The sequence below is a fragment of the Ranitomeya imitator genome, chromosome 2 (genome assembly GCF_032444005.1).
Source record: "Ranitomeya imitator isolate aRanImi1 chromosome 2, aRanImi1.pri, whole genome shotgun sequence".
NCBI classification, from domain to species: domain Eukaryota; kingdom Metazoa; phylum Chordata; class Amphibia; order Anura; family Dendrobatidae; genus Ranitomeya; species Ranitomeya imitator.
The window spans coordinates 581,712,171-581,784,259 of record NC_091283.1 but is presented as its reverse complement, the minus strand read 5'-3'; the positions used below and the strand labels follow the sequence as shown (position 1 = coordinate 581,784,259).

General features: G+C 44.5%; 1 protein-coding gene across 1 annotated transcript; it reads left to right on the top strand.

Annotated features, from left to right (window-relative positions):
- Window positions 1-33,079: 33,079 nt before the first annotated feature.
- Window positions 33,080-63,196, top strand: LOC138665077 (protein-glutamine gamma-glutamyltransferase E-like). The gene is made up of 5 exons (XM_069752246.1): window positions 33,080-33,244; window positions 47,955-48,222; window positions 58,346-58,506; window positions 59,143-59,276; window positions 62,121-63,196. Exons 2-5 carry the CDS (start codon window positions 47,976-47,978, stop codon window positions 62,272-62,274), a joined length of 696 nt encoding a protein of 231 aa, XP_069608347.1. The 5' UTR covers window positions 33,080-33,244; window positions 47,955-47,975; the 3' UTR covers window positions 62,275-63,196.
- The last annotated feature ends 8,893 nt before the right edge of the window (window positions 63,197-72,089 follow it).

The following is a 72,089-nucleotide window of genomic DNA, read 5'->3' as shown; positions in this document are numbered from 1 at the left end:
GGGGTCAGACAAGTGCATGGCATCCGATGCTAATGACCCTCGGATCCTGCTCTGCTGTGAGCAGGAACCGAGTGTCATGTGTCTTTGCTCCGAGCCTCTCGCACAGAGAGGTTCGGAGCACAGCTGCGGAGGAAGCGGAGAAATGAATTTCTCCATATCCTCCATTGCCGGGGTCAGCATATGATATCCGAGTGCTGTGCATAGTCTCACTCACAACCATAGGCTTATATGGGTGCGAGTGAGCAGAGATTCGGCTGAGTGTCGGTAACAATCACAGCAAGCTGCGATTTCACTCGCACGTACAATACGACCAAGGAAAAACACGGTGATGGAATCTGTCCCATAGATGAATACTGGTCCGAGTGCTATGCGATGTCCGTATTCCTCGGACTGAACATTTTGCAGTGGTCTCTTAATTTTTGCCAGAGCTGTATATACAAAAACATAAAAGAAGTGAGGCAAACCATTGGTGAGGCAGTAGGTGGGTACACTCAGAGTAAGTAAACTGGGTATGTGCTTAATAACAGAATATTGGTGCAGTAATAATTGCTTCTAATCATTGTAAATACATTGTCCATCAATCACAGAATAAGTCCATATGTAAATTAATATGAGTATTACGGGATATAATAATAAGAATAATAATATTCAATGATTGATTATATGCATACAATAAAAGTTATTGCACAAGAGGCCATAATGCATAAGTCAGGAAATCACTAAACCATGCCCCATCGTCTGTGCTAATGTCTAAATTAATATCCAAATAATACATAATTTCAGAGTTGTCAATAATGAGAGGCTGGCTAATAGATAAAGGCATATATATCATCCAGCTTAGACCCCTTTCACACATCTTCTTTTTGCCGTTAGGCACAATCCGGCGAATTTAAAAAAAACAGATCCGGCGGCAACTTTTTTCTCATAGACTTGCATTAGCGCCCAGTGATGGATCCGGCGAAAAACTGATGAAACGTGAGGTGAAATGATGGAATCCGTCGACCGATTCCGTTTTTTTAAAGAAATCATGCATTTTCCATTCTGGAAAATCTCTCTCTCTCTCTCTCTCTCCTCCCGGAACAGGAAGTCCAAACTCTATCCCCAGGTTAAAAAAAAAAGTCAGATCCAGCACAAAAATGGATCCATCGCATCAGTTTTTCACAATTTGCAATGGATCCGTTTTTATCAAAATTAGCCGGATTGTGCCTGACGGCTAAAAACTGATGTGTGAAAGAGGCCTTATAGACATAATAGTGTCCAGTGCAAATGCAGCATACAATGATTTCCTGGAATAGACCGACACATGAAATTACCTCAACAGGTGGCTTCAGGGACCCACCACACCCGACGCACGTTTCACACTGAAATACTTCATCCAAGGGTGGTTAGTTTCTGGCCAGGTAGGTAGTTAAAATGTCAATATCCAATAGAAACAAACATGTCAGAAATGTTCTGCATGTTTAGTGATTGCAAGCCACAATCACCGCTCGCATGTCAGAGATGATTATACCATTGTCATGGTTTTCCAGTCATGTGATCAGATGAAGAAGAAACAGTGCTACATCACTAGCAAATTTTTCTAGGTTTATTAATGTTTTATTAGTTTTGTACAATTAATGCATATTTTGAGTGACTATACCTTCTACCTACCTATTTTCTGGTACATATTACTTTTTGATCACTTTTTATTACACTTTTTGGGGGTGGAATGGACAAAAAACAAATTTACAATTTTTTTCATGTTTTTCTACTTCAGCATAAAATTTGATGGGAGATGAACAAAAACAGCAATTTTGACAGTGTAATGAAATGCTTTTACAGTAGACCCCTTACAGATGTGGTGATAACAAATATGTGTCTTTTTTGGTAGTGTTTGCCTGTTCAATATAAAAACTAGTATTTGGGAGGTTTTTCCGTTTTTTCAAAACACTTTAAAATATTTTTTTTACACTTATTACTTTCACACATCAGTTTTTGCTGTCAGGCTTAATCTGACGAATTTGGAAAAAAACGGATCCGTCACAAATTATGAAACTGATGCGACGGATCCGTTTTTTCGCTGGATCCGACTGGCTGATGTGGCTAATTGGATCCTAAGGGGGGAGAGAGAGACCAGAATGGAAAATGCTTGCTCAGTTTAAAAAAAATCAATCAATCGCCAGATTCCGTCACTTGACGGATCCGGTGCCACAGCGTTCCATTATAGCAACGATGGACGGCAATATTGCTGTCTGTCGCTGTCTGCTTTTTCGATGGATACAAAAAACGTTACTATGTTCTACATATCAAGGCCTCCTGATGATCCGCTGGGGTGAAACACGTAGAGGCGTATGAAATATCAACACTAATAAGTATCGGTCTCCCCCTCTGTTTACCATGCATATATCTAAGCACTAGGCTATCTTCGGCTGAAGATAAGGGGTTTTTTTTTGGTTTTTTTTCCCTCCCTGCAGCTATATATGTTTTTGTGCCTTGCCATTTTTGTGTATTTACACATCTGTGTCTGATCATTATCAGGCTGGGATTTAATATTAGGGCTTCCCAGGGCCAGTCGTCGCTGAGTGGCGGCGCCATTCCGCTGACCAGTAGGGTGCCAACCTCCACAGCTAGGCAGGCTGCACAGCAGTAGGGTACAGAGGTAGTGAGGCCTATTTTTAATACACGAGCACTTTTTTGTTATGCACATTGTTGGTCTTTAGTCCGTGTATCTCACCCTGTCACAAACCTAGTTTATATATATGATTATTCATAAATATATATATACAATCAGCCAGTTAGTCTGCCTATCTTTTTCCTGTCTAGTGTAAGTGCTGGTCTGTATGTGACACCTATATTAGGATCCATACTAGGAGACATAGGGACAGCCGACGGTGAGTGGGGGCGCCAATCTCGTATCTGTGTTTAGGGTGCCAACCTCCACTGATAGGTAGGCAGTACTAAGAGGTATTGTTTGGCAGGGTTATCCCAGAGTGCACGGTTGTGTGTTTTATGTGTTTATCTGGTTGTATTTGTGGCATGGTTTTAATTGGTATATTAATTAAAAGCTATATTTTATCTGTGTTATCTTTAGTACATAAAGGGTTCCTATTGGTATAATATGTTCGTTTTCTCCAGCCGCCGGAAAAACTGTTTTTGATGGATCCGGTGAAAAACGGATGAAACGTGAGGCCATCCGTCACAATCCGTCACTAATACAAGTCTATGAGAAAAAAACGGATCTGGTGCCAACTTTCGCTGGATCCGTTTTTTTCTAAATTCGCCGCATTGTGCCTGACGGAAAAAAACTGATGTGTGAAAGTAGCCGTAAGGTACCGTCACCGCTGTGCTCTGCTTTACGGCCTGCCGGCGTTGACACAGTGCAGGGAAGCTGACGCCGGTGGACAGACACCGGACTGTAAGTATGTACTGTTTGTATTTTTTAACTTTTACAACGGTAACCAGGGTAAACATCGGGTTACTAAGCGCAGCCCTGCGCTTAGTAACCCGATGTTTACCCTGGTTACCAGTGAACACATCGCAGGATCGGCGTCACACATGCCGATTCAGCGATGACAGCGGGTGATCAGCGACCAAAAAAAAGGTCCTGATCATTCCCAGCGACCAATGATCTCCCAGCAGGGGCCTGATCGTTGGTCGCTGACACGCATAACGATTTCGTTAACGATATCGTTGCTACGTCACAAAAAGCAACGATATCGTTAACGAAATCGTTATGTGTGAAGGTACCTTTAGTCTTAAATATTTGATCCTTTTAGCAGTGTATTATATCAGCCTACTGACAGACCACCTGGTCATAACTGCCTCTGGTAAGTTATAATAGGCTTTAGTCTATAGCTGAGGGCCATTGTTAGGATTGCATTGTTACAGGATTGCTGAGCAGAGATGGAAGCAATCCTGCTCTGCCGACCACTTCACTGCATACAAGCAGTCCCTCGCCATCTTCAAGTCTGCGCTCACTGCCGCAAAACAAACTTACTTCTCATCTCTCATATCCTCCTTGTCTCACAATCCTAAACAGCTTTTCAATACTTTAAATTCTCTACTCTGTCCCCCAGCACCTCCCCCCTCATTTCTGCTAAAGACTTTGCCTCTTTCTTTAAACAGAAGATCGATACGATCAGAGAAAGCTTTGGCCCACAGCGCCCACTGCCCCTCTTAGCTGCTCAATCCTGCTTCTCCAAAACCAGCTTCTCCACCTTGACAGAAGATCAGCTCTCCACCCTCCTGTCAAGATCACACCTCACCACCTGCACGCTTGACCCGCTCCCATCCCACCTCATCCCTAACCTTTCAACGGTCTTCATCCCAACCCTAACGCACCTCTTCAACCTCACACTCACAACAGGTGTCTTCCCCTCATCCTTCAACCATGCCAAGATCACACCCATCCTCAAAAAGCCCTCCCTCGACCCATCCTCTGTGTCTAGCTATCGCCCGATATCTCTTCTCCCTTATGCCTCCAAATTGTTGGAGCAACACGTCCATCTTGAACTGTCCTCCCTGTTGTGAATTCTGTGGCAGAGTTCACTCCTGTGGTCACAAGTGGTACTTCGGCTGATTCTCTCTGGGATCTTCCGTTTGTGGAGGAAAGTGGTACTGCAGCTTCTGAGTTTCCTCCCTCAGGTGATCTGGTGAGCTCGTTAGCTTCTTCTCTACTTAACTCCACCTGATGCTTTGATCTATGCTTCCTGTCAATGTTTCAGTGTGGGACTTGTTTTTTCCCTGGATCATTCCTGTGGCCTGCTGCTCTGCAAAGCTAAGTTTTGCTTATGTTATTTTGTTGCTATTTTTCTGTCCAGCTTGCTTTATTGGTTTTTCTCGCCTGCTGGAAGCTCTGAGACGCAGAGGGACCACCTCCGTACCGTTAGTCGGTGCGGAGGGTCTTTTTGTCCCCTCTGCGTGCTTTTTTATAGGTTTTTGTGCTGACCGCAAAGTTATCTTCCCTATCCTCGTTCTGTTCAGCTAGTCGGGCCTCACTTTGCTAAATCTGTTTCATCTCTATGTTTGTGTTTTCATCTTACTCACAGTCATTATATGTGGGGGGCTGCCTTTTCCTTTGGGGAATTTCTCTGAGGCAAGGTAGGCTTATTTTTCTATCTTCAGGATTAGCTAGTTTCTCAGGCTGTGACGAGGCGCCTAGGTTCTGGTCAGGAGCGCTCCACGGCTACCTTTAGTGTGGTTTGTTAGGCTTAGGGATTGCGGTCTGCAGAGTTCCCACGTCTCAGAGCTCGTTCTATTATTTTGGGTTATTGTCAGTTCACTGAATGTGCTCTGACCTCCATGTCCATTGTGATTCTGAATTGCCTTTCATAACAGTACAGGAAGCCAAAAGTGCTAATGATTCTCAATAGAGAGAAAAAAGAAGTTCTGAGACCATTTTTTTTTCTTTGCACTGTGTTTTGTCTTTTTTTTCCCCTAGACATTTGGGTGGTTCAGGACACAGGTGTAGCAATGGACATTAAAGGTCTGTCTTCATGTGTGGATCAGCTCACGGCAAGAGTTCAAAATATTCAAGATTTTGTGGTCCAGAATTCTTTGCTTGAACCGAGAATTCCTATTCCAGATTTGTTTTTTGGAGATAGAACTAAATTTCTGAGTTTCAAAAATAATTGTAGACTATTTCTGGCTTTGAAACCTCGCTCTTCTGGTGACCCAATTCAACAGGTTAGGATCGTCATTTCTTTTTTGCGCGGCGACCCTCAGGACTGGGCGTTTTCTCTTGCGTCAGGAGATCCTGCATTGAGTAATATCGATGCAATTTTCCTGGCGCTTGGGTTGCTGTACGATGAGCCTAATTCAGTGGATCAGGCAGAAAAAAATTTGCTGGCTCTTTGTCAGGCTCAGGATGAGATAGAGCTATATTGTCAGAAATTTAGAAAGTGGTCAGTGCTCACTCAATGGAATGAATCTGCGCTGGCAGCAATATTCAGAAAGGGTCTCTCTGAAGCCCTTAAGGATGTCATGGTGGGATTTCCTATGCCTGCTGGTTTGAATGAGTCTATGTCTTTGGCCATTCAGATCGGTCGACGCTTGCGTGAGCGTAAACCTGTGCACCATTTGGCGGTATTACCTGAACTTAAACCTGAGCCTATGCAGTGTGATAGGACCTTGACCAGAGTTGAACGGCAAGAACATAGACGTCTGAATTGTCTGTGTTTCTACTGTGGTGATTCCACTCATGCTATCTCTGATTATCCTAAGCGCACTAAGCGGTTCGCTAGGTCTGCCACCATTGGTACTGTACAGTCAAAATTTCTTCTGTCCGTTACCTTGATCTGCTCTTTGTCATCATATTCTGTCATGGCATTTGTGGATTCAGGCGCTGCCCTGAATTTGATGGACTTGGAATATGCTAAGCGTTGTGGGTTTTTCTTGGAGCCCTTGCAGTGTCCTATTCCATTGAGAGGAATTGATGCTACGCCTTTGGCCAAGAATAAGCCTCAATACTGGACCCAGCTGACCATGTGCATGGCTCCTGCACATCAGGAGGTTATTCGCTTTCTGGTGTTGCATAATCTGCATGATGTGGTCGTGTTGGGGTTGCCATGGCTACAAGCCCATAATCCAGTATTAGATTGGAAATCCATGTCGGTGTCCAGCTGGGGTTGTCAGGGGGTACATGGTGATGTTCCATTTCTGTCAATTTCGTCATCCACTCCTTCTGAGGTCCCAGAGTTCTTGTCTGATTACCGGGATGTATTTGATGAGCCCAAGTCCAATACCCTACCTCCGCATAGGGATTGTGATTGTGCTATCAATTTGATTCCTGGTAGTAAATTCCCAAAAGGTCGATTGTTTAATTTGTCCGTGCCTGAGCACAGCGCTATGCGCAGTTATGTGAAGGAATCCCTGGAGAAGGGGCATATTCGCCCGTCATCGTCGCCATTAGGAGCAGGGTTATTTTTTGTAGCCAAGAAGGATGGTTCGCTGAGACCTTGTATAGATTACCGCCTTCTTAATAAGATCACGGTTAAATTTCAGTACCCCTTGCCATTGTTATCTGATCTGTTTGCTCGGATTAAGGGGGCTAGTTGGTTCACAAAGATAGATCTTCGTGGTGCGTATAATCTGGTGCGAATTAAGCAAGGTGATGAATGGAAAACTGCATTTAATACGCCCGAGGGTCATTTTGAGTATCTCGTGATGCCGTTCGGACTTGCCAATGCTCCATCAGTGTTTCAGTCCTTTATGCATGACATCTTCCGAGAGTACCTGGATAAATTCCTGATTGTGTACTTGGATGACATTTTGATCTTCTCGGATGATTGGGAGTCTCATGTGAAGCAGGTCAGAACGGTTTTTCAGGTCCTGCGTGCTAATTCTTTGTTTGTGAAGGGATCAAAGTGTCTCTTTGGTGTGCAGAAGGTTTCATTTTTGGGGTTCATCTTTTCCCCTTCTACTATCGAGATGGATCCTGTTAAGGTCCAAGCCATCCATGATTGGACTCAGCCGACATCTCTGAAAAGTCTGCAAAAGTTCCTGGGCTTTGCCAATTTTTATCGTCGCTTCATCTGCAATTTTTCTAGTATTGCTAAACCATTGACCGATTTGACCAAGAAGGGTGCTGATGTGGTCAATTGGTCTTCTGCTGCTGTGGAAGCTTTTCAAGAGTTGAAGCATCATTTTTTTTCTGCCCCTGTGTTGTGTCAACCAGATGTTTCTCTTCCGTTCCAGGTCGAGGTTGATGCTTCTGAGATTGGAGCAGGGGCTGTTTTGTCGCAGAGAGGTTTTGGTTGCTCAGTGATGAAACCATGCGCTTTCTTTTCCAGGAAGTTTTCGCCTGCTGAGCGTAATTATGATGTGGGCAACCGAGAGTTGCTGGCCATGAAGTGGGCATTCGAGGAGTGGCGTCATTGGCTTGAAGGAGCTAAGCATCGCGTGGTGGTATTGACTGATCATAAGAACTTGACTTATCTCGAGTCTGCCAAGCGCTTGAATCCTAGACAAGCTCGTTGGTCGTTGTTTTTTGCCCGTTTTGACTTTGTGATTTCGTACCTTCCGGGCTCTAAAAATGTGAAGGCGGATGCTCTGTCTAGGAGTTTTGTACCCGACTCTCCGGGTTTATCTGAGCCGGCGGGTATCCTCAAGGAAGGAGTAATTGTGTCTGCCATCTCCCCTGATTTGCGGCGGGTGCTGCAAAAATTTCAGGCTAATAAACCTGATCGCTGCCCAGCGGAGAAACTGTTTGTCCCTGATAGGTGGACGAATAGAGTTATCTCTGAACTTCATTGTTCGGTGTTGGCTGGTCATCCTGGAATCTTTGGTACCAGAGAGTTAGTGGCTAGATCCTTTTGGTGGCCCTCTCTGTCGCGGGATGTGCGTGCTTTTGTGCAGTCCTGTGGGATTTGTGCTCGGGCTAAGCCCTGCTGTTCTCGTGCCAGTGGGTTGCTTTTGCCCTTGCCGGTCCCGAAGAGGCCTTGGACACATATCTCTATGGATTTTATTTCTGACCTTCCCATTTCTCAAAGGATGTCAGTCATTTGGGTGGTCTGTGATCGCTTTTCTAAGATGGTCCATCTGGTACCCTTGTCTAAATTGCCTTCCTCCTCTGATTTGGTGCCTTTGTTCTTCCAGCATGTGGTTCGTTTGCATGGCATTCCAGAGAATATTGTTTCTGACAGAGGTTCCCAGTTTGTTTCGAGGTTTTGGCGAGCCTTTTGTGGTAGGATGGGCATTGACTTGTCTTTTTCCTCGGCTTTCCATCCTCAGACTAATGGCCAGACCGAGCGAACCAATCAGACCTTGGAAACATATCTGAGGTGCTTTGTTTCTGCTGATCAGGATGACTGGGTGTCCTTTTTGCCTTTGGCTGAGTTCGCCCTTAATAATCGGGCCAGCTCGGCTACCTTGGTTTCACCGTTTTTCTGCAATTCTGGGTTCCATCCTCGTTTCTCTTCTGGACAGGTTGAGTCTTCGGACTGTCCTGGTGTGGATACTGTGGTGGACAGGTTGCAGCAGATTTGGACTCAGGTAGTGGACAATTTGACCTTGTCCCAGGAGAAGGCTCAACTTTTCACTAATCGCAGACGCCGTGTGGGTCCCCGACTTCGTGTTGGGGATCTGGTTTGGTTATCTTCTCGTCATATTCCTATGAAGGTTTCCTCTCCTAAGTTTAAACCTCGGTTTATTGGTCCGTATAGGATTTCTGAGGTTCTTAATCCTGTGTCTTTTCGTTTGACCCTTCCAGATTCTTTTTCCATACATAACGTATTCCATAGGTCATTGTTGCGGAGATACGTGGCACCTATGGTTCCATCTGTTGAGCCTCCTGCCCCGGTTTTGGTGGAGGGGGAATTGGAGTATATTGTGGAGAAGATTTTGGATTCTCGTGTTTCAAGACGGAAACTCCAGTATCTGGTTAAATGGAAGGGTTATGCTCAGGAGGATAATTCCTGGGTTTTTGCCTCTGATGTCCATGCTCCCGATCTTGTTCGTGCCTTTCATGTGGCTCATCCTGGTCGGCCTGGGGGCTCTGGTGAGGGTTCGGTGACCCCTCCTCAAGGGGGGGGTACTGTTGTGAATTCTGTGGCAGAGTTCACTCCTGTAGTCACAAGTGGTACTTCGGCTGATTCTCTCTGGGATCTTCCGTTTGTGGAGGAAAGTGGTACTGCAGCTTCTGAGTTTCCTCCCTCAGGTGATCTGGTGAGCTCGTTAGCTTCTTCTCTACTTAACTCCACCTGATGCTTTGATCTATGCTTCCTGTCAATGTTTCAGTGTGGGACTTGTTTTTTCCCTGGATCATTCCTGTGGCCTGCTGCTCTGCAAAGCTGTCTGTTTGCTATTTCAGCCTTCTTTTCTGCTCGCTTTCTACAACTGAACATGGACAAAACAGAATTCATCATCTTTCCCCCATCTCACTCTACCCCTCCACCAGACCTATCCATCAATGTCAATGGCTGCTCACTTTCCCCAGTCCCACACGCCCGGTGCCTCGGGGTGATCCTTGACTCTGCCCTCTCTTTCAAGCCACATATCCAAGCCCTTGCCTCCTCCTGCCGTCTCAAACTCAAAAATATTTCCCGGATCCGTGCTTTCCTTGACCGCAGCACTGATGATAGTGCATGCCCTTATCATCTCCCGCCTCGACTACTGCAACCTCCTACTCTCTGGACTCCCCTCTGGCACCACTCCAATCCATCCTACACTCTGCTGCCCGACTAATCTCCCTGTCTCCCCGCTATTCCCCAGCGTCTCCTCTATGTCAAGCCCTTCACTGGCTTCCTATCGCCCAGAGTCCAGTTCAAAACCCCCACACTGACATACAAAGACATCCACAACCTGTCTCCTCCTACATCTGTGACATGGTCTCCCGGTACCTACCTCTGATCCTCTCAAGACCTCCTTATCTACTCCCCTCTCACCTCTTCTTCCCACAACCGCATCCAAGACTTCTCCCATGCTTCCCCCATACTCTGGAACTCTCTACCCCAACACATCAGACTCTCGCCTACCATAGAAACCTTCAAAAAGAACCTGAAGACTCACCTCTTCCGACAAGCCTACAGCCTGCAGTGATCCTGAAGTTACTGAACTGCCGCACAACCTGCCCTACCCTCTCCTAGTGTTTCATCACCCATCCCCTGCAGACTGCGAGCCCTTGCTGGCAGGGTCCTCCCTCCTTATGTACCCGTGTAACCTTGTTATCTGCTCATGTTTAATGTATTTGTGTATATTTGCCTCGTATTCACATGTAAAGCGCCATGGAATAAATGGCGCTATAAAAATGTATAATAATAATAATATTAAAAATAGTCGCCATAACAGACTGTCAGTACATCTGTGCTGCATGGCCAATAGGCCAATGTACTAACAGAGGGAGTTTACTGGTCAAAAACAAGTTAGGCTACTTTCACACTTGCGTCGTTTGGCCTCCGTCGCAATGCGTCGTTTTGGGAAAAAACGCATCCTGCAAATGTGCCCGCAGGATGCGTTTTTTCCCATAGACTTGTATTGCAGATGGATTGCGACGTATGGTCATACGTCGCGTCCGTCGTGCACTGGATGCGTCGTGTTTTGGCGGACCGTCATCACAAAAAAACCTTCAAGGGAACGTTTTTTCGTACGTCGGGTCCTGCATTTCCTTACGCGCATGCACGGCCGGAACGCCACCCCTTCCTCCCCGGGACTTTAGAATGGGCAGCGGATGCATTGAAAAACTGCATCCGCTGCCCACATTGTGCCGAATTTTCACAACGTCCGTCGGTACGTCGCGCCGACGCTTAGCAACGGCCCCATACCGACGGAAGTGTGAAAGAAGCCTTAGGTGTCATTACAGTCGGCTCCTGTTCCGGACGGCACAGGAACAACTCCTGTGTCCACGCAATCTCGACCAAGTACATGTCAAATATCATGTCCTGATGTAATCAGTCAACTGTATTCCAAAAATTTGTGACGCTGTGTAAAATGGAAAGGAAACAAGATTATAATGATTTGTAAATCTCTCATAAACATTTTATTCACAACGAAACATTGAACACAGGTCAGAATGTGAAAAATAGACATTTTTCCATTGCATTAACTCATTTTTAAAAAGAGGGCAGAAACTTATCTCCAAAAAGTTGGGATAAAGTTTGTGAAAGGCTACAAGAGATTCCCAAATAATTGCATTTTTGCTTATTTTACACTTCACGCAGCGCCACAACTGTTTTGGCATAGCGGTTGTACATGATTTTGAGTTAAAAAAAAATTAAAAAATTGCGAAAAAAAATGGAAACTGAAAGGTTTTAGCATTATCATTACACTTTAATTATATTTTGAGGAACAGAAAAAAATATATAATTTAATGTAATACCAAGAACATTTTTAAATCGTCCAACAATAAGAATAGGGAGGAATCCAGCTATGTTGGCTCTCGGAATACAAAAACAATTCTCTTTTTTTTATATAAAACATAGTTTTATTCTGCAAAAGGAATAAAAAGTTAAAAACAAAAATTTGTACTTATTATTAAGTATTACTGTATCTCACCCACCTTTTAGAAAAGCTACGGTAATTTGCTGGTCTTCCCAACACAAGAACATAAACTAATGGTGGACAGTGGCGCCGCTACCATGAGGCGAGTTGAGCTCTTTGGCTTAGGCAGCACTGTCGTCCCTGAAGAGGGGGTGGCAGATTCCGTCGGTGTAGTAATTGGATTTGCGTCGGAGACGCAGGTTCAGTTACTACTATGCTACGTTATTGAGTCTATTCAGGGCTCCGTCCTGGATCTCCTCATCCAGCCCTCCCCAACTCACGTGACATCATCACAGGTACTGACGCTGAAGTCACTCTTCTCCATGCATCTCCTCGGGTTGGTCATGGATGGCTAATCTGTGCACACAGGACCTGTGATGAGGTCACAGGATGGTGAGGAGTCGGTGGTCACATGATCAGGGTCCTCGTGTATGCAGGACTCTGCTGTGGTGTGATTATCATGGTGCTGGATGAGAGGAAGTTGATGTGTGGAGTCAGGAGGGGTTTGCAGGGTGGATGTAGCAGAGCCGTGTGTGTACAAGGTATACGGAGAGGAGCCGTGTGTGTGTGCGATGTGTGCGGAGCAGAGCCAGGTGTGTACGGTGCAGAGCCGTGTGTGTATGAGGTGTACAGAGTGGAGCCATGTGTGTACGATTTGAGCAGAGCAGAGATGCATGTGTACTTGGTGTATGGAACGGAACCGTGTGTGACGTGGTGTATGGAGCTGAGCCATGTGTACTTGGTGTACGGAGTGGAGCCGTGTGTGTACGAGGTGTACGGAGTGGAGCCGTGTGTGTATGATGTGTGTGGAGCGGAGCTGTGTGTGTACTTGGTGTACGGAGCGGAGCCATGTGTGTACGAGGTATATGGAGCGGAGCTGTGTGTGTACTTGGTGTACGGAGTGGAGACGTGTGTGTACGATTTGTGCGGAACGGAGCCGCGTATGTGCAAGGTGTACGGAGTGGAGTCGTGTGTATACTTGGTGTATGGAGCAGAGCAATGTGTGTACTAGTTGTACGGAGTGGAGCCGTATGTGTACGGGGTGTACAGAGCAGAGCAGCATGAGTACGAGGTGTATGGATCAGAGCCGCATGTGTACAAAGTTTATGGCGTGGAGCCATATGTGTAGGAGGTGTACGTAGCGTGGCCGTGTGTGTACAAGGTGTACAGAGCAGAGCCGCATGTGTACAAGGCTTACGGAGTGGAGCCATGTGTGTACTGCGTGGAGCCGTGTGTGTGCGCGAGGTGTACGGAGCGGAGCCATGTGTGTAAGAGGCATACAAAGCTGAACCGTGTGTGTATGAATTGTGTGGAGCCGTGTGTGTACGATGTCGGTGTATGGTGGGGAGCAAATTTCATACCTCCCAACCGTCCCGGATCCAGTGGGACAGTCCCGATTTTGAGAGGCTGTCCCGGGCGGAAGCTTACTTTCCTGTGGGGACAGGAGTACACGGCGGAGCCCCGAGGAGCACTTTAAAACTCGCACGTGACTTTCCACTGGAAGTGGCGTGCTGGAAGCTGACCGGAAATTATGTAATTTCGGGAGGAGATTATGACGGAACCATGGATGCACTTCAGGGAATGCTTCAGATCCATCACTGTGTCCTCCTCTGACAGCGCGGAGAGCGGGATCACCTCGGAATCGGGGATGCCGCCCATGTGAGCGGATCATGATATGTCCAGCGGTGGGATACTCAGGTGGGCATTACAATGGGAGTCGGGCCGCTATAGTATCTTTATAGAATCTTTCTTTCTCTCTCTCTTTCTTTCTCTCTCTCTGTTTTCTTTCCCTCTCTAATCTTTTTTCTTTCTCTGTGTTCTTTATTTCCCTCTCTAATCTTTTTTCTCTTTCCTTTCTTTTTTCTCTGTTCTTTCTTTCTCTCTCTGTTCTTTCTTTTTTTCTCTGTTCTTTCTTTCTCTCTCTGTTCTTTCTTTCTTTCTCTCTCTGTTCTTTCTTTATTTCCCCTCTTTCTTTCTTTCTCTGTTCTTCCCCTCTTTCTTTCTCTCTCTCTGTTCTTTCTTTCTTTACCCTCTTTCTTTCTCTCTCTCCTTTCTTTCCCCTCTTTCTTTCTCTTTCTCTCTCTGTTCTTTCTTTCATTCCCCTCTTTCTTTACCCTCTTTCTTTCTCTTTCTCTCTCTGTTCTTTCTTTCATTCCCCTCTTTCTTTCTTTACCCTCATTCTTTCTCTCTCTCCTTTCTTTACCCTCTTTCTTTCTCTTTCTCTCTCTGTTCTTTCTTTCATTCCCTTTTTTCTTTCTTTGTTTCTTTCTTTCTCTCTCTTTCTCTTTCTGTTTTCTTTCCCCTCCTTCTTTCTCGCTCTGTTCTTTCTCTCTCCTTTCTTTCTCTCTCCTTTCTTTCTTTCTCTCTCTCTGTTCTTCCTTTCCCTATAACTAACGAACCGAAAAAGGGGCGGGGGTGTTAAAAAGATACTACTGGCCTCTCAGGTCCTCAATATTAATCTGACCTGATAGCAAAATGACTATATTTGCCCATAGGATGAATAGTATATACATGATCTCATTTATATGGTACAAATAAGTGGTGCTTATAAGAAAAGGATGTTATACCCATACATGTTATTGTGACTTACTTGGGCAAGTGAAGGACATATCCTATGGGCAACTATAGTCATTTTGCTATCAAGTCAGATTAATATTGAGGATCTGAGAGGCCAGTAGTACCTTTTTAAAGGGCGTCTGTCACCCCAAAAATCGTATATGAGCTGTGGCCACTGACATCAGGGGCTTATCTATGGAATTCTGTAATGCATTCTGTAATGCTGTAGATAAGCCCTCGATGTAACCTGAAAGATGAGAAATAAAGATTATATTATACTCACCCAGGGGCGGTCCCGGTCCATTATGGGTCAGATGGGCATCGCGGTCCGTTCCAGCTCCAGCTGTTTGCGGGAAGTTAGAAGTAACAGAAACATGCTATCAGGCCACGGTCACATGTTCAGTATGTTACCTCAGTATTTGTAAGCCAAAACCAGGAGAGTAACAATCAGAGGAAAAGTATAAAGAAACACGTCACCACTTCTGTATTTATCACCCACTCCTGGTTTGGCTTACAAATACTGAGGTAAAATTCTGACCAAATACTGAACGTGTGAATGTGGCTTTAGGCTGGTTTCACACATCCTGATATTTGCGGTACCAGAAAAAACGGTACTGGAGATATTCGTGTCCGTGTGTGTAATACGTGTGGCAACTGTTTGCCGCATCTGTAAGACACGGACGCCTGCCGGGGAAGAAGCGCTACAGTAAGCACTGTTACCTGGCCAAGGGCACACTTAAAATTAAGCAAGTTGATCACTTCACCTCAGGCGGCATTTAGTCCCTGAAGAAGTGTAAAGATCGATGTTTCAAATATATTCCAATTTAAAAATGTATGTATTTTCCATGTGCATCAGGTTAGGCTAGTAAAGAGTTTTATTTGTTGTTTATTTGTTGTTTATTTGATTTTACTACGGGGGGGAGGGGGCATTTTGCCGTTAGCCTCAGGCAGCAGAGAGGCTAGGTTCACCCCTGATGGTGGAATTAATGTTGTTTTGCTAATGAAATTGTTAATGAAAGATAATCAATGTACAAGGTCATACAGAGAAATCATAGGGTCCATAGAAAGAGTCCCCATTGGGCCCACTTCCCTAAAAGAAAAATATTCAGTCAAGTAGGTGTAGTCATGGCACATAGGGGTAGTTACAGAAGCACATACCTCCCAACTTTTAAACACAGGGAGAGGCACATGTATTGCGGAATATATATAGAAACTAGCTGAAGAGCCCGGCGTTGCCTGGGCATAGTAAATATCTGTGGTTAGTTATAGCACGTCACTTCTCTTATTTTCCCATCACTCCTCTCATTTTCCCAATCACATCTTTAATTTCCCCCCTCACATCTCTCATTTTCTCCCTCACACCTCTCATTTTCTCCCTCACTCCTCATTCCCGCCTAACACTTGTCATTTCGACCTCACATCTGTCATTTTCCAATCACTACACTATTTTCCCTCACTCCTCTCATTTTGCACTCACACCTTTTCATTTTCACCTCACACCTCTCATTTTCACCTCAGTATATACATGTTTGTCATCTCCCTTATATATAGTATACACCTGTATGTCATCTCCTGTATATAGTATATACCTGTATGTCATCTCCTCCTATATATAGTAAATACCTGTATGTCATCTCCTCCTATATATAGTATATACCTGTATGTCCTCTCCTCCTATATATAGTATATACCTGTATGTCATCTCCTTCTATATATAGTATATACCTGTATGTCATCTCCTCCTGTATATAGTATATACCTGTGTGTCATCTCCCCTGTATATAGTATATATCTGTGTGTCATCTCCTCCTGTGTATAGTATATACCTGTATGTCATCTTCTATATATAGCATATACCTGTATGTCATCTCCTCCTGTATATAGTATATACCTGTAGGTAATCTGCTCCTGTATATAGTATATACCTGTGTGTCATCTCCTCCTGTATATAGTATATACCTGTATGTCATCTCCTCCTGTATATAGTATGTACCTGTATGTCATCTCCTCCTCTATATAGTATATACCTGTGTGTCATCTCTCCTGTATATAGTATATATCTGTGTGTCATCTCCCCTGTATATAGTATATACCTGTGTGATCTCCTGTATTAGACCTCGTTAACACGTTATTTGCTCAGTATTTTTACCTCAGTATTTGTAAGATAAATTGGCAGCCTGATAAATCTCCAGCCAACAGGAAGCCCTCCCCCTGGCAGTATATATTAGCTCACACATACACATAATAGACAGGTCATGTGACTGACAGCTGCTGTATTTCCTATATGGTACATTTGTTGCTCTTGTAGTTTGTCTGCTTATTAATCAGATTTTTATTTTTGAAGGCTAATACCAGACTTGTGTGTGTTTTAGGGCGAGTTTCGTCTGTCAAGTTGTGTGTGTTGAGTTTTGTGTGGCAACATGCGTGTAGCAACTTTTTGTGTGTCAAGTTGCATGTGACAGGTTAGTGTAGCAAGTTGTGTGCAGCAAGTTTTGCACATGGCGAGTTTTGCACGTGGTGAGTTTTATGTCTGGTGCCTTTTGAGTATGTGCAAGTTTTGTGTGAGGCAACTTTTGCATGTGTTGCAAATTTTGTGCATGTGGCAATTTTTCCGCGTGTGCAAGTTTTGCGTGTGGCGAGTTTTCCATGAGGTGAGTTTTGCACTTGTGGCGAGTTTTGCGTGAGCCTAGTTTTTGCATGTGGCGAGTTTTGCGCGTGGTGAGTTTTGAGCGGCGACTTTTGTGTTTCGACTTTTATGTGGCGAGGTTGGTGTATGTGTGGTGAAATGTGTGCTGAGGGTGGTATGTGTTCAAGCACGTGGTAGTGTGTGGCGCATTTTGTGTGTGTGTTCATATCCCCATGTGTGGTGAGTATCTCATGTCGGGGCCCCACCTTAGCAACTGATCGGTATATACTCTTTGGCGCCATCGCTCTCATTCTTTAAGTCCCCCTTGTTCACATCTGGCAGCTGTCAATTTGCCTCCAACACTTTTCCTTTCACTTTTCCCCATTATGTAGATAGGGGAAAAATAGTTTGGTGAATTGGAAAGCGCGGGGTTAAAATTTCACCTCACAACATAGCCTATGACGCTCTCAGGGTCCAGACGTGTGACTGTGCAAAATTTTGTTTCTGTAGCTGCGACGCCTCCAACACTTTTCCTTTCATTTTTTTCCCCATTATGTAGATAGGGGCAAAATTGTTTGGTGAATTGGAACGCGCGGGGTTAAAATTTCACATCACAACGTAGCCTATGACGCTCTCAGGGTCCAGACGTGTGACTGTGCAAAATTTTGTGGCTGTAGCTGCGACGCCTCCAACACTTTTCATTTCACTTTTTTCCCCATTATGTAGATAGGGGCAAAATTGTTTGGTGAATTGGAAAGCGCGGGGTTAAAATTTCACCTCACAACGTAGCCTATGACGCTCTCAGGGTCCAGACGTGTGACTGTGCAAAATTTTGTTTCTGTAGCTGCGACGCCTCCAACACTTTTCCTTTCACTTTTTTCCCCATTATGTAGATAGGGGCAAAATTGTTTGGTGAATTGGAACGCGCGGGGTTAAAATTTCGCCTCACAAAGTAGCCTATGACGCTCTCGGGGTCCAGACGTGTGACTGTGCAAAATTTTGTGGCTGTAGCTGCGACGGTGCAGATGCCAATCCCGGACATACACATACACACACATACACACACACATACACACATTCAGCTTTATATAGTAGATAATACCCCTACTGAAGTCCCTTAGTGTTCTCATTTACTATAGTACCCCTTTCATTGCCTCCATGTAGTAAGATAAATGCTCCACACAAAGTGTATGGAGGAATTCACTGTGGGGTATTCATATTCTGTCTCCACATGATGAGCCTTTAAGTTATCCCACACAATATGATGGCCCACGCATCCACCTACAGAGTATGATGACCACCTCAGCCCCGTTACATTGTGATTACCTGCAAAGCCACTTACACTGTATGATGACCTCCACGGAAGCTCATACAGTATAATGGCCCACACACAGGTAATGCCCCCACAGCACTTCCCCTTATACAGTTTTAGGGTTAGCAGAATGCACCGAGTAAGGTGAGGTAGATACGAGGTGCATTCGCAGCCCGGGGACCACTGTGCAGAGATACCTGCTGCTAAGTAATGGCGGATGGCAGGGGCGGATTATCAGAGGGTCAATATGGGCGGTAGCCCAGGGCCCAGTGGTTTGGGGGGACCCTGGGCTACCGCACAGATTAACCCTCTGATAATCGTCTGTGATTGTGAATGCCCGCCGGGCGGCGTTTATGTGCCCCCCGGACCCGGTGGGCAGAGAGAGGGGGCCCGCATTGGGCCCCTTCTCATCTGCTCACCGGGCCCCTTCCGGCGCTGCGGCGGTTTCCTATTGATGTGCGGGCGCGCGCCCGCACGTCAATAGTTAACAACAACAGCCGCCAGCCAATTGGAGGCTGGCAGCTGAAGTCGGCGGCAGCACACACGTCGCCGGCGTCTGACGTCATTGTCAGTCGCCGGCGAGTGTGCGCTGCTGCAGGGAGCTCGCCGCCGGGAGCGCGGACAGGTGAGGAGACTGTTTTTTTTTTATCAGTTAAACGGTGGACACACTGGGGGGCAATGCTGGAGGGACGACACACTGGGGGGCAATGCTGGAGACACTGGGGCAGGTTGGAGGACACACTGGGGGCAATGCTGGAGGACACACTGGGGGGCAATGCTGGAAACACTGGGGCAGGTTGGAGGACACACTGGGGGCAATGCTGGAGGACACACTGGGGGGCAATGCTGGACACACTGGGGCAGGTTGGAGGACACACTGGGGGCAATGCTGGAGGACACACTGGGGGGCAATGCTGGACACACTGGGGCAGGTTGGAGGACACACTGGGGGCAATGCTGGAGGACACACTGGGGCAGATTGCTGGAGGACACACTGGGGGCAATGCTTGAGACAGTGGGGCAGATTGCTGGAGACAGTGGGGCAGATTGCTGGAGACAGTGGGGCAGATTGCTGGAGACAGTGGGGCAGATTGCTGGAGACAGTGGGGCAATGCTGGGGACAGTGGGGCAATGCTGGAGACAGTGGGGCAATGCTGGAGACAGTGGGGCAATGCTGGAGACAGTGGGGCAATGCTGCAGACAGTGGGGCAGATTGCTGGAGGACACACTGGGGGCAATGCTGGAGGGAGGACACACTGGGGGGCAATGCTGGAGACATTGGGGCAGGTTGGAGGACACACTGGGGGCAATGCTGGAGGACACACTGGGGGGCAATGCTGGAGGACACACTGGGGGGCAATGCTGGACACACTGGGGCAGGTTGGAGGACACACTGGGGGCAATGCTGGAGGACACACTGGGGGGCAATGCTGGACACACTGGGGCAGGTTGGAGGACACACTGGGGGCAATGCTGGAGGACACACTGGGGGGCAATGCTGGACACACTGGGGCAGGTTGGAGGACACACGGGGCGCAATGCTGGAGGACACACTGGGGCAGATTGCTGGAGGACACACTGGGGGCAATGCTTGAGACAGTGGGGCAGATTGCTGGAGACAGTGGGGTAGATTGCTGGAGACAGTGGGGCAGATTGCTGGAGACAGTGGGGCAGATTGCTGGAGACAGTGGGGCAGATTGCTGGAGACAGTGGGGCAGATTGCTGGAGACAGTGGGGCAGATTGCTGGAGGACACACTGGGGGGCAATGCTGGAGACAGTGGGGCAGATTGCTGGAGGACACACTGGGGGGCAATGCTGGAGACAGTGGGGCAGATTGCTGGAGACAGTGGGGTAGATTGCTGGAGACAGTGGGGCAGATTGCTGGAGACAGTGGGGCAGATTGCTGGAGACAGTGGGGCAGATTGCTGGAGACAGTGGGGCAGATTGCTGGAGGACACACTGGGGGGCAATGCTGGAGACAGTGGGGCAGATTGCTGGAGGACACACTGGGGGGCAATGCTGGAGGACACACTGGGGGGCAATGCTTGAGACAGTGGGGCAGATTGCTGGAGACAGTGGGGTAGATTGCTGGAGACAGTGGGGCAGATTGCTGGAGACAGTGGGGCAGATTGCTGGAGACAGTGGGGCAGATTGCTGGAGACAGTGGGGCAGATTGCTGGAGGACACACTGGGGGGCAATGCTGGAGACAGTGGGGCAGATTGCTGGAGGACACACTGGGGGACAATGCTGGAGGACACACTGGGGGGCAATGCTGGAGACAGTGGGGCAGATTGCTGGAGGACACACTAGGGGGCAATGCTGGAGGACACATTGGGGGGCAATGCTGGAGACACTGGGGAAGATTGGAGGACACACTGGGGGCAATGCTGGAGACAGTGGGGCAGATTGCTGGAGACAGTGGGGCAGATTGCTGGAGACAGTGGGGGCAGGACTGGAGGCATGGGCAGAATGGAGACACGGGGTAGAATGAAAGACATGGGGCAGGATTGGATCATGGGGCAGGATGGATACGATGGAGACAGATGGGGCAGGATGGGGAGATCATATGGGGCAGGATGGATACTCATGAGTGCAGGATGGGAGAACATATGGCTGGAGCGAGGAATGAGATACATGGGGTGGGGAATAGTATTACCATAGGGGCTAATTAAGGGATATTATTACTGCAGTGATGTATTTATTTTATTTTTTGAGTATACTGTTTTAAATGGGGGGGCGGTCCTGTTACTGTGCAGAGTGACACTATATCGCCTTTTTCTCTTCATGTGGTGTAATGTAGAAGTTGTGAAAAATTAAGTAATGTGTTCTACAAGCGGAGCTCGAGATAACTGTGTTATTTCCTGCAGAAACGAGTCCTGGCTGGGAGAAATGATGGCGGTCTGTGCTGGATGAAAGATGAAGGACTTCACCTAGAGACGTCACTGGTGAGTCAGTGTTACCTATACACTGACACTATACACTGTATACTGTATACAGAGGTCCTGTGTACAATGTCACCAGTGATCACTCTATTACCTATACATTATATCCATACATATAAATGACACAAACGCATGGTATAATTAAAATAATCCATAATCTGTAACCATGCCCATGATAGGATATAACCGCCTATCATCAACTACTGCATAGGACTTCAACACAAATGATGATCAGAAGGCACTGAATATTCATACAAAAACCACAATTTTATTATACACAAATATTAAAAGACAATATGACCAAACTAGGGGGATGGAACACCCGACTATTCAAACACCATCGCTATGTGTTGACGCACCACCGTGGTATAACAAAGCGCACAGATAACTCCCACATGGGTATTAATACGGAGGATCTATAGTTCAATAAATAAATAGAACCACATCCACATAAATAATTATATTAGTCCTCCCTCAATACCACCCCTGTATATCAGTCAGAACCGACTCCCCATATAATAAAACCCATCCAAACCCCGTAGGGCTCATAGGAAGGCAAACGGTATAATTACCTCAGGTCGGTAACGGGGAGAGGGACTCTGTCGCTGTCACCAGGCACGTGCGTCAGCCCCGACGCGCGTTTCGGACTCCTTTTTCCTTGTTGGGTTGCGGGTTTTATTATATGGGGAGTCGGTTCTGACTGATATACAGGGGTGGTATTGAGGGAGGACTAATATAATTATTTATGTGGATGTGGTTCTATTTATTTATTGAACTATAGATCCTCCGTATTAATACCCATGTGGGAGTTATCTGTGCGCTTTGTTATACCACGGTGGTGCGTCAACACATAGCGATGGTGTTTGAATAGTCGGGTGTTCCATCCCCCTAGTTTGGTCATATTGTCTTTTAATATTTGTGTATAATAAAATTGTGGTTTTTGTATGAATATTCAGTGCTTTCTGACTATCCTATACATTATATACAGAGGTCCTGTGTACAATGTCACCAGTGATCACTGTATTACCTCTACACAGACACTGCATACTAAGTACAGATCTCCTGTGAATACTGGCACTTATGGTGATAGTATTGTGGTTTTTTTTGTTTGTTTTTTTACTGATCAGTATTGTAGTATTCAGTCACTATGTGGTGGTAATATGTGGTCTGGAAATGGTGTTGTGGTATTTGTCCCTTGTATGTGCTATTTGGTCACCAAGTGGTAATATGTGGTCTTGACATGGTGCGGTGGTATTTGTTCCTTGTATGTGATATTATTCGATCACTGTGGTTGTAATTTGTGGTCTGATCATGGTACGGTGGTATTTGTTCCTTGTATGTGATATTATTGGTCAAGATATACCTAAATTGTATTGCAGATTTCAACAAATATTAAATAGGTTACAGTAAAGTAGGGCCCGGCCATTTTTCTGGAATAATCTGGTTCGGGTATATCATGACCCCCGTCACATGACCCCCGTCACATGACCGGGGGGGCCCACAGTGTGTGAACAGCCCGGGGCCCTGGCTACCCTTAATCCACCCCTGGCGGATGGACACTGAGCTCACACGTGGGTTAACCTCACCCCGTGTGAAATGTAAGTGACCTCTGTTGCTTCACAGAGTCGCGCTGTACACAGAAAACTATTACCCTAACTAGGGTTGTGCTTGCTCTGGAACTCTTCTGTGCTAACCGCACACATGAAGGAACCAGATGCTAAGCCAAGGCTAATTGCCCCCACTGACGCTAGCTGCCTGCCTGAGTGTACAGCCCCAGAGCTAAACAGACTCTCCACATATGACTGAGTGGTAGAGTATCCACTGGCAACAGCTAAACACAATTGATACTAGCGCATGGCTGTGCGGCCATGCAAACCTTTTATAGTTGTGGCTTCTTCAGGACCTTCCTAGTGGACCAATAAGAGCTGCTATAGGACCTGAGCATGTGACCCCCGACCTCCAATGAGAGGTCTTCCTTTGGGTATGCTCAGAAGAAGAAAAGCAGGAGTTAGTCCCAGAAGCGTCTGCTCGCCGCTAACCAGTACTGGCTACAATGGCTGAACCTGGAAGGGCAGCAGTAACCAAGCGCACAGTATCTGCCTGAGCCAGACGCTGGGACCGACGTCTCCACTGAGCAGGCTCCACTGTGGCTGGAGAAGAATGGGAGACCGCAGCGGAGGTGGTTCGAGATTCCTCCTGTGCAGCGGCAGGAACTCGAGACCTAACATATGGTATAATGGCCCACAAACAGGATAATGCCCCCACAGCCCTTCCCCTCATACATTATGAAGTTCACCACAGCTGACACACAGTGTTCTGGCTTGATACAGCCCCCCATACAAAATGCTGCCACCACAGCCTCATGCCTATTGCCCCCTCCCCAACCCGTCCCCCCAACACAAGCAGTATAATGGCCACAATGCTCACCTCGCCCCATTCACCCAATCTGTTGCTCTGGTCAATGTTGTGTGTCAACTGAATATCACCACATGAGACTCTATATAGGGATGTTGTCAGAATCTTAGACACATAAGCTGAATAGGCAAATTCAACAGCAGACAAAAACTGTTGTAAAATACTGACCAAATACTGAACATGTGAACAAGGAATTTGCATAGGTGATTATTTGTTTTCATTGGAGAACCGCTGTAAGTGCATATTTGCTACTGTGTAATGGTAACAGGACCGGTAGGGGCTAAACGTAAGTACTTAATCTCTATTGGAAATAAAGAATCTTCCCCTTATTGATATTAGAGAGAAAAAACGACCAACATACACTAAACAATCCACTGTACTAAGACCAATAGTACTACATACAAGAGATAAATACCACGACACCATGACCAGATAACATATCACCACATAGTGACCAAATAATACCAAATACTAGAAAAAGTTTCATGACACCATGACTAGACCACATATTACCATCACATAGTGATGAATATTACCGCATACAAGGGAAAAATATTGCCACGCCATGACCAGACCACTTACTGTATTACCAACACATAGTGACCGAATACCACAAAGAAGGAACAAATACCACCACACCATTGTTGGACCACATATCACCACCACATAGTGACTGAAAAATACCATATACAAGGGATAAATACCACAACACCATGACTAGATAACATATCACCACATATTGTCCATATTGTCCAAATAATGCCAAATACTAGAGAAAAGTATAACCACACCATGACCAGACCATATATTACCATCACATAGTGATAAATATTACCACATACAAGGGAAAAATATTGCCACACCATGACCAAACCGAATACTGTATTACCAACACATAGTGACAGAATACCAAAAAGAAGGAACAAATACCACCACACCAGTTTTGGACCACATATCCCCACCACATAGTGACCAAATAATACCACATGCAAGGAACAAATACTGTCAGGACCACGGAACAGGTACCCACCAGAAGTTCAGTAGTCCTGGAAGGAGCGGGCAGGCAACGCTTGTAACACCGTCCTGGAGGCAGACAGTACACTCGACAGGACAAGGAAACTGAGCGGGGGTGCCGCTGGCGTGCAGGACCTACAAACACGTGACCAATGGGGGACAAGATTAAAGCTACAGATTGTGGAGTATGGAGCAAAGAAAAGCCACCGGTATGCTCCGCAAATGCAGAGTGGAACCGCAGGTATGCGGAGGGAGAGCCAAGCGGAGCGGGTGTAGTATAGAATTGCAGATATGTAGAGAAAGGGCAGAGACAATTGGAGAAGTAGGAGAAAAGCCAAGGTCAGGAGCCGGAGCAAGCAATGCGGTACAAAAGGACTAAACCGAGGGGGTAGTCAGAGCCAGACCGGAGTCAATAACCAGAAGAACAAGTAAAGTAGAAAGACAGAAGAGAAACTCAGAATGGGGTCGGACCTGGTCAGAACCAAGCAAACACAAGCAACACAGGCACAAGGCACAGGCAAACCAGAGGTCGACACACTCAGCCAAGGGCAAAAGTATAACCGACAAGGCATGGGTCCATAAAGAGGCTATAAAAAGCCTCATAGAAACCAAAGGGAGGCTACCCCAGAAACACCAGACCTAAGCATACCAAGCAAACCATGACAGTATCCCCTGTCAACTAGGGGCCTCCGGACCCCCAGGCTTCTCAGGATGCCTGGCATGGAAAGCCCGAACCAGACGGTCGGCGTGCACCAACTGGGTGGGCACCCAAGATCGATCCTCCGACCCATACCCTTTCCAATGCACCAGGTACTACAAAGACCTACGTACCAAGCCAGAATATACAATGTATCCCACTTCATACTTGATGTGTCCCTCCACCAGCACCGGGGAAGGAACCGATCCCAGAACTTCCACCACAGAACCCAAGGGTTTCAACAGAGACCTATGGAACACATCATGAAGTTTCAACGAGGCCGTAAGCCGTAAACGATAGGCCACTGGATTAATAGCCTCAACTACCTCATAAGGACTGATAAACTTTGGAGCCAACTTGGACGATGGTACCTTAAGGCTGATGTTCTTAGTGGAAAGCCACACCTTGTCACCGAGCTGAAAAACCTGACCAGTTTTCCTTTTTCTATCAGCAAAAAATGTATATCTCCCTTGAGCTCTGGAGATATTTAGCCGGACCTCCGACCACAGGTTACTGAGCCATTTAATGCACCCCTCTGCCCCAGGACAACCGGAATCCAAAAGCAAGAATTCTCCAAAATGAGGATTAAACCCATAGTTGATCAGAAACGGATTGATTGACCCGATTGTTAAATGCAAATTCTGCTAAAGGCAAGGCATCACACCAGTAATCTTGTAAAACAGAAGTCAAACACTGAAGGATCTGTTCGAGGGACTGACGGGTGTGCTCAGTTTGGCCATTACTTTCAGGATGATATGCTGAAGAAAAAAGACAGGGAGATACCTAAATTCTTACAAAAGGCCCGCCAAAATTTAGCCACAAATTGCACCCCCCTGTCAGACACCACATTCAACGGCACACCATGCAAGCGTACGATATGTTGAAGAAAATATCTGGGCAAAGTTTCCGCCGAGGGCAAGGCTGTTAAAGGTATAAAGTGAGCCTGTTTGGAAAATCTGTCCACCACCACCCACACAACAGTACTACCCCGGGAAAGAGCAAGATTAGTAATGAAATCCATGGACAAATGAGTCCATGGTCTCTGCGGGACTGGCAAAGGTCCAAGTCCCCCAGCCGGCCGGCAATGAGATCTCTTGGAGCGTGCACAGACCCCAAATGCAGAAACATTTTGTTTATATCAGGCCTCATGGATGGCCACCAAAAAATCTGTGCCGCTGCTTCCCGTGTGGCCGAAATGCCCGGATGAGCACTCAGTCTAGAACTCATGAAATTCCCGCAGGAGCCTAGACCGAAACTGCTCAGGAACAAATAATATACCTTCCGGTTTGGATGTTGGAGCAAAGGACTGGGCCTCCACAATCTCCGGCTCTAGCTCAGAAGATATCCCTGCCACAACCACACCAAGATGAAGAATGGAGGACGGCGGCTCGGGGCGGACACAGGGTCAAAATTTTGCGATAACGCATCCGCTTTAACATTTATGGACCCTGGACTAAACGTGATAGAGAATTGAAAAAAAAAGCGACCAACGGGCTTGTCTGGGGGTTAACCTTTTAGCGGACTCAATATATGCTAAATTCTTATGATCGGTGATTACCGTGATGGGATGGGCCGCCCCCTCCAAAAAATGCTTCCATTCTACAAATGCCAACTTAACAGCCAGAAGTTCCCTATTGCCAGTGCAGCGCCCCAAGGTCCTGGTCTTTGCAGTAATGTCATTTTCCTCTAGGGGAGAGTGATGTTACATTTGGAGGCAATAAAGGAGATCTCTTTACCAAGTACCACAAACATACAACACATTTCACACTCCAGTCCACCAGGGGGAGCTATGCTCCTATTTATTTGGGCACTCTTCACACTTAGGTAAAACTGGTGGCCTGGATAGGAAGTTAGGCAGTTGCTGGCTGAGCTTTGCTCAGGTAAATGGTCCCTGACAGGGGTGGGAGCCTGTCAGAGGCCTAGACAGAGGGTCACGGAACTGCACCTGCCCTAAGTGCGGCAGTTCCTAAGAAAGGACAAGACAAGAGAACTGTATGCTAGAGAGGGTGAAGAAGTCATAGCAAAGGAGTGGATACCAGAAGGAGTTCTGCCCTACACAGGCTGCCTCCTAAGGCGCAGGATCCCGGTAGCCGGAACACCGAGGGAGCAACAGTCCTTTATACCTTGCTCCAGAGACCCGCAGGACAGCTAATTGCAAGTTACAGATCCAACCCTACACCCAGGAGGAAAGGTGGCACCTACGAGAGGCCGGGGCATGATAGAGTCCCTCTAAAAAGCCTCAAGCCACCGGTCAGACGGGTTTCTCCTATCCATCTGGGGGACAGAGAGAGAGATAACATCTACAACATCTGTGAGGACCTTATGAGAGGCTTAGCAGTAAGGTACTACAACACCAAGGCGCTAGAGGAAGGCTGCTGATTTCTATCTGGATAAGGGGACTCTGGATTTGCCTCCAAACCGGCCGGACTCTGCCTGCCCTGTGGTCTGTGCTCTGGACTGTGGATGCTGAAGCCTTGAGTAAAAAGGTAAAGAGACTGCTACCTTGTGTCCTTGTTCTTCACTGCGCCTCACACCATCTACACTCTGGGAAGCCCTGGGGACATACTTCACCTGTGGGAAGGTATACCATTTACCTGCCATAACATCACCCCAGCGGACCCCTTAAAGCAGTGTCGGTCACCCTGACCGAATACCACAGGTGGCGCCACGAACATTTCCCCTTTAAATACCTTTTACTTTTAAACGGACCTCCCGAGGGCCACGGACCAGGTCAGCCACCGAGACATCCCCCTTGAGAACCGAAGGACCCGGTACCGAGTACCCCGCTGCACTTGGGGGCGCTCCACCCACATCGAAATTGTTTTAGCCGAAGAGAACTTCCTGGAAAAGAAGGCACATGGCTTAAGGTTAGTTAACGTGGCAGGGCCCTGAGACAACACTGCTCCCACCCCCACCTTCGAGGCGTCAACCTCAACAACAAATGTTAAACCAAAAAATCGAAAAACGGCCTATCTACATGACACTTCCAAAAAAGCCACAAAAATCCAAAAATTGTACAAACAAGGAAGCAAAGGTCATGAATATTATACAAAAATTCTTTATTAAAGATAATAAATAAATCTCTTTTACCAAAATAGTATAAAAATGGAGATGCACATGCTAATAAACAGCAGATGCCGTTATAGTATCACATCTATCTACATATCTCTGGACCTATTATATATGCAGAAAAAATACACAGAGCTGTTGCACACAATATCAAGTCATTCCATGTAAGATGTAAGATATATGGGCCAAATTAATGATTAATGGTTAGAGACCAATAAAAAATGCTACGTATTTTCTATCAGACGCTAGTGCATATTGGTTCATACCACCATAAGTAAAGTTCTAGGTGCGCCCTATCAGAGAATCCTGAACAACAGCCACATATAGTACTGGTTACCAGGTGCTGCTGCATGTAAAGTACACATCTAAGCCCAGCTCCATGTTGCATACATATAAATATAACAAGTAAGGGTGATACATAACCTGCACATGCTGTGAAGAGCCCCTCAACAACAAATGGCTTAGACGGCTCTGGTTGCACCAAGATTGGGGCTGACACAACACACCTCTTTAAAATCAAGGACTCTTTAGCCAATGGAGGCCAATTCTTGACGTCCGTCCCTTTACGTGTGAGATCTGTGAGAGGTTTAACCACCTGAGAAAATCCTTTGATGAATTTACGGTAAGAATTTGCGAATATCAAGAAGCACTGGAGACCCCTGAGGTCCCGGGGTTGAACCAAATCAACAATAGCTAGCTCCTTCTTGGGATCCACACGAAATCCCTCACAAGCCTCGATAAGAGCTGGAAAAGATAATTCTTGAACAAAAAGTGAACACTTTTCAAGTTTGACAAACAATTGGTTCTCCCTGAGTCTCTGGAGAACCATTCTTAAGCAATGCAAATGAATATGACTGTCAGCAGAATATATCAAAATGTCATCTAAATAAATTACCACAAAATGGCCTATGCGGTCCGCAAAAGCCACATTGATAAAATTTTGAAATACTGCTGGGGCATTCGTGAGGCCAAAAGGCAATACCAAATTTTCAAAAAGCCCCTCGGACATGAGGAATGCTGTTTTCCATTCATCCCCCTCCCTCACCCTTATGAGATTGTAAGCCCCCCGAAGATCAAGTTTGGAGAACCATTTAGCCCCCGACAGTTGATTGCACAAATCCGGAATAAGGGAAAGATGATAGGTATTTCTAACCGTTATCCTGTTAAGTTCCCGAAAGTCGAGGCAGAGGCGTAAACCACCATCCTTTTTCTTAACAAAATAAAATGGCCACCACAGGAGAAACAGAAGACCCTTGCGGAGGCTCTCAGCAATATATTCATTCATAGCCAACCCTTCAGGACCAGATAAATTAAACAGATGGGCCTTAGGCAGTTTGGCCCCAGGGACTAAATCAATGGCACAGTCAAAGGGCCTGTGCGGTGGTAAAGTCTTGGCCCCGCTTTCGGAAAGCACATCCTCAAAGTTCTTCAGGTACCCCAGAATACTCTCCAGAACGACAGACGACACAGAAGCAGTTTTAACGGGTTTAACAATCAGGGTAGATTTATGACAAGAATCAACTCAGTTAGATCCCCACATAACAATTTCCCTCGTTTCTCAGTAAATGACAGGGTTATGGCATCGTAACCACGGCATCCCCAATATGAGCTCCACATGAGAGGCACCCACTTTGAGCAAAAAGGCCTCAGAAACACGAAGAATCCCAGCTTGGGTGAGGGGAGATGAGTCAATGGCCACAAGTTTGAGAGGGGTCTTGAGCCTGACTGTCCCTATCTTGCACTGGGTAATTACGTGGGAGCTGATTAGGTTGATGGAGGAAACACTGTCCACAAAAGCTGTGGAAAAAAAATGACAATTGTCCACTAACAGTTCAACTTGCAGCAATATTTTAGAACATGAGGACAAATGTACCTGAAGGTTTGGATAATTTCCTCGAACACTACCCAGACCTAGTCATTTCCTGTCACTTTGGAAGATGACAGACAGGAGGGACATTCCTTCTTCCAGTGTCCAGATTGCCCACAGTAAAAGCATAACTGTTTCTCCTGGCGGCATCTCCTCTCTTTTTCCTTAGTGGTGATAGCACCAATTTCCATCGGTTCGGGCGTAGAAAGTCTCTCTGCCACTAGCGAACAGTGGTGTCTCGTACTGCATCACCCCCCATACAGCTTGGATCATAGCGTCTTCTATAGTGTCAGGCAGAGAGTGCAGTGCCAGGGCGTCCTTCAGATGTTCAGATAGGCCTCTCTCGAACAAACCCCGCAGGGCAGCATCATCCCAGGAGATCTCCACAGCCCAACATCTGATCTCCGAGCAAAACCACTAGGCTGAGCGCTTCCCCTGGCACACAGTCATGACCATATCCTCAGCCAAGTGCAATCGGCCTGGTTCATCATAAATATGCCCCAGGGCTTCAAAGAACGCATTCACAGTCAATCTCTCAGGGGACAAAGAAGGGAGAAAGAAAGTCCAAGCTTGAGGCGGACCCCTAAGAAGAGACATAACCCCCACCCTTTGATGCTCGTCCCAGAGGAGCGGGGTCTCAAAGAAAAAAAAAAAGTTTGCACCCCTCTTTGAAAACTTTAAACTCCTTCGTGTCCCCCCAAAAAAGATCTGGCAGTTTAACAGGAGGTTCCGGGGATACGAGAGCCACATCCTGACACCCATCCCTAGCTCCTGAAGAAACAGCCCCCTGTACAGAATCAGCTAGCTACTGCTGAGAGTGTGCCATATTCCGTTGTTGCATATTTAACTTCTGGAACATCTTAATCAGGTGCTTCACATGCTCAGAAAGGGCCTGAAGGGGATCCATAAATCCTTAACCAAAAAATCCGAAGAAGGGAAAGGGCAGGCTGGGAAAATAGTGAAGGGTCGGTTATAATGTCAGGGCCACGGAACAGGTACCCACCAGAAGTTTTGCATTCCTGGAATGAGCAGGCAGGCGACGCTTGTAACACTGTCCTGGAGGCAGACAGTACACCCGACAGGACCAGGAAACTGAGTGAAGGCGCCGCAAACACATGACCAACGGGGAGGTGCCAAGAGTAAAGCTACAGATTGCGGAGTACGGAGCAGGTATGCAGAGCAAATGCAGAGCAGAACCGCAGGTATGCGGAGGGAGAGCCAAGCGGAGTGGGTGTAGTGTAGAACTGCAGATTGGCAGAGAAAGGGCAGAGACAATTAGAGAAGTAGGAGAAAAGCCAGGGTCAGAAACCGGAACGAGCAATGTGGTACAAAAAGACTAAACCGAGGGCGTAGTCAGAGCCAGACCAGAGTCAATAACCAGAAGAACAAGTAAGGTACAAAGACAGAAGATAAACTCAGAATGGGTGGCGGACCGGGTCAGAACCAAGCAAACACAACCCACACAGGCACAGGAAAACCAGGGTCAACACACTCAGCCTGTAAAAAGCCTCATAGAAACCAAAGGGAGGCTACCGAAGATAACCCCAGAAACACCAGACCTGAGCATACCAAGCAAACCATGACAATTTCCACCCCACCATGGTCAGACCACATATTACCACCAGATAGTGACCGAATACTACCACATACAAGGGAGAAATACAGCCACACCATGGCCAGACCACATATCACCACCAGATAGTGACTGAAAAATACCACATAGAAGGCACAATTACCACCACACAATGACCAGACCACATATTACCACCACATAGTGACCTAATAATACGATAGTAATGATCATGAATAAAAACCACAATACCAATAACACTAATATTACTAGTGGTGACATTATGCACAGGAGCTCTGTATATGGTATTAGTGTACAGATAATACAGTGATCACAGGTGATATTATGCACAGGAGCTCTATATATAGTATCAGTGTGCAGATACTTTCTTTTTACTCACTGATATATCAATATTGCATTCTGTCTAATAATCCATTTCCAAGCAAAAATCCTATATCTGATATAAGACACTTAACCCATTACTGCTGCCCTATTGCTGCATACCACTCAGTTTATTTGAATCACAGCAGAGCAATGAAACTGATGCTCACCAGCATGTTGTATAAACTCATATTTAGCAGTATGGGGCACTAATATTTTTTTTAAATTTGTTTTTTTACAATCTTGAAAGCTATTATTTGAATGGCTGTAAGTTAGAATGTTCAAACGAAAAAGAATAGACAACAATGGATATCACATTGTACATCACCAGGATTAATAGGTTCAAATGACTAAACGTGTTTATTATGTTAGTGCTTGCGTTGTATGTTATGTTGTTGCCACAAGTTTATGTAACCTTCTGCTTATTTTGTTTGCTCATAACTGGATTATCTGATTTGACTTAACACCCAGCAGTGTATAGATCACCCGAATATTTATTTACATTGCAAATGTTAAAATGGTCACATGACACATGCCAAAAACTTCAAAGGGAGGGCATTGAAACCTCGGCACGATCAAGATGTTCTTGATTTGATTTGTACTCGTCACGTACTAGTGATTCAAGTTAAACTGGGTGTGTTTTTCTCCACAAAAGATGCTGGGCTCTGACTAACATGTATTATTAATTTGTTGCTGATTGAGATGAAGACAGCAGCGAAGACAGAGATCTGATTCAACTTGGTTTCACGTTTTTACCTGTCACCATTGCCAAAAAGACAACAACGACAGTGTTATGCTGGAAAGCTGAGGTTTTTCATCTGAAGCCAGTGAAAGCCTAAAGGTAACGAAACAACCATAATACTTATGTTATGTCTGTTTGATCGTTCAAATCTAACTCTGACGAAGACTTAAAAAGTGACAAATTAGTGGTAGGTTATATACTAATATTTTTTATCTTACATGCGCTTTATTTTTAGGTTTTCAGTGCAATATTGTGTTTTTAAATGGGTAAAATTGCAAAGTGTTTATAAAAACAATCTACTTTGCAATTTACTTGCTATTAAAAAATCTTCCGTGCTCTCAGGATTGGAGGGATTTTTTATTTAATTCTATTGGTTACTGATTGTTGCCTTGGTTACCGGCCACTGCTGCAGTTTAGCAGCAATGAAAATTGAAACTCAGTGCATCCAAGCTTTTTCCAATATAGCTTGTAAGCGCTGCTCTAAACTGGCAAAGATCGCAGGGGCACAGTGTTAGCCCCAAATCCCAGTCGCCTTTAGTACAACTGTGCTTCTCCAATGTTGCACTGCCTCTTCTTAGAGTAAAGTTCGGGCCAGCAGCAGAACAATGGTGCTAATCCGGATTATAGAGCACAGAACCCTCCAGCATGCAAACAGCCGGGAGAAGGGGATTTGTGCGCTCCTTCAGAAGAAGGTGAGACAGTCCCCTTAAGTGTTGAGTAGATGTTATACCAAATGTGTTGGACTGATACTGGACCGTAATCCAGATATATCATAAAGCTTCCTCAATTGTATATTAATATAATGTTTGATCCAAGATTAATTTAATTCTTGTTAACCTACCAAACCTTGATCGCGAGGCGATATAGGCTCAATAGGGTTGTCATTAAAAAAGGAGACATATGAGGCATCTGCCATGGTTTCAAGAGTTAGGAATTCTAGCTGGTGATCCACAACCTAGGAACTAAGATGAAAAGATCTTGACCTTTTCTGCCATGATGGTCTTGTCTCTTAAATATAAAATCTTATCAGTTTTTAGTTATATAGGTTGAATAAAATTACCAGATCTATAACCCACAGTGCCATTTGTTGTGAAAAAAAGCATCCATCCCTTTTATAATTTCTGTTATAGTGTCTGCCATTACTGCTTCTTGGGCATTTCCCAATCTGACTGCACTAACCGTAAAGAACCCTTTCCTATTTAGATGCCAGAATCGCCTTTCATCTAATGAATGTTCCCTGGCCATATGTAGGAACTTTAATAGGAATTAACCATGAATCTATCCTTTGCATTGACCACACATGTATTTATACACAGAAATGAGGACGCCTCGGAGGTGTCTTTTTTCTAAACTGATCAAGCCCAACTTTTCCAAGAGGCCATCAGGCAATATAAGGATAAGCTGAGAAAAGAGCAGCAAAAGCCAGTGAACCTTACTAAGAGAAAGGAGGTCCAGTATGGTGACCTGCATGGAGGCATATGAGAAATATGTAAAATTATACTTATGGATTGGAAAACAGGGATTAACTGGGAAAGATAATTAATTCTGAGGGCAATTAGAAGATTGATTGTCCATTCAACAGATATCATGTTAAATTTCAGGGAGTGCGGGTGGGAGGCAAGTTCGGAATCTTCTGACTTGTGCAACAATAAATCTTGGCCCTTTCTCGTTAATGCTGCAAATTTAAAGGTTGTGTCATCTCATTTCGAGCAATAAACTACAGAATTAAAAATCTCTCTATTCTTGTGAGTTTTTGCAATGTTACGCATTTAAGAAGTTAGTATAGAAAGGTAGGAGACAAAAAAAAGCGCAAATAGGGTCTTATCCCCAGGACTGTTTCTTGTGGAAACTTCCTGGAGAAGAAGCCATGAGCTTCGAAACGCGTTGAATAAACCACCCGAACATCCTATAACTATATCTGAATCCATCATTTGTCGCAGCAGCGCAGATTTTATCCACATTCATCTATTGTAACGGCATTTAAGAAGTTCAGACATCCTATTTTCCAGGATCTGTGGAATTTGGGGGCTTCACATGAATTTGTAGGTTAACCCCTTAGTGACCGAGCCAAATTTTTGAAATCTGACCAGTGTCACTTTATGTGGTAATAACTCTGCAACGCTTCAACAAATCCCAGTGATTTTGAGATTGTTTTTTCGTGACACATTATACTTTATGATAATGGTAAATTTAGTTCAACATTTTTTGTGTTTATAAAAAATATAAAAAATTTGAGAAAAATGTTAAATAATTAGCAATTTTCTAAATTTGAATGATTATCCCTTTAATCCAGATAGTCATACAACAGCAAACCATTAATAAATAACATTTCCCACATGTCTGCTTTACATCAGCACCATTTGTAAAATGTTATTTTATTTTGTTAGCATTTTAGGAGGTTTAAAAATGTAGCAGCAATTTTTCATTTTTTCAAAGAAATTTACCACATTTATTTTTTTAGGGACTTATCCATGTTTGAAGTGACTTTAGGGGTCCCATATATTGGGAAATCCCCAAACGTGATACCATTTTAAAAACAGCACCCCTAAACATATTGAAAACTGCTGTCAGGTAGTTTATTAACCCTTCAGGTGCTTTACAGGAATTAATGCAAAGTGGCATGACAGAAATGAAAATGTGTATTTTTACCACCTAAATGTTGCTAACTTCTAAACAGATTACTATAGCCGTCAGACTCTAAGGCCTCTATTTGGTCATGAATTGCCATCGCAAACATCAGGACAACAAAATCATGATCTGAGGGCACCAATTGGGATAAAGAAGAAGCCCCCACACTCTGTTAACCATTTATAATGATGTAGTCACTATTGACAGCAGCATCTAAGGGGTTAAACAGATTTAGAAGGTGCAAATACTGATCGTGGCTGATACAGCAAGTTGTCAGCTATAGTGTACAACCGACAGATGCTGGACTGTCACCTGTATGGGGAGGCTATTCTCTTATATCTCAGGTCAGTTAAAAGACGTATTGGCGGTCATTAAGGGGTTAATATTATTAGGAAAATGATGCTTTTAGGATTTGAGATGGGGCCTTTTCTGTTAGAGGATGTTCGGTAATCACGTTATAGCAGCTAACTAACCAAGACAGAGCTTAGAAGAACAGACGCCATATGCCTTGGATCTTTGAGCAGGAGGGATGAATATAACTGGTAAGAAGCTGATCGTCAAAGTGAAGGCAATGCAAACTTCCCGATGTCTGATAGATTCTATGATCAGATTTAGACTAGAAAGCTTGGAAAATCCTAAATCCAAAGTGAAGTGATTTATTAAAGGGATTGTCTGGGCAAAATGAAATGTGCGTCAGTGTTTTAGAGCAGTAAAAAATAAACTAAGCAATACTCATCTACCAGAACCCATCTAATTCCAGCATAGACCACTCTCTTGTCTGCCTTTACAGAGGAAGTGGAAATGTCACTGTTCTACCAGCAGTCACACCGCTGCAGTCAATCACAGGCTGCAGAGGTCTGGCTGCTGGTGGAAGAGTGACGTCTCCTCTTCCTATGTAAGCACAGTCCACGGAGTGGCCTGAACTCGATCTAGGTGGGTGCTGATAGATTGGATTTACAGCTCCAATACACTGGTGAACTGTTCATTTTACCCAGATAACCCCTCTAACTTTTAGTTTTAATAATGGTAGCCTTTTTTTGTATGATCAGTTCAACACCACTGAAAGTTTTGTTAACAGTCCCTACCAACAGTAACATACCGCAAATCACTAAGATACTGTAATATCTACTAGGGATTATTGCTGTTTGGTCAAGAGGATCACTCCTTTAAAGTATAAAAAGATTAAAAGATAAGAAAATCGGGTTTGCCTTTAAGTGAATGGGAATGAGCCGCAATAACACAAAAGAGTGGGCTGTTTTACCATTTTGTGTATACTTCAGAGCTACATGTTTCCTTGGTTTCCTAGAAACAAACCCTGTGTAATCATGTTCCTTTCAATTTGCCTGTTCTGCATTCTCTGTAAATTAGCAGGCTCAATTCCTGAGCCCGACACCTGAGCTAGTTCCATACAATCCGAACACAACTGTTGATGAAAATGTATATCACGGGTCATTGAGGGGTTAAACAATGACTGCAACCAACACTAGAAGCAGTTTAGGAGCTACGGTTTATACATTCAGTGTAAAGGGAATCTATCAGCAGGTTTTTGCTATATAAATGTAGAGCAGAATGATGTAGTGGCTGAGAGCCTTATTCCAGCGATCTGCCACTTACTAGGCTGTGTGCTGCTGTTTCAATAAAATCATTGTTTTATCATCAGGAGATTATCACTAAAGGACTCATGCCTCCTAGTCAACTTGTTCAGTGTAACCCCTCCTCCACCAACAGTTTTTTGTCAAAATACATTGTACACAAAAGCTGCCAATCAATGGTGTGGGCGGAGTTATACGGGGTTCAGTATTCTGAGCACTGCTAGATCTGCAGCAGAGAAAACTGTGATTCTATCAAAAGGACATCATACAGACCGGCCAGCTAGTGACATCAGCATCATCCTGCTCTCAGATTAGTTACCAAAAACCTGGTGATACATTCCCTTTAAGTAAACCACAGTATGCAGTAGGCTCCCTCTAGTGGTGGCTGCGAGCCGCCAGAATGAATTATTTGAACTGTATTTCTATAAAGGGGATGCGGAGCCGGTAGTAATAATGGGTCTAAAGCAAACAACATTTACATGCAAGTTTTTATGTGGATTTTTTCCCGCTTGTGAATTTGCCTCTTGGAAAACATTTTATAGCTTGTTCATGTAAAGAAGTGGTTACTGTAGTGAATAGTAATCTTAATAATTGCAGTAATTACCCATACTTATGTGGACGATTACATGACAGCATACACTGACCAGCCAAACTATTTACAAAGATGTCAAATAAGGTGTATTATTATGAAAGTGCTTATAATCTCATTTTACGCAAGGCTTTAGTTACTCTGTACAAACCTGTGTAGGAAAAGGTTCATACATACTATAGCTTAAACATAATAGTCAGCGAATAATCCGGGAAAAAAATAATCTTTAGTTCAGGTTGCCCACATCGATGTGATGTCGTGACCGGAATTCGACATCTTATGCCTGAGTTATTGAGATTGGGTCAGGACTCGAGACCCACAACCGGTCCGGTGGTCTGCACTGTGTATGTCAGACATGTGAAACCGGTCGTAATAGACACCTGAACACAAAGGGCCCACTTTTTTTTTGCCTTGTAGAGTTTGCTGACGTTTTTGAGCCAAATTCTTCAAAATGGAGCATGTGGATAATGAATTTTGTGCAAAATCAAAAATGTTTTAAACTGATTTTTTTCTATATCACAACATTTGCATGTTCTGCTAAAATTTGCAGACCTGCGTAAAATCATTCCGGAGGTGAACAAGAGGACATTCGCCAATTTGCAGTTTTGATTATTAATTTTATTTATTGATAAACCACAGTGCTGTCAGTGAATCCAAAATCTTAATAAACCTGAAACCTTATTATTTAAGAAATTAAAAGCGAGGCTTTAGGTTTCTGAGGGCTCTCGCAGACATCAATGCAACATGGTCTGAGCACGGACCGCAATGAATGGCTTGACCGCTGAACTCCTGACCTGACCATGACAGCCTCGTATAATTTTGTGAGGCTGTCATGCTCAAGTCAGTAGACCCACAACCAATACATGCACTGAGGACTGTGCTCGGACTGTGTTGCACAAATGTCTGCATGAGTGCTTAGGAGAATGTCTATGCATGCAGAATTATTGGGCAGCTAATAAGGTGCAGAATTACCATGCAACTAAATAAAAAACTTAAACATTCCCATCTGAATTATTTATTTTCATCTGCTAAAGTGATAATAACCCAAAACCTCAAATGTACCCAAAAAAAATCTGAAATGTGTATGCAATATATCTTTTCAATAATGGTCATCATAAGCCATCTATCCTGCCAATTTCTTAATCTTAATCTGGCACGGACCCAGAAACGCTGTAGCCCCCGTCCCAGGGTCCGTCACTCAATGACGGCACATTTTGGGCGTGCGCTAGCGATGCGCCCGAAATAGAGCTAAATGGCAGCGTTAACGGACTGTGTTACACCGCGTTATGCAGCGGTGTAATGCAGTCCGCCTAACTGAGTGCTAAAATGCAATCTGAACCTAGCCTTAGGATAGAATCTTGAAGGAACTGGAACTAAAAGTGTCTTATAGAAATCCAGCAGAGACAAAAGGGGTTAATCTCCCACTAGTCAGTTCTATCATTGGTGTCTGCGTGAAGCCTTCATCCCTTAACTATTTTGACCTATCTACTATATAATTGTCTAAGTGTCACTTCCGTCTGTCTGTCTTTCTGTCTGTCTGTCTGTCTGTCACGGATATTCATTGGTTGCGGCCTCTGTCTGTCATGGAAATGCAAGTCGCTGATTGGTCATGGCTGCCGCGACCAATCAGCGATGGCCACAGTCCGATTAGTCCCTCCCTACTCCCCTGCAGTCAGCGCCCGCTTCATACTCCCCTCCAGTCACCGCTCACACAGGGTTAATGCCAGCCGTAACGGACAGCGTTATGCCGCGGGTAACTCACTCCGTTACTGCCGCTATTAACCCTGTGTGACCAAGTTTTTACTATTGATGCTGCCTATGCAGCATCAATAGTAAAAAGATCTAATGTTAAAAATAATTTTAAAAAAAACAAAAAACCTGCTATTCTCACCTTCCGTAGTCCGACGATGCGCTCACGCCTGCCGCCAGCTTCCGCTCCCAGAGATGCATTGCGATATTACCCAGAAGACTTAGCGGTCTCGCGAGACCGCTAAGTGATCTGGGTAATTTCGCAATGCATCCTGGGAACGAAAGATGGCGGCAGCCGCGCGCGCATCGCCAGAGGTTCGCTGGATCCCGGCGGGAGAGTATATAACTATTTTTTATTTTAATTATTTTTTTTAACAGGGATATGGTGCCCACACTGCTAAATACTACGTGGGCTGTGTTAGATACCGCGTGGCTGCTATATATTACCTGGCCAGTGTTAGATACTATGTGGGCTGTGTTCTATACTGCGTGGGCTGCGTTATATACTACATGGCTGCTATATACTACGTGGCCACTGTTAGATACTATGTGGGCTGTGCTATATACTGCGTGGCTGCTATATACTGTGTGGGCTGTGTTATATACTATGTGGGCTGTGTTATTTACTGCATGGCCTATATTAACGCATCGGGTATTCTACAATATGTATGTATGGATAAAGCAGCCACATGGTATATACCACAGGCCACGTAGTACTCCTATATACTACGTGGCCTGTGCTATATACTATGTGGCTGCTATATACATACAGTACATATATATTCTAGAATACCCGATGCATTAGAATCAGGCCACCATCTAGTTGTATACATATTTGCATTATAGCCCGAAACAAGATATTGGCGAGATCAGCTAACAGTCTAATGTGTACAGGAGCCTCTTGACTCTTTCCTGACAGATGATGTCAGGAAAGAGAAAAATCTGTTTGTTCCATCCCCTCGCCGTGTCGTGGTGTATATTCTTCTTCTTTATTTAAAATTTCACGCCAACACTGTCCTAGCTGTGGGTGGAGCTTGTTCAGATTGAGCTCTTGGAAGTGTTCAGGAAACTGCCACCGGCGGCTTCACATGCGTAAAGTGCTCAGTTCCACCGGTGCTTGCACAGATTGATCCAGTGGAGAGCTTCAGTAAAATGGCCCTGAAATGGCGCAAAATAAGAATATACACCCAGGCACAGAGGAGGGAACGGAGTAAAGCTGAAGACCCTACCAACTGGCCCGCTCACAGGCATGTCCTGATGCACAAAGATACGAGCACAAGGAAATTTCAAACAAAGACTAAAGAAAATCTACAAAATGGATTTCTTCACCTGAGTAAACATTCAATCAGTATGACAGCACCAATATGGCCCTGTCTGTACTTAAAGGGACACTGTCACCTGAATTTGGAGGGAACAATCTTCAGCCATGGAGGCGGGGTTTTTGGGGTTTTTGATTCACCCTTTCCTTACCCGCTGGCTGCATGCTGGCTGCAATATTGGATTGAAGTTCATTCTCTGTCCTCCGTAGTACATGCCTGCACAAGCCAATCTTGCCTTGCGCAGGCGTGTAGTATGGAGGACACAGCATGAACTTCAATCCAATATTGCAGCCAGCATGCAGCCAGCGGGTAAGGAAAGGGTGAATCAAAAACCCAAAACCCCACCTCCATGGCTGAAGATTGTTCCCTCCAAATTCAGGTGACAGTGTCCCTTTAACTTAGCAAAATGCTTCTGACAGGTTCTCTTTAAACTGAAGCTTCCTATTTTCATCCAGAATGAAGGTTATACTAAGGCACTACAGCTGTTGTACAACTCCGAACATGTCAGCTGGCTGCCTGGGCATGATTTAGGTTCAGATTTTTATTAGAAAGTTTTCTAAGAAGAGCACTTCTGATAATTTATTGGGGAGTGACTCGAGCTTCATTCTGAATTAAGGTCATGGGTGAGCTTTGGGTCAGCCAATACCTGAGCTTGTCATCATGCTGACCTCTTTATGTTAGGGCTTCTATAAATTATAATTGCACTATGCTAGCACATATGACAAACAATGCAACAACGCCTGCCTACAGATCAGTGGTTCTCAGTGTCTCTTAGGGTATGTGTCCACATTCAGGATTGCATCAGGATTTGGTCAGGATTTGATGCAGGTAAAATCCTGACCAAATCTGCACCAGAGGTCACTGGCAGGTCACTTGCGTTGTCCTTGCATTGTTTCAGCAATATAAGGACATGCTGCGTTCTTAAAAGATGTGCCGCATGTGCGTTTCCACGGGTATGCCGCATGCAGTTTTTAATGCATAGTGGAGACGGGATTTCAATAAATCCCCTCCACTATGCTGTAACATCTGGACGCTGTGGGTTTGACGCTGCGGTTCAATGCAGCGTCAAATACGCAGCGTTTTCTGAATGTGGAAACAGACCCTTCGTCAAGTACCCACATCTCCAATTAATGGCATGAAAGTATCCACAATTCTATGGTCACACAATGTGCTACACCTATTGAAAGCTCAGCGAGTGTCCTACTAAAATCATGAGAACCTACAACTGCTGGGAAGCCAGGCCATAGATCAGTGGAGGATATACTACTGGTGCAACCCTTGCAGCCGCATAATAGCCCAGAAGGTAAGGGGGCCACTTCTACCTATAAATTAGCGCTCAGATTCTGTCACAGACAAGTTGTTGCATTACCGGTCCATGTACTATTCCTGGCCAGCGGTCCCTGCTGTAGATGAGACGGATCACCTGATTAACTCACTGACTGCTTGGCTATAAAGAATTCAGGGACACGTTCATTGGTGGCAGTTTTTACTTTTTATTCGTTTTTATTTGAGTTTATTGAGATAGAATGGTGTTTACCAGGAGTACGGATCCTGGCTCATTTTCTAGCCTACTTTTTGGCAAAAATTGTTAAGAGCTATCACACAGGTTTGGTAGGGTACTTGTGATGCCTCCATTTGGCCTGGCTTGGGGAAGCTGTTGCAGGTTTATTCTATTATGAATAAAATATGTCCCTTAAAATCCCTAAATATATCCCTAAAAAATGTCATGTGATGAATAGCTTATTTTATTTGTCAATGAATGTCACGTACAAAGCCTAAAGATGCAGCCCCTCGCTACATCCTTACACCTGAATGAAATGGCTAGTCATGTCCTCCTTTTACTATCTTTCTTTGAGGCTTTACGCATTACATTTGTGAAGGTTCACCTGTAATGGAGATCTCTAGAATTGAACAGAATGAGATATGTTTCTTAAAAGTGTCTTAAAGTGTAACTTTCCATTTTTATTTCATAACCGCAAATCAATTGTACATATGAAAATAAGCAAATTTATAATACAGTATATCATATCAGAGGAATCTGAGATAAGAGAAGACAGTTGCTACTGATAAGATTCTATATAGACTGGTGGGGTTTTAGGACCTCTGTCTCTAGCTCTTCCCTCCCATACATATAATATATATCTTATCAGTACCAACTGCTATCTCCTATCTTGGTAATGTACTAATCTGACTTTACGGAATACAGATTTTATCCATGAATTGAGAATTTTGAAAATGAAAAAATTACCCCAGGAGTAGAAAGAAGCAGATTTCTTTGATAAAAATAGAAACATATTACCATTTGAGAGTCCTCAGTGGTTGATACCTTTTAATGGCTAACTGAAAAGATGGTAACAAATTGCAAGCTTTCGAGACTACACAGGTCTCTTCATCAGGCAAAGACTAAAACAAATTCTGAAGAATCACATATTTATACAAAACACAGTACATAAATAATGCAATAGATTATTATTTATTATTATTATTATTTATTTATATAGCACCATTGATTCCATGGTGCTGTACATGAGAAGGGGTTACATACAAATTACAGCTATCACTTACAGTAAGCAAACTAGCAATGACAGACTGATACAGAGGGGCGAGGACCCTGCCCTTGCGGGCTTACATTCTACAAGATGGTGGGGAAGGAGACAGTAGGTTGAGGGTTGCAGGAGCTCCGGTATTGGTGAGGCTGTAGCTCCGGTAGTGGTGAGAAGGCAGCGGGGTCATTGCAGGCTGTAGGCTTTCCTGAAGAGGTGGGTTTTCAGGTTCCATCTGAAGGATCCGAATGTGGTTGATAGTCGGACGTGTTGGGGCAAAGAATTCAAGAGGATAGGGGATAAGACAAGTGATGTGAAACAGAACTAACATTATGGGAGAGGGATAAACAGTTGCGTCCATAAATATTGGAACAGTTCATAGATAAGGAGTGTGAAAGTATTATTGTCCTCTGATTGGGTTCTGGTTCTGTTTTGTGATGCCCCCACAAGCTCTAAGGAGCAAATTCCTTAGTTGATGTAGAAAGACATAAAGATTAAAATAAGAATCGTTGTAATATATTTTATGTGTACTATTGTCTGCCAAATGGCAGAACTGATATTAAGATTGTATAAAATTGCTCTAGAAATATATAGCTATACACAACCTTGAAATTGTTCCAGAAAATGAAGTATGTCTCCCAGAAAATTATTGCAATTACTGTATTTTTCTGACTGTAAGACACACTTTTTTCCTCAAAATTTGCAGAGAAAATGTGTGGTGCGTATTATAATCCGAATGAAGCTTACGGGGGGGGGTTCGGTGGTGGTGGAGCGGGCAGAGTTCCTTCCTTAGGAAGCCATCTGCAGCAGATGAGGTGCGAAGCTGCAGGCCCGGTGTCAGTGGTCAGGCAGAGTGGAGTCCATTGCTTTCTTGATGGCCATGTTCTCAAAGCAGTGGGTCACCGGAAGGGTCGCCTGCGCAAACTGGGATCTCGGCGCGGCTGAGATCCCATAAAACTAAAAACACCCCCATAGTCCTCCATATAGAATAATGCACCCCCATAGTCCTGCATGTACTATAATGTGCCCCCCATAGTCTTCCATATAGTATAATGCACCCTCATAGTCCTCCATACAGAATATTTCACTCCCTATAGTTCTCCATACAGAATATTGCACTCCCCATAGTTCTCCATATAGTATATTGTACTCACCATAGTCCTCCATTCAGTATTATTGCCACTACAATGTACTCTGCTTTTAAAAAAAAATACAATACTCACCTCTACTTCTTGTTCCCCCGCCGCTAGGGTCTCTGCACGAGTGTTCTGAAGAGCTGCATACCTCAGCGCTGCGCTGAGACATCAGACGACAAAGAGAATGACAGAGACGGGAGCATCAGCTGATGCTCCATCTCATTGCTTTCAACTGTATCAGCATCCAGGATGCCGATATAGTTGAATGTGCGAAGATTGGTGGGGAGGGCCAAGGGTGGAGCTGGGCCCCCTGACTCACAAGCCCCATAGCGCCCACGCTGGCACTGGGCCTCACTGACTCACGAGCCCCCATAGCTGCCACCATTGGAGGTACTCCACTGCCATGGTTAAGGCAGCATAAGGCTACTTTATCACAATGAGCTTTTGGTGGGTTTTTGATGTTGCAGATTTTCTGCACCATTTCTGCAAGTTAAATAGGCTACTTGAATTTTTCATTGAGTTTTTTTAGTCCGTTTTCTTTAGCGTCTTTGATTCTTCGGCTTTTGTTTCCTTTTTGTGCGTCAGGTTTTAAACAAAGCTGCTTTGTTTTTGATACTTTCTGATGTTTCTCTTTGGCAAAACTTTATTGATATGTTCATATGTGCAGAATACATAAGCGTTACGTTTCCGCAGTGGAAACACATTAAAAACACGTGTACTTTTTTTTTACCTACAAAATTTGTGCATCTAATGCAATTCTCCGACAAAATTCCACCCAGAAAACTCAGCGGACCCACAAGAAAAATTGACTTGCTGCAGAATTCAAACATGCACTGCAGGTCAACTTACTCTAAGTAACAAAAAAAGGCAAAGTGGGCAGGAGATGTCTTTAAATCCCATCCACTATGCTGCATTTGTAAGTCGCTGCTTTTTTGCACAGTGAAAGTATTCATCGTTAAAAACTCACCAAAAATTCATTCAACCTTAGGTTCCTAAGAGGTGCCTTTAACCCCTTCAAGGCCAGTAATATTCCTTTGGCTATGGCCAAACCGTTCTGTAGGGTCTAATCTTGGCTTCTCCTTTCCTTCCTGTCTTAGGCACCAACCAATTTAACCTGACTCCAGCCATTATTCTTGAAGGCTCCATGCAAAGACTAAGAATCCAATCCTGTCCTTGGTATTAAATATGTGGCTAATGATTCTAGCCATGATACAGACATTTACAAGGCCCTGGTAGAAAATAGGGTCCTGGGTGATAAAGAAGGTCGGGTAACTCCATGTGTCATATTTAAAGCTTTGAAGCCTAGTTGCATCCACCATACAGTGCCAAAATAATACTGACATATTCAGCTCATACAACAACTCTGTAAAGTACCCAACTAATATGCAGGGAGCTTTAAGAGCAGATGAGCTGAGCATAAGAAACGACATTGATATTTCATGATGCCAAATACACCCAAGAACCATTTTTCCCTTGGGTGGAGACTGTTATCAGATTATTATCAGACTAATTAGCCGTTCTACTTTCTTTTGTTTGCTTCTAATCCAGTGATTTGCTTGCAACAATTTATCAAATGAGTCATCCAGTTATGAATGTATTATTTATCTTCATTTGTGAAAATTAATGTGATAAGAGCATTTTCTACATTTTCAACCCATCCATTATTATGGAGACTGTGCATGCTCTGTTGCGCTCATTAAAGATGAAGAAGAAAGTAGAGGCACACCTCTATACTCAATATTAATGGAATCAGTTTAGAATATTTTTATTTGCTAAATTAAGCCTATTGATTATGCATTAAAAAGACAGTATCTCCTAAAATACTTTGCTTAAATTCCTTATTAAAGGGAATCTTTTAGCAAGTTTTTGCTACCCCATCTGAGAGTAGCATGATGTAGAGACAGAGACCCCGATTCCAGTGATGTTTAACTTAAAGTGACACATTGCTGGAGTCAGGGTCTCTGCCCCTACATTATGCTGTCCTTAGATTAGGTGACAAAAACCTGGTGACAGATTCCCTTTTAGATCTTAACTTGTATTAGTGATTAAAAAACATGCACTGATTACATCCACAGCTAAAACCTGTCCTGATCACATCTACATTTACCCTGCATGATTAATAGGAAATGAGAATTTGGGTTAATAAAATATTAATTCTCGGTAGCACATTGTCCTGTGCTGCTGAGAACAATGACAGTCCATGTGAACAGAACAATATATTACTGATCATTCTGTGCACATCCTAAGGTTTTCCTGTGACAACCACCGATTGCCAACCTTGTAACCAATCAGCGGATGTTTTCAGTCACAGATTATTTCATGTAAACTGGTACTTTCATCCTAAAGGGGTTGTCCGGTGTAAAATGATAAGTCTACAGTCTCTCTACGTGGCAATGGATGTTTTTTTAATACTAATTGCTTCCTTAAATAATATGGATGTCATTTATTAAGACTGGCATTTAATACGCCGTGCTTAAAGGGATTTACTGGTTTCAGTAAACTATTGTCATAAAGTGCAATTTACTGAAAAAAACAAACAAATCAAACTTAGCCTTACTTACCCTCCCCGAGTCCAGTGCTGTTTGCAGTTCTGTTGTCATATCAACAGCGCTGCAGCCAATCACTGAGCTCAGCGGCTCGTGTTATCTACATCTGGCGTGCTCAGTGATTGGCTGCAGTAGTAATGTAAGCCATTGACCTGACATACCCGCTGCAGCCAAACCACCGAAACAGCAGCAGTTGCAGAGAACTGGCATGGAGCTGCAGAGGGTGAAAACTATTTTGTCTTCTTATTTTCCGTGATTTCTGTCATTTAGGGACCACTGTTATAAAAGTAGAAAATCGCTTTAATAAATAGCCTCATGGTGTAAGATGTACACCGCGAATGCATTTTTCACCATCAAATAAAATTACCTCATGACCATTTGCGCTATAATTTACACAAATTTTTGACAAAAATTATTGCAGGTTTGTCACTCTTCGTGGAACGTCAACCCTTAAATCCCATCCACATTTAAAGGAGATATGTGAGCTATTAATAAAGATAAAAATTGCATTATATGGTGCGAATAAGACATGGTTCATCATCAGTGACTTTCTGATTGTGTTGGAGGAATGATGATTACACCCCATACCTCCCAATGCATAACATATAATACTTACATATATGATACATAGTAATCATTCATCCTCTCATTCATTTTCTCCAGAGTAGATGACGCACTGCTTACATTGTTGTCTTCTATTTTTGTAGGTATTTTGGGACAGTCTAATCATGGCAGAATTGGTACCCCAGGAGTGCAAGTCTCTCTGCATAAATAATGAACTGGCAGGAGAGTTTAAGCTGGTCAGCGTGCAGGCAATTGGCAAAGATGTGGCTCTGAATCTGATAATCACAAACCTGACAACTGACCCGAAGGTGGTTAATGTTGACATCAGGGCGGCTTCAGTCCTGTACACCAAGAAGGAAATGCATGAACTACTCAAAGAACAGAAGACAATTAATATTGGAGGCTGTGAAGGTAATTACTGCAAAGACTGTTATAGAGTTATAAAGAACTTACATGTTTCATCTATTAAAAACTGAAAGTAACATACAGTATATGACACTAGATATTGTACAGCAAGCCATTTCTGCTATAAGCGGGGTTAAATTATTCTCCCTCAATCAAAAGATAGACCACAATATGGCTCTTTTATTGTTCACATTCTGAAATCTCTGTGCATCTAGATCAGGGGTGGGGAACCTCAGGCCCCAGGGCCATTTACGGCCTTTGGTAACCTTTTATCAGGCCCCCGAGCAGATTCTCAGGGACCGCATTCTTGGGCAGGGAGCTGTATTTTGATTACAACCAGGTCATTTATTTCTTCTTGCTCTGTTAGCACACACATGCAGTGTTCACTATTGAACACTGAAGGGCATGAAATGAAAGATTACATCCTGACACCAGTGCAAGAGTCAGGATGTACTTTGTGGGTGGAGTTTGTACAGCCCCCGAAGGATGGTATAAATATCCAAATGGCCCTTGGCAGAAGAAAGAGTCCTCACCCCTGATCTAGACTATAATTCTCAAAAGGTAGTATTATTTGTTTTTTTCTACTATGCTGCTGTACCTCACAGCTCGCACACACACCCGCTGTAAGTGCTTGTCCATGCCACAAACAAAGTACCATCTTGAGACTTCCATAGTCTCAAGATGCATTATTCAAAGTCCACAGCTTTTCACTCTTAGCAATCTGTCATGAGAGTCTCCTGCAGTGATAACATTACAGTATTGTTGGAACCCGTGATAATATACCACAGTGGGGTATAATAAAAATAAAGTTGATTCAACAGCTTTATAACCTGTAATGACTACATTAACAAACTATAAGACAGTCCATGAAAATTGTGATTACTGAGAATTGAAGGAGACACCTTTATTTTGGAAATAATGTTTCTGCTGCTGATACTGGCTCCACACAGGTTGTGGAGGAGCAATGAGTCTAATACTTAGTAAATCTGTGGAACCTGCTCAGCTTATATGTCTTATGCCCTCCCTCCATCATGTAAAAAAACTTGCCGAGGATGAGTCGCCACTCCACCATGACCTCTCCAATCTGTATGTAAATTGCCTCTTTACAGAGGAAGAGGACTTGAACTATAGTGCTACCTATTAGAAGTAGTAATCCTAAAAGACAATATTGACCCTTTGATCAGCCTTGCTATATGACAGGCTCATTAAACAGTCAATATGGATATCGATGATATTTTTATTGACTATTTTTTGGTTACAAAAAACATATCAATTTATTACTTTTTATTGCATTTGGGGGGATTGCAGTTCAACATATATTTTAAACAATTTTGATAGACCTGATTTCTATGGACACAGTATTAACAAGTATGTTTATTATTATCTTTTGTATTTCTGTATTTTAAAAATGGGAAAAGGAAATCTCTGTCTTTCAAGAAGCTCAGACTGGGGCTGAGTGTTGTGAATTCTGTGGCTGAATTCACTCCTGTGGTCACAAGTGGTACTGCAGCTTCTGAGCTTCCTCCCTCAGGTGTTCTGGTGAGCTCGTTAACTGCTTCATTACTTAACTCCGCCTGATGCTGCTATCCTTGCTCCTTGTCAATGTTTCAGTGTTGGATCTGAGCTTCTCCTGATTGTTCCTGTGACCTGCTGCTCTGTATAGCTAAGTGCTTTTTGCTTTTTTGTTGCTTTTTTTCTGTCCAGCTTGTCTTTTGTTTTGCTGGAAGCTCTGAGACGCAAAGGGTGTACCGCCGTGCCGTTAGTTCGGCACGGTGGGGTTTTTTTGCCCCCTTTGCGTGGTTTTGCTTTAGGGTTTTTTGTAGACTGCAAAGTTCGCTTTACTGTCCTCGCTCTGTCCTAGAATATCGGGCCCCACTTTGCTGAATCTATTTCATCCCTACGTTTTGTCTTTTCATCTTACTCACAGTCATTATATGTGGGGGGCTGCCTTTTCCTTTGGGGAATTTCTCTGGGGCAAGTCAGGCCTATTTTTCTATCTTCAGGCTAGCTAGTTTCTTAGGCTGTGCCGAGTTGCCTAGGTAGTTGTTAGGCGCAATCCACAGCCGCTTTTAGTTGTGTTTAGGATAGGATCAGGTGTGCAGTCTACAGAGTTTCCACGTCTCAGAGCTCGTTCTTGTATTTTTGGGTATTTGTCAGATCACTGTGTGCGCTCTGATCGCTAAGCACACTGTGTTTCTGGATTGCCTTCATAACACCTGTCATTAGCAAACATAACAGTACAAGGAGCCTAACTAATGATTCTCAATAGAGGGAAAGAAAAAGTTCTGACATCATTTTTTTTTTTTTTTTCTGCTCTGTGTTCACTTTTTTTTTTCCCCCTAGACATTTGGGTGATTCTGGACACAGGTGTGGACATGGATATTCAGGGTCTGTGCTCTTCAATTGATAATCTCGTTATAAATGTACAAAAAATTCAAGATACTATTGATCAGAAATCTATGTTAGAACCAAGAATTCCTATTCCTGATTTGTTTTTTGGAGATAGAACTAAGTTTCTAAGTTTCAAAAATAATTGTAAGCTATTTCTGGCCTTGAAACCTCATTCTTCTGGTAATCCTATTCAACAGGTTTTGATTATTATTTCTTTTTTGCGCGGCGACCCTCAAGACTGGGCATTTTCTCTTGCGCCAGGAGACCCTGCATTGAGTAGTGTCGATGCGTTTTTCCTGGCGCTCGGATTGCTGTACGATGAGCCTAATTCAGTGGATCAGGCTGAGAAAAATTTGCTGGCTTTGTGCCAGGGTCAGGATGATACAGAAGTATATTGTCAGAAATTTAGGAAATGGTCAGTACTCACTCAGTGGAATGAATCTGCGCTGGCAGCTTTGTTCAGAAAGGGTCTCTCTGAGGCTCTTAAGGATGTCATGGTGGGATTTCCTATGCCTGCTGGTTTGAATGAGTCTTTGTCTTTGGCCATTCAGATCGGTCGACGCTTGCGCGAGCGTAAATCTGTGCACCATTTGGCGGTACTGCCTGAGGTTAAACCTGAGCCTATGCAGTGCGATAGGACTATGACTAGAGTTGAACGGCAGGAATACAGACGTCTGAATGGTCTGTGTTTCTACTGTGGTGATTCCACTCATGCTATTTCTGATTGTCCTAAGCGCACTAAGCGGTCCGCTAGGTCTGCCGTCATTGGTACTGTACAGTCCAAATTCCTTCTGTCCATTACCTTGATATGCTCTTTGTCGTCGTTTTCTGTCATGGCGTTTGTGGATTTGGGCGCTGCCCTGAATCTGATGGATTTGGATTATGCTAAACGTTGTGGGTTTTTCTTGGAGCCTTTGCGGTGTCCTATTCCATTGAGAGGAATTGATGCTACACCTTTGGCCAAGAATAAACCTCAATACTGGGCCCAGCTGACCATGTGCATGGCTCCTGCACATCAGGAAGTTATTCGCTTTCTGGTGTTGCATAATCTGCATGATGTGGTCGTGTTGGGGTTGCCATGGCTACAAACCCATAATCCAGTATTGGATTGGAATTCCATGTCGGTATCCAGCTGGGGTTGTCAGGGGGTACATGGTGATGTTCCATTTTTGTCGATTTCGTCATCCACCCCTTCTGAGGTCCCAGAGTTCTTGTCTGATTATCAGGATGTATTTGAAGAGCCCAAGTCCGATGCTCTACCTCCGCATAGGGATTGTGATTGTGCTATCAATTTGATTCCTGGTAGTAAATTCCCTAAAGGTCGATTATTTAATTTATCCGTGCCCGAACACGCCGCTATGCGCAGTTATGTGAAGGAATCCCTGGAGAAGGGACATATTCGCCCATCGTCATCACCACTGGGAGCAGGGTTCTTCTTTGTAGCCAAGAAGGATGGTTCGCTGAGACCGTGTATTGATTACCGCCTTCTTAATAAGATCACTGTTAAATTTCAGTATCCCTTGCCATTGTTATCTGACTTGTTTGCTCGGATTAAGGGGGCTAGTTGGTTCACTAAGATAGATCTTCGTGGTGCTTATAATCTGGTGAGAATCAGGCAAGGAGATGAATGGAAAACTGCATTCAATACGCCCGAGGGTCATTTTGAGTATCTAGTGATGCCGTTCGGACTTGCCAATGCTCCATCTGTGTTTCAGTCTTTTATGCATGACATCTTCCGTGAGTATCTGGATAAATTCCTGATTGTTTACTTGGATGACATTTTGATCTTCTCAGATGATTGGGAGTCTCATGTGAAGCAGGTCAGAATGGTTTTTCAGGTCCTGCGTGCTAACTCTTTGTTTGTGAAGGGATCAAAGTGTCTCTTCGGTGTGCAGAAAGTTTCATTTTTGGGGTTCATCTTTACCCCTTCTACTATCGAGATGGATCCAGTTAAGGTCCAAGCCATCCAGGATTGGATTCAGCCGACATCTCTGAAAAGTCTGCAAAAGTTCCTGGGCTTTGCTAATTTTTATCGTCGCTTCATCTGTAATTTTTCTAGCATTGCCATACCATTGACCGATTTGACCAAGAAGGGTGCTGATTTGGTTAATTGGTCTTCTGCTGCTGTGGAAGCTTTTCAGGAGTTGAAGCGTCGTTTTTGTTCTGCCCCTGTGTTGTGTCAGCCAGATGTTTCTCTTCCGTTCCAGGTCGAGGTTGATGCTTCTGAGATTGGAGCAGGGGCGGTTTTGTCACAGAGAGGTTCTGATTGCTCAGTGATGAAACCATGTGCTTTCTTTTCCAGGAAGTTTTCGCCCGCTGAGCGTAATTATGATGTGGGCAATCGAGAGTTGCTGGCCATGAAGTGGGCATTCGAGGAGTGGCGTCATTGGCTTGAAGGAGCTAAGCATCGCGTGGTGGTATTGACTGATCATAAGAACTTGACTTATCTCGAGTCTGCCAAGCGCTTGAATCCTAGACAGGCCCGTTGGTCGTTATTTTTTGCCCGCTTCCACTTTGTGATTTCGTACCTTCCGGGCTCTAAAAATGTGAAGGCGGATGCTCTGTCTAGGAGTTTTGTGCCTGACTCTCCGGGTTTATCTGAGCCAGCGGGTATCCTCAAGGAAGGAGTCATTGTGTCTGCCATCTCCCCTGATTTGCGGCGGGTGCTGCAAAAATTTCAGGCGAATAAACCTGATCGTTGTCCAGCAGAGAAACTGTTCGTCCCTGATAGGTGGACTAATAAACTTATCTCTGAACTTCATTGTTCGGTGTTGGCTGGTCATCCTGGAATCTTTGGTACCAGAGAGTTAGAGGCTAGATCCTTCTGGTGGCCATCTCTGTCACGGGATGTGCGTACTTTTGTGCAGTCCTGTGGGATTTGTGCTAGGGCTAAGCCCTGCTGTTCTCGTGCCAGTGGGTTGCTTTTGCCCTTGCCGGTCCCAAAGAGGCCTTGGACACATATTTCGATGGATTTCATTTCTGACCTTCCCGTTTCTCAAAAGATGTCAGTCATTTGGGTGGTCTGTGATCGCTTTTCTAAAATGGTCCATCTGGTGCCCTTGGCTAAATTGCCTTCCTCCTCTGATTTGGTACCTTTGTTCTTTCAGCATGTGGTTCGGTTGCATGGCATTCCTGAGAATATTGTTTCTGACAGAGGTTCCCAGTTTGTTTCAAGGTTTTGGCGAGCCTTTTGTGGTAGGATGGGCATTGACCTATCCTTTTCCTCGGCTTTCCATCCTCAGACTAATGGCCAGACCGAACGAACCAATCAGACCTTGGAAACATATCTGAGATGTTTTGTTTCTGCAGACCAGGATGATTGGGTGTCCTTTTTGCCGTTGGCTGAGTTCGCCCTTAATAATCGGGCCAGCTCGGCTACCTTGGTTTCTCCATTTTTTTGCAATTCTGGGTTCCATCCTCGTTTCTCTTCAGGACAGGTTGAGTCTTCGGACTGTCCTGGTGTGGATTCTGTGGTGGATAGGTTGCAGCAGATCTGGACTCAGGTAGTGGACAATTTGATCTTGTCCCAGGAGAAAGCTCAACTTTTCGCTAATCGCAGACGCCGTGTGGGTCCCCGACTTCGTGTTGGGGATCTGGTTTGGTTATCTTCTCGTCATATTCCTATGAAGGTTTCCTCTCCTAAATTTAAACCTCGTTTTATTGGTCCGTATAGGATTTCTGAGGTTCTCAATCCTGTGTCTTTTCGTTTGACCCTCCCAGACTCCTTTTCCATACATAATGTATTCCATAGGTCGTTGTTGCGGAGATACGTGGCACCTATGGTTCCATCTGTTGAGCCTCCTGCCCCGGTTTTGGTGGAGGGGGAATTGGATTGTGACGCCCAGGAGACCGGGATACCCAGCACCGGACCAATGGAGTCTGTCTCTTGAGGGGGATGTCACGGGTGGCTTGACCCGGTGCTGTGGCCTCAGGCAATGCACAGTGTAAGGGGTATCGTGAGGGGACAGACACTTACTTGATCAGCAGCAGGTTCTCCCAGCGGTGACGATCCCGATCCTGGATAGATGGCTATTGTCCGAATGAAAGACTGAGGCACTGAAACGTTTAACCAGTTTACTTTAACATAAAAGGATTTACAACCAGTCCTGACACCGGAGTCTGTATGGGAACTCTGAGTTACTTTGACCCTGCCGGGGTCTTCGCCTCTTATTGTGCGTAATTTCTGTGTGGCCCTGCTGCTGTATGTGAACTGGCTGCCGGCCCAATCTGTCCCCTCCGGGTCCTGGTTCGACGGGCAACCCGAGTCCTTTTATCGGCTTACCCCCTCCGGGAGTACCGCTGAACCCTGTGTCTGTTGCTGCGTCCGGCCCTAGTGAAGCTGATATCACCTCACGTTTTTCCGGTTGCTGTATTATATATAATGAATACAGCCACGGATCCGGTATCCGTCTTTGCGCCTGTTCTGGGTAGTCATTAATGCTACCCGGTTCTCACAATGTCCCTTTTCTCTGTCCCTCTTCTCCTCAGGCCGGTGATTTGGGCCTGGAAACCGTCATAGGGCTGTTAGAAATTCAGCTGTATGACCTCTCACTATCAGCTCCTTAGCCCAACTGCCATTTCTTCTCTCAGACCAGAATGGATTAAGGGAAGTCTCTGGAGCTCCCCCTTCTGGCCGGAGGTGGTAGTGCAGTTTTGCTATTTTAGCATTTGTGTCTAGTGTCAGTAACTATTTTTGTGGCAAATACCCCTAGGGGTGCCACAGGAGTATATTGTGGAGAAGATTTTGGATTCTCGTGTTTCTAGACGGAAACTCCAGTATCTGGTTAAATGGAAGGGTTATGCTCAGGAAGATAATTCCTGGGTTTTTGCCTCTGATGTTCATGCTTCCGATCTTGTTCGTGCCTTTCATGCGGCTCATCCTGGTCGGCCTGGGGGCTCTGGTGAGGGTTCGGTGACCCCTCCTCAAGGGGGGGGTACTGTTGTGAATTCTGTGGCTGAATTCACTCCTGTGGTCACAAGTGGTACTGCAGCTTCTGAGCTTCCTCCCTCAGGTGTTCTGGTGAGCTCGTTAACTGCTTCATTACTTAACTCAGCCTGATGCTGCTATCCTTGCTCCTTGTCAATGTTTCAGTGTTGGATCTGAGCTTCTCCTGATTGTTCCTGTGACCTGCTGCTCTGTATAGCTAAGTGCTTTTTGCTTTTTTGTTGCTTTTTTTCTGTCCAGCTTGTCTTTTGTTTTGCTGGAAGCTCTGAGACGCAAAGGGTGTACCGCCGTGCCGTTAGTTCGGCACGGTGGGGTTTTTTTGCCCCCTTTGCGTGGTTTTGCTTTAGGGTTTTTTGTAGACTGTAAAGTTCGCTTTACTGTCCTCGCTCTGTCCTAGAATATCGGGCCCCACTTTGCTGAATCTATTTCATCCCTACGTTTTGTCTTTTCATCTTACTCACAGTCATTATATGTGGGGGGCTGCCTTTTCCTTTGGGGAATTTCTCTGGGGCAAGTCAGGCCTATTTTTCTATCTTCAGGCTAGCTAGTTTCTTAGGCTGTGCCGAGTTGCCTAGGTAGTTGTTAGGCGCAATCCACAGCCGCTTTTAGTTGTGTTTAGGATAGGATCAGGTGTGCAGTCTACAGAGTTTCCACGTCTCAGAGCTCGTTCTTGTATTTTTGGGTATTTGTCAGATCACTGTGTGCGCTCTGATCGCTAAGCACACTGTGTTTCTGGATTGCCTTCATAACACCTGTCATTAGCAAACATAACAGTTGAGCTTCAGAGGTGTATGGAGATGGTGACAATGGGGGCTTTCAGCAGGCCCCTGGCAGTCATGCTGAATCATCAGCACCTCCTGATATCATTGCAATGGACCAATGGGTGCGAGTGAGGTCGTATACTGACAATAGTGTTATTTTAATCCTGCTGTCAGTGATTGACAATGGCATTTAAATTGTAAAATAGCTCCGACTGCTGCTGTTGCAGGCACATGTTGGCTGTGTTTTACAGCCATCATCTGCCGTTTATGGTACTCAGCTCCCGAGCTCATTCCATATATGTGCAACTTTACTGTGAAATGCAGTTACAAAGGAGACGGGCAAAGGGGCCAATGAAGCGCAAAAATGCACCCTGTCATTGGATTCACAAAGTAAGGCTTTCTTCAAACTTCCATGATTTCTCACGTATGCAAAAAATGGTATGAAAATCATCAATGTTTTGGATCCAAATTTCGCCAATGATGGGTCAGTGCTTCAGTTTTTACCATCAGTATTTCTCATCAGTTAGTTTCACATTGCAATGTGATTTCCATGGACCTATTGACTTGTATGAGTGATTTTCATCCATGACGCTGATAAGAAAAAACATGGGAATGTCTCCATGATTGAGACATTAGAAAGAAATTACCAAGTCAGCCATTTTTACATTTTCTTAATGGCAGAATAATGGTATGAATTGCCACCAATATCAGATTGCCAGGATATTTCTGTAACCCCAACAGATCATTAGAAGAAAGTGGCGCTAAGGATTGGTTGACCCACTTTATTTGCATTAAAGCACCACTCCAGCAATTTTTAAATGGAGGTTTGTCACTAATCTAAGATCCCTGCCCCTAGTATTATAATCACCAGCCAATGTCTTCATCTGTTCTCGGCACCACTCCAGCCGTCTTCTACAGGTTGTGACCTGCCAGATCGCTACAGTGTTTGATGGGTAATCTTGAAGTCACTAATTAATATAAGTGTATGAGAGCCAGAATGAGGCCAGATCGTAGACTTACACTGAAAGCTAGGGACTGTTACCTCTGACTTCTGGTCAGTCAGAAGCTGCGGTAACAACATGATGGTGCAAGATCGGAGCAGTGGCAGGAAAAGCTGAAGACAGCAGTTACAAAGTATATTACTGTAGTGAAACCTCCACCAGGGGGAGCTGGTGAGGGAAGAGAGGTTAAACACTAAGCGAAGTAACACAGAGCTCAGGCACAGGTGTCACAGGTAATGAGAGAAGTCAGACAAGCCAAGGTCATACACAGAGATATCAGCACTGTACACAGGGGCAGTCAGGAGAATAGTCAGGGACACGCAATGAATCAGAGCCTACTGGGAACGTGATAACCAAAACGTGAGACATAAGACAAAGGCGAGATACAAGCCAAAGTCAGAACCAGGAGGGGAGCATGGTATCAGAGACAGAAAACAAGAGCCGAAGTCCGGAGGTCAGATCAGATCGAGTCATACACGGGCAGTCAGAGACACAAGGATCACCAAAATCAGGATACAGGTCAGGGACTCAAGCTGGGAAGTATGAACTATCACTAACAGCGGTAGGCAGGCTGTGAGAGACTGAAATAGCCCAGCTAGCTCAAGAACGAGGCTGAGGAGATTAACCCCCGCATGGCCAGTCTCAAAAGAGGAAAGATGAAAATAAACTCCAGACTGGACCATGACAATTACTAGAAACCAGGAAGTTACTTTAGTAGCGCCACACCAGCGGTGGAATAAAAAAAAAAATGCTGGAGTGGTGCGTTAAGGTTAGCATAGTTTTGTCCATGTGAACACATGCATGCTAATAGATTATAAGATTATAATGCCCATCCATATACCCACATAAATACAACAGACTCATTGACACACCACTTTCCTGTAGCAAAATACCCACATTTTAATACGAAAAGTGATCACCTTCTTGATCAAGATCCCTACGTCCCTTTGGCCTGTTATAGCAGAGGGTAGAACACATGGAGTACAACTTCACTAACTAAAGGATCTTGTTACCTTTTTTTGTTTATTCAGGGTCAGCCGTGCCAGTGGTTATAACCTACGCTATGTATGAAGATTTATTGACTGCCGATAACTCAATCGAGGTGACTGCCGCATGCTCCTGTGAACCATATGATGGAACATTGATTGTCCAAACAAATGTTGTCCTGGAAAACCCTAAATTTGAAATTAAGGTAAAATATAACTTACCACTGAGAAAAGGTTATTTTTCTTTTTTTACATTGCAAAGATACACTGACCGTTGCAAAAACACAGACGAGGTGTTGACTATTGAATACGATTTCATTGTTTTCACAATCACGATTGTCATACGCAAGTCTGTAGAAGAAAGATAAGTGTTTGTTCTATTTGTTTTTTAAGTTCTACCCATTTATTTTGTATACCTCTTTTGTGGCTGCCATATTAAAAGGCACTGACGAGGGCCATCAGCCCAAAACACCATGTCTGCAAATTGAGATACTGATTTGGCTCTTATCCAAGGTCTTATTGCGAGACTCATTAAAGGGGTTGATTGTGACTTGTAGGATCGCTACTTCCAACAGGTGGCGCTATAGAGTTCAAGTCCTCTTTTTCTCTGAAGAGGCAATTTGCATATTGAATGCACACACTTTCCTTCTGCATCGTTTGTATAGACAGTGCAGCAGGATAGGTGTGCTTTATGGAAGCTGATATGAATGAGAGTCAATTAAGAGGTATGTCATACATGGTCTCCAGAATGACCTTTTCTCAAGAACTTGTTTCTCAAGAACACATGCTAATGAATACAGGGATGTCCTTGGAGTGATACTCACTAAAGTCTATTTTTACAGTTAAAGGAAAAGGCCATTGTGAACAAACCTGCTAAAGTGGAAATCGTCTTCACCAACCCACTTATTAGGGAAATGTGTGATATTGTGGTCACAGCAGAAGGCAGCGGATTGCTCCAAAATCCAATTTCAGTGAGGTAAGTGACAGACTGCCATTACCTATCAAACCACTTTTTTTCGCGTACGAAAAAAACAGACAAAGTTTCATAAGAGTGACATTTGGGTTTTATCAGAGTTAGGTCAGAGTTCCATCAGTTTTTCTCTGATGTAAAAAAAGTTTTTTCCTATCAGTCTGTGATGGCATGGATGGCATCTGAGTCCTGTCCGATTTTTTTCACAGACTCAGACCGGCATTGCCAATTTTGATCTGACACTCAGATCATTATCAGACATGTCTCTGCAATTTTGCAGAGACCACTCGGTCCAAGGAAAAAAATCGGACATATGAACAGCCCCATAGACTTTCATAGGTACGAGTGCTGTCCATAAAAAACCACAGAGAAAAACTCTGAAGTCTGAACGAGGCCTGATGCAAATTCCGTCTGGCAGTGATGCACTTTCTATATTTCTATTGAGAATTTGGAAAGTGCTAGAATCCCAACCAGGTGGCTCCACAGCTAAAAATTAAAAAGCAAAACAAGGCCATTCTTGTGTTGTATGGCGCTGTAATGAAGCACCTATAGCCTGTGAGCCAATGCTCTGGGTCTGCAGGTGTCACAAGTTTTCTCCACTCATGTACTCCATGAGAATTGGCAAGAAAAAATTGTACAACGGTCATGGCAGCTGGTGGGGTTTCCAGGCTACCTGTGCTGAAATAGTCAGGGGGGTTATAGGAGATTTCACAATATAATGCAATTGTGATCAAAGGATTATAGGTTCAAATCCCCAATGGGGATAAAAGCTGTGTGGAAAACAGTAAAAAATAAAACTTCTCATTGCAAAAATAATAGCTAGAAAAAAATACCATCATATTTGATATCCTCATATCTGTAAAATTCTGGTCTTTGGAAATATAAACTGATTTATGCCATATGTTGAAAGTCTTTAACCCTTCAATGCATTTGATGTACATGTACATCAAAGGTAATGAACATGACTTTGACGCGGGCTCACTCGCCAAGCCCACATCTTTCCAAGCACATGATGGCCGATTTATTCAGACATCAAGTGTCTCTAACAGCTGTGGGTAAAGCATTGCTCCACCCCAGGCTGTTAACCAGTTAAATCTTGCTTTCATTCACATGAAATTCACCCTGGAAAAGTCATGATCCAGACCGGGTTTTGAGTCCTATTTTCCCTTTTCACCGGTCTGGTCATGTGAAGAGTTAACCTTTCTCAGCCTCTGTCTGGGTTCAGGTTGGCTATTTATCACCGCTGCTTCCTTCAGGCAATGTCAGTTATAGTTTTTGCCTAGTGCTGCTGTAGCTGACTCTGATTACTCTGATTGGTCCTGCTGTGTTTGCTGTCTGATCCCGTGTCTCTATTTTCCCCTGTTCCCGTCATGACTCAGTGTTTCCCTTTAGTGTGCAGACTCCCCGGTTTTGACTTGGCTTGTATCCTGACCTGTTTCTGTCCTCTGTCTTTTGGCTTATCCACTCCTGACCGTTACGGACCCTCTGGCTTGTCTCCGACTGCGAGTTTGCTTATTCCTTTGGTACTGCGAATTTGCAGAATGGGCAAAACAAAAATTGGAACAGGACCATCAGTTTACACAGAACTTTATCAAGTCTGTTTCTTGCAAATAAGTTGTATCCTTCTAGCCTTGTGTTCCAATCATCATCCCACCAAGTTTCAGTGATTCCGATGACATTATATTTCTTCTCCTGTGTTAGTAGATCCTATTCTCCTTGTTTGTTGCTCATGCTTTGTGCATTTGTATTGAAACATTTTAGTTTGTGATTGGCTTCTCTTCCTCCAATATTTTTATTATTTAGATTTTTTTGTCTTTGTTCTTCCCTTCCTCTTCTAATAGCAGAGTTCCCAATAGTATTTGTCATGTGTATGGCCTTTTCTGGCCTTTTTCTTCCCTTCCCACTTTGTTCTAGTTTAAAGCTCTCCTGATGAGTGTAGCAAGGCAATTTCCAAATACAAGTTTTCCAGTCTTCGTAAGGTGCACCCCATCTCTAGCAAATAGTCCATCGTATAGGTAATTCACTCCGAGATCTAGAAATCCAAATCCATATCAATGATGGAAACTATGTACCAGCAGATGGCAATGTTGCTACAATTTTATCTTAGTTCATTCACATCATGAATGCTTTTTGTGGTTGCTGTATCCTAAAATTGTTAAAGGTGTTATCATAACTTTTCTTATTTGTCTGCATGGGGCCAAGAACAGACAGGTAGGTAGTTGCTAACTACCTGTCTGTTCTGCACAGAGACGATCTCTGCCAGCTCAGCCTGCCATTCCTCTGCTTCAATTCAGAGCTGCTCTTCCTCTGTTCTGTTGATGGGGCATCACCACTGACGTCAAGGTAGTTACACAGCGGGGAGCCAGCTGTCAATTAGCATAACATTAGTAGAAATACCCTGTCAACAGAGCAGAGCAAAAGAAAAGAATCTTGTCTGTCAACGTGATGTCAGGGGAAGAAGGGGAATCGAAAACAGGTGCCATCCGTGATCACTCTGAGCCGGAAAAGATCGGTACCAGACACAACTATGATAGTTCTTAACCCGATACACAAAATAATAAAAGTCCATGATAAGTCCTTTAATGGGAATCTGTCAGCAGGTTTTTGCTATTTAATGTGATGACAGCATAAATAGTCTGATTCCAGGGATTTGTAACTTTGTCAACAGCTTCCTATGTTTTTAATACAATCAGTGTTTTATCAGCAGGAGATTATCACTGCCGTACCATACCGTACTATGTAACATAGAAATATCTGATACTTTGAAACATCTAAAACTAGTAATTAAAATGTGTGGCTTTTTGTGTTCATTTTGCATATATATGTAAACTAACATTCATTTTTTTTTAGGGGGACCTCAGTAAAACCAAATGAGACCACTACGATTCCCATGACAATAAATCCATATAAGGCTGGCATCAAGCATCTGTTGGTGGATTTTACAAGCAACAAGATCCAGAATGCCAAAGGATATCTGGAGATAGATGTTCAAGAAGCCGAATAATTTATTTATAGCAATTAGATGTCGAACACTGCAAGTTAATTTATAATGTATGCCTGTATTTCAGCAGCTTTCCACACATTATGTCTGACACCATCACTTCCCCTACAAGCAGTAGACAGTATCCTGACAGTAGGACAATTCCCAGGACGCTATTAGGCCCAGTTTAGAGTATGTCGCCCAAACCACAATGGACATGTTTTGTATCTATGTTTTAGGCAGCTCAGCAGATCTTGCCATCTTCATGAAGGTCACAATCTTCCTGGTTTTTTCTGCATTATCAACCACAGTTGTTTATGAATCAGAACCAGTGAGAAACCACCAATATCAGTTCTATGTGGGACGTTAACAGCACATCTCCTTCACTCTCACTAATCCTGACCACTTGACAAGCAATTTTATAGATGCCCTTGTGGTGTCCAGTTCCAACTCTCTGATCCAGAAATGGCTGGTCTATACAGAGAAACATTTGTGACTCCACCCAGGCTTAGACGGGTCCCTCAGGGGAAGAGGTGACATGCCCACAGAACCCTGTGCAGGAATAGGCCTGACTGAATCCCCCACACACATTAGTGGAGAAATGTCTACAAGCTCAACACAGATATCTTTCCATTCAAATGTATGGAGAAGGTGTTGGCTGGAAATTTGTGAAATAGGATCAGGTCATATTTGAATTTAGCTACGGGGGGCAATGTCAATGTTACCAGTGGGCCCTTGTCATCCCAGTTCAAAACTTTCTCCATTAAAAGGAAAGATTCATCTTTGCAACCATTTTTATGGTGCATCTAGAATGAAAAATGAAGCAGATTTGCACATTTTCAACAAGAAAACCCCCATAAATGATGTGGGATTATATTACTCCAACTATGAAGCTGGTAGCTATATCTAAAATGTTTCCATTCTATAAAATACCATTTTCACCCTTTTCGAATCCTTGTGTCCTTTTGATGCTGTTAATCTGTATTACTAAGAGGGACAAAATCAGTCTCCTTCCCTCTCTGGCAGCTGAAAATCTAGTCCCTTTTTACGTGTTCTCCGTTATACTGTTATGATACCGCAAGCGCTATGCTATGTTTTATGCAAAAAGTATAGGCTATGCTATGTTTTATACAAAAAGTATTGGCTGCTTTACATGGAACAGAGGATCACTTTGCAGAGAACTTGGTGTGGGGAGAGCGACTGATTGTGTGTGTCCACCAGCTCTCAGTCTTCTAAGAGAAAGTGTAGGTTGCTATTTGCTTTGAACCCTTTTAGCACCATATTATGTAAGTAAAAGTTAGAGCTCACAAGATTGTTTATATTTTATTATTTTAACAGCACGTAAATTGGTAATTATTATGTATACAGTAAATGTGATATTAAATGCTTGGTCATAGTGATGAGTGTGTATACTCGTTTGCTAGGGCTTTCCTGACCATGCTCGGGTGGTCGCTGAGTATTTTGGCATGCTTGGAGATTTCGTTTCTGTCGACACAGCGGCATGATTTGCGATTGCTAGACAGCCAGAATACATGTGTGAATTCCCTAACAAACAGGCAACCCCCACATGTATTCAGGTTGTCCAGCAGCGGCACATCATGCAGCTGTGTCGACAGAAACGAAATCTCCGAGCACGACAAAATATTAACAAAATACTTGGGAAAACCCAAGCAACGAATATACTCGCTCGTGACTATAGCTTGGACAATGGAACTATTGCAGTGTACAGAACAAGAGAGTAAATGATCACAGTTCATGTCTCCTAGGGCGACTTAAAAACAAAAAGTTTAGCATTAAAAAAAGTTTTAATCCCACCCTTTCCCAATGAAATATTGCAGAAAGTAAAAAAAAAAAAGAAAGAAATATACTTGGTATCGCCATGTCTTCAACAATCCATTCAATGAAAATATAAAATTATCTATCCCATTCAGGAAATGCCATAAAGAATTGTATTCTTCAGGTTTCTGCACCTACCCGACAAATGTAATAAAAAGCTATCAAAACATTGTATGGTGCAAATAAAAACAAAAGCATTCAAGATAAAAAAAAACAGGCCCTCTCCTGACTTCATTGACAAAACTATAAAGGATACAGGTGTTGTAAAATGGCAACCCAAACTATTCTTTTTTTTTTATCTGATTTTTTTATCACTTTAAAAATAAACAATACAAGTTCAGTATAACTATAATAGTACTGATCTGGAGAATTAGGTTATCAGGTTATTTTTAACGTACACATGTGAGAGTGGTGAGGATACCGTTCCACTCCTCTGACATTCCTGTGGTTTAAATGTTTTTAAACATTTATTTTACTCTAAAGTATTACAAAGTTAACCTTCTGTAGCGGCAGTTCCTGATAGTTGGGAAAACAGGGTTAACTGTAGGGCTGGCCCATATTGAGGATTGTGGGTTAGTGATAGGAAAAAAGAAGGGAGTTAAGGTTGAGAGAGACCGAACAGGACACCCCTAGGGAAGTAGAAGATCATCATTGGGTGTGTGTGAACCAGTGGCAAAGGTAGTAAGACTCATCAACAGCACGTCAGTGGCGTCAGCTTTCTCCTTTACACAGGTAAGTCAGGGGACCTATACTGAGAGAATACAGGAACGACTTTAGAAGACTTAGAGGTAATAGTCATAGTGCTGGACATACCTGAGAGTTGCGGTCAGTAAATCGGTGTGTTTGGGCATGAATATGAAGAAGATATCGGAAGAATCTCCTCTATGTCTGTTTCCAAGGAAAGATCAGTCCGAGCACAGTACCATGGTGAAACACATCGACCCGAGTGGGGCTACACTAGTATTATGAAGGTCCTCTACTTAAACTGTGAACTTTAAGCAATGTTCATCACAAGTAATGTACTGTCACCAGTAACCATCAAGCACATGTCTTTCTCTGGAGCAGAAGTGAAGAATAAGTGTATTCCCTGCTATCCTTTGTATACCGGTTGGTTAGTAAAATGAATTGTCTTTTTAAAGGGAACCTGTCAGCAGGACTTTGCACTGAAACCGACAGTGTCAGGTCGGCGTCGGTATACTGATTAAAATGATACATTGGTTGATGAAATCCGTCTTGTGGTTGTTACTTAATCTTTATTTTCAGTTTTTAGTTGATGATATGGGTCTGCCTGTGGGGGGGTCTTCATGTGGTGTTCTGATTAGATATTCATAACGCAGACTGTTGACAGGTCACTGATCCCTCACTGACCTGCCCCTTAGTTAACATAATGAATATTATATACACATAGTAACATTTAAAAAAAACTTTCTGTAGGCAGGTGCCAAGCATGGCACCTGCGTGGCAGCAGACTCACATGTGTACTCTATATATAATTATTATGGTTGAGGTTATCCTGATATTTAATTAAAAAAATCCATTTGAAAATGGCGCCCGCCGCACCAGCGCAGTAACAGCTATCAGTGTATATAGAGATGATCCAATAGCTGCTACTGCACATGCGCTGGCGCCATCTTGGAGGAGGAATTTTTTGTTTTCTTTTCGGCACGCACTTATTTTCAAATTATTTTTTTTTAAATATCAGGATAACCTCAATCATTAAAATTATATGCACATCACACATGCGATTATGCTGCAGCGCGGGTGCATGGCTGGTGCCTGCCTGCTGAATGTGACTTTTTTTTTGCAATATGTACAAATATTCATTATGTAAACTAGGGGGAAAGTCACTGATGGATCAGTGATGTGTCATAAGTAGTGTTGAGCATTCCGATACTGCAAGTATCGGGTATCGACCGATATTTGCGGTATCAGAATTCCGATACCGAGTTACGATATTTTCAGTATATCGGATACCGGAATCAGAAGTTCCCAAAATTCAAAGAGCCCGAATTCAGCCAATGAGGAATGATTAGAAGTGTGGGCACATCCTGTTCTGCATGGTAGGCATGTAACTACTGGCATGGCTGTGATTGGCTGCTGAAATGATGTCATGATGCACTATAAAAGTCGCCGCCGCCGCCATTTTGGGTTCACTCTGCTGTGAATTCAGTTAGGGACAGGACGCTGTGTTCTGACTGAGGGCCAGTTTAGAGATAGCGATTTGCTTCATTGTGCTTTACCCAGGCTAATTTAGCAACCGCTGTGTGAGAACCTTGTTTTTGCCTTGCAGCGCTGTTCACAGGTGTCTGCAAGGTGTCTGTGTGAGTGCAGCTCACTCTGTAGTCTGGTCTGCAGACACCGCTGGTTGTAGTCAGCTCAGGGTGCATCACTGCCTCATACCGTTCCATTGTCCGTTTCTCAATTAGTGCCGCCTACTGCACATTTTTTCAAATTTATCCTATTAGTGGCTTTCAATCCGTATCTTGCTAGATTGTGGAAAAACACTATATAGGAGTACATAGAGGAGCTTTTTTAGGCCTTGCAGCGCCGTTCATGGCTGTCTGCACGGTCTGTGTATGAGTGCAGCTCACTCTGTAGTCTGTTCTGCGAAAAAAAAAAAAGTTTACAAAGTTCACCAAACACTCCACTTTAGGCTAGTTTCACATTTGCGTTTAAAAACGCAGCGTCAAAAACGCAAACGCAGGTGGTGAAAAAAACGCATGTAAATGCGTGCAAACGCTGCGCATTTTAGACGCAAGCGTTTTCTTATGCGGTAAAAAAACACGGCGTTTTGATGCGTTTACATGCTTTTTTCCTGCGTTTGCGTTTTTGAAACGCATGATGAGAAGTGCGTGACAGCTGCCAATCATCAAAATCAACTAGAAAACCCACTATAAATAGAAATAGCTAGGGTTAGGGTTAGGGTTTGGATCCCTAGGGTTAGGGTTAGGGTTTGGATCCCTAGGGTTAGGGTTAGGGTTTGGATCCCTAGGGTTAGGGATAGGATTAGGGTTAGGATCCCTTTATCACCTTGATGGTGGGGGGTTAGGGTTAGGGTTTGGATCCCTTTATCACCTTGATGGTGGGGGGTGGCTTGTCAGTGTGTAGACTTGTTTTTTTCTATGGAAACGCATGCGTTTAAAAACGCAACCAAACGCATGTGCTTAAAAACGCATGCGTTTACATAGACAGCAAGCAAGAAAACGCAAGCATAGAAACGACACATGCGTCGTCAAACGCGGCAAAACGCATAAAAAACACATGCGTTTTAAAATTTTAAATATAGGAAAAAAACGCATGCTTTTTTTTGTGCTATAACGCAGCGCCAAAAAACGCAAATGTGAAACCAGCCTTACAGTTGTGTAGGCCACATTAGCTCATATTAAAGTCTAGTCCACACTTAGTGTTTTTTATATCTGCTAGGAGCTGTTCAGGAATAAGCACACTAAGCCCTTAGTACTTTTCTGCCTATCTTTATCAGTCTACCAAGATGAAGAAGGCAGGGAGTAAGGTACGTGGTCGTGGGCGTGGAGCAGGGAGAGGACGTGGGGATTCTGTGCCTGCTGTGGGCACCGGTGAGTCATCATCACCCAGTTTCAGCAGGGAACAGTCCTTCATGCGCAGCTTTGTAGGTGATCGCCGTACCCCGCTGCTGCGGGAAGAACAAACTGAAGCCGTTGTCAGATGGATAGCAGCTAACGCATCGACTTCAATTAGTGCCACATCCTCTCAGGCACAGAGCACTGGAGAGCACTCATCTGTCTCTTCAGCACCTGCCAAATTGCCCAGGCATTCAGAGAGCCCAGGACAGAAGCCATCTCTACTTCTGTTCTCTGAATCTCTTGGCTTGCCAAGCAGCATTCCAGAAATGGAAGAAGAGGCAGTATGCAGTGATGCCCAACAGCTTTGTCTCTCTGAATCTGAAGAGGCAGGTGGGCCATTGCCTCCGGTCAGCACACCTCAGTACGCATCTGATGATGAGAATCAGGTGCCACTTTCTGGTGCATACTGTGCTGCCGAGACTACCCAGGAGAAGCAGTTGGTGGACGAGGGTAGTGCAGATGATGAGGTCCTTGACCCATCATGGCGTGAGGTACAGGAAGGTGGTGGGAGCAGCTCTGAGGAAGAGATTCCCCGAACGGCCCAAAGAGGGAGAGGGAGAGGGAAGATTGCATTGCCTGTAGCCTCCACTTCGGCACCCATTAGGAGCATGCCTCTTCCAAAAGCCAAAATGGGCGCTCCCAAGACTTGCAGTGCTTTATCCTTTTTTGACACAGTTGCAGATGACATTTGCTTTGTCAAATGCAAGCTGTGTCATCAGAAAGTCAAAAGAGGGAAAAGTGTCAGTAACCTCAATAACACAAATATGTGAAAACATGTGCGGACCAGGCACGCGGTGGAGTTACAAAAACACACTGAAGACCTGCGCCAACCAACAGCGGCACCTACCACCTCTTCAGCTCGTGTTGTAGCCTCTTCCTCCAGCTCACACACAGTTAGTTCAGCTCCCTCACAGGATCGCCATGGAAGAACCTCTGGAACTGTTGTCCAGAGACCCAGTGTAATTCCATCCACAGCACCATGTTCCCAGTCATCCTCACACTCCCAGCCCAGTCTACAGCCATCGGTAGCACAGGCATGGGAGAAAAGGTGGCCATTCTCGGCAAACCACCCCCGAGCACAGGCTCTGAATGCTGGCATTGCAAAACTACTGTCCATTGAAATGCTGTCATTCAGGCTGGTGGAGACTGACACCTTCTGTAACTTGATGGCATTGGCAGTCCCACAATACAATGTATTCAACAGTCCAGCCAAGAGCAAAAGAAAAATGTCACCGCACTGCTGCTGTATGCCTGACCCTAAAGTCTTCAACCCAGATAGTGTGAACAGCGTTCAATGCCTACTGAGAGCATCCCTCTCTAATACCATTGGGGGTGCAGCTTCAAGAAAAATCCAAACAATCCATGTCATGCAAAAGCACAAGAAAAAAGAAGCGCACTTACCCCAGGTACGGTGGTCACAGTTTTATTCGGACATATTTTAAAACATCGGCAGGGAGGAAAGTGAACAGTGAACGGTCCGTTCACTGTTCACTTTCCTCCCTGCCGATGTTTTAAAATATGTCCGAATAAAACTGTGACCACCGTACATGGGGTAAGTGCGCTTCTTTTTTCTTGTGCTTTTGCACCACAATACAATGTGCTCAGCCACTTTTATTTCAGCAGGCAAGCCGTCCCTGCCCTGCAAAAGCATGTGGAGGGAAACATTAAACATGCGCTACTAAACGCCATCAGTAGCAAGGTCCACCTCACCACCGATGCGTGGACCAGTCAACATGGACAGGGACGATACCTTTCCCTCACTGCCCATTGTGTAAATGTTGTGGAGCCGGGTACAGAGATTCGGAGTGGCGCTGCACGTGTTCTGCCAACTCAAAGGATTGCAATAATCCAGTCTGTACACATTGCCTCCTCTTCATACTCAAGTTCCTCTGAATCATTGCTGCAGGAGCCGTCACGGTCTACCTTCACCTTGACCCGTGAACGCTTACCTGTTACGACTGATCTGAGCACAGCCATGGCCAAACGTCAACAGGCCGTACTGAAATTAATTTCTTTGGGGAATCAAAGCCACACAGCGCAGGAGCTCTGGAATGCCATCAAGCAGGAGAGCGACGTGTGGTTTGTGCCAGCGAATCTCCAGCCAGGCATGGTAGTATGTGACAATGGCCGAAATCTGGTGGCAGCTCTGGCCCTAGGCAACCTCACTCACATCCCCTGTCTGGCCCATGTGCTCAACTTGGTCGTGCAGAGTTTTTTGAGGAACTATCCGGATCTTGATGCACTGCTGCACAAGGTCCGCCTAGAGTGTGCTCACTTGTGGCGTTCCAGCATGGCAAGATCGCGGCTTGCAGCTCTGCAGCACCGATTCCACCTTCCGGAACATCGCATCATATGTGACCTACCCACCAGGTGGAATTCAACGTTACATATGTTGGAGCGGTTGTGTGAGCAGCAGCCGCCAGCCAGCAGTAATGGAGTACCAGCTGCATCAGGCGCAAAGAAGTCGCACTGTGCAGACTTCACAACCACTGAGTGGGCCACTATGAAGGACATCTACCAGGTTTTGCGTGCCTTCGATGATTCCACGTGGATGGCGAGTGCAGATGATGCACTAGTCAGCATGACTGTCCCCCTTATCTGCTTGCTTGAAAGAACACTGCAAGCGCTAAGGAATGAGGTTATGGAAGTGGTGATGGGTGGGGAGTCACAAATGCCATCTGCTTCTGGACAGTCTGCGTGACGTGGTTCCTCACAAAGGCCTAGGCAGAGGACACTTTGTGAGGAGGATGAGGAGGAGTCAATGGAGGAGGAAGACATCTTTACAAAGGAGGGAGTTACACAATGCTCCAGTAGTCAGTATGTAGAGCGAGGGTGGGGTGATGCAGAGCAGGCAGAGATCACGCCTCAAGCAGGGGACAGCATTTCTTGGCCAGTTGGCTATCTGCAGCACATGATTGATTTCATGCTGCAGTGCCTGAGAAACGACCGCAGCATCGCCCACATTCTCAACATGGCTGATTATTGGGTGTACACCCTCCTAGATCCGCGCTACCGGGACAACTTACAAACCCTCATAACACCATTGAACCGGGAGCGTAAAATGCGGGAGTACCAAGACACACTGGTGCATTCCATCATCTTCTCCAGTCCAACTGAGAGCAGTGCTGCTAGTGCTTTACAAAGCAGCTCAGTGCGTCGAGGCAGTGGAGGAAGCTCAGCACAGACAGGGAGCAGAAGCAGTGCCTCAGCACAAGGCAAGACCAGTATGGCCCAACTGTGGCAAACTTTTGTGTGCTCGCCACAAATGTCTACACCATCACAGTTGGCTCCAATCAGCAGAAGGCAACGTTTCCGTCAGATGGTGACAGACTACATGTCTTGCCCTCTCAGTGTACTCCCAGATGGCTCTTTCCCCTTCAAGTTTTGGGTCTCTAAGCTGGATACATGGCCAGAGCTTAGCCAGAATGCATTGGAGGTGCTGGCTTGCCCTGCTACTAGTGTATTATCGGAACCCGTCTTTAGTGCCGCAGGTGGTGTACTAATTGACCGTCGCATGCGACTATCCTCCGATGAGTAATAGGCGAAGATATGCACTGTGCATGCCCATGAATCCCAGCCCCGCACTCTGAATAAATCTGAAGACACTGCGGGGCGTGATCTCTGGCAGAGCAGCCGCACAGGCGCAGTCAGCCTAACACCAAATGATGTCAGAAGATGGGCAGTGCTAACTGCGCATGCCCAAGGTTTAACATAACAGCACAGGCTACAGGACAGATTCAAACAACGCCGAGGAGGCGGCGCCTGGGGCCAAGGGTGGAGGAATGGCGGCTGTGCTGTGTCTCATTACGAAGGAAAGTCCCACCACCGCGACGGATTCACGGTATGAGGGGACACATTTTATAAGTGTTTAGTTCAGCGTGTGCAAGGAGCAGAACTAAAAGAGCCACCTTTTCCTTGTGCAGCATTACTGCTGCACAAGGTGGCTCTTTCAGTTACTAATGCCTTGGGGGTTAAAGGTTCCCTTTCAAATTGCTGCAATTGGGCCTCGGCCTACACTCTGCTTCCCCTGGATTCCCTGGGCTTCAAACAGCCAGTTGCTGCTCAGAAGTGCCGTCTGCACAGTCAACACTTGCTGCTATGTTAGTGGGGTTCAGTAACGTCAGCTGCTCCCCTGCTGTGAATCCGGCAATGTGTCCTGCGACTGCCACGCTGACACTACAACAGATATTAAACTGCCTCGAGTGCAGGCCTCGGCCTACACCCTGATTGACCCTGGGCTCCAACACCACCAGTTGTTGCTCGGAAGTGCTGTCTGCATAGGGAAAAACACTCGCTCCTGTGTTAGTGGGGTTCAGTAATGTCAGCTGCTCCCCTGCTGTGTATCCGGCATTGTGTCCTGCGACCACCACACTGACACTACAACAGATATTAAACTCGCTC

Bases quoted from the DNA above. Each gene is read 5' to 3' on its own strand.
- LOC138665077 (XM_069752246.1), top strand. From the start codon at position 47,976: ATGGCAGAATTGGTACCCCAGGAGTGCAAGTCTCTCTGCATAAATAAT. The intron at 48,223-58,345 runs GTAATTACTGCA...TTGTTTATTCAG, and splicing joins TAATATTGGAGGCTGTGAAG to GGTCAGCCGTGCCAGTGGTT. The intron at 58,507-59,142 runs GTAAAATATAAC...CTATTTTTACAG, and splicing joins ACCCTAAATTTGAAATTAAG to TTAAAGGAAAAGGCCATTGT.